We start from the raw sequence: 71,912 nt of genomic DNA on the forward strand, positions 1-71,912 counted from the left end.
GGCACATCTCTGCTCACCCCTGGGGAGAGGGGGACAGCATTGGTGGAGAACCGGCCAATGGGAGCTGCGAGGACAATGCTGGGGGCGGGGGCAGTGTGCAGAGCCACCTCCCCCACCCCGCCCGCCGGGGGCTGCAGGGATGTGCCAGCAGCCAGCTGCTTCTGGGAGCGGCATGGGGCCAGGGCAGGCAGCCTGAGCACCCTGGAGATCACTGCTTGTGATTTATTTTTGTGGGGCCCCCCCCTTGAGCCCTGGGCTGCAGCCCCTAAAGCCCCTGCCTTAATCGGGCCTTGACCTCAGTTGGTAGGAGTGTAAGATACAGTACTAAAAGGACCAAAAGATCCACTCCAGTGACCCCAGCTTGACCCCTATGTTTAATTAAACACTAAGGCCCAGATCCTCACATGTATTTAGGAGCCTAATTCCCATTGATTTCAGTGGGAGTTAGGCATCTAAATACCTCTTAGGAGAGGATCTGGGCCCACGTTCTGAGCAGAGCTCAGGGCTGAAAGTGTGAATGAAGAGGAAGGGGAATTTGGAAATCGGTAATGAGGGTTCATACAGAGGACTAGTCTCTGCTGGTGCTGAACAAGTTAACATCCCTCAAAACTGCCAACCCCCCTCCCACCCCAAAGCAGAAGAGGGAATTGTGTTAGCTATTTAAGTACATCATTAATTTAGATAAGAGGCAGTGGCAACAGCTCAGGTGGTCTTAGTTGCTTTGTGGTCCCATCAATAGAAAAAGAGAAGCCAGCAACAGAAACTGAGAGAGAGAGAGAGAGGATGTGTGTCTGTGTTACCTGCCTAGCCACCTCAAATTTGAGTGGTGTTGCAACCTGGTGCATGGGGTCGCAACACCACTCAAATTTGGCCCAGCCACCCCTCTGTCATTCTAGCAGGGAAGAACTCCACTGTTATGACAGCTCTGGTCAAGTGCCAAAGGGCGCCTGGGCCCTCCTCCCTTGTTGCTCCCCTGTTGACAGCCTGGCTCACCAGCTTTCCTTCCTCCTCTCATACTTATCTTGGGTGACTTCAGTTTCCAGGCTGCTGCCTCGTCTGATGGCACGGCCCTTCACTTCTTCTCCCTTTCCCACATGGTTGACCAGTGACCTAGGGTCATCTGCCTTGGTGCCTCTCTCCACCTCACCATGCCACACACTGCTCATCTCTGATCTCTGGTAGCTGATTTCCCATCTCTGTTCACCATTTTATCTCCTTTAATGTTGTTCACCATCCCTTGCTGTCCTCCTCCCCATACCCTGTGCTCACAACCTGGGTATCATGTTCACTCACTTGCTCTCCTTTCCCCACACCGCCTGTTACCAAATCCAACTGGATCTTCCCTCACATCTCTGTAAACCCTGCAGAAGTCGCCATGTGCCTTTGTCCTGAAATGCAGCATGGGAAGCAACCGGCTGAATGGAGCCATAAGAAGGATTTAGTCAGGGAGCAGGGGAGTTGGGGAACCATCCATTTCTTCTGCCATTTGGTGGCCTTTAGAGGCAAGCAGAAGTGACATTCCAGTTCCCATTCTCAGCTAGGGTGACCAGACAGCAAATGTGAAAAATCGGGACCTGGGGTGGAGGGTAATAGGAGCCTATATAAGAAAAAGACCCCAAAAATCGGGACATCTGGTCACCCTATTCTCAGCCCCCACCCCCACCCCGGGGGGGAGAGGGTGACAGGGTGGCACCTGGGTGAGAGATGTCCCCTTTCTCCTGTTCCGCGCTCAAACAGGCGCAGAATACTTTGGATTGATGCCCATCCAAAGTATTCGGCTGGTCAGGATGTTGGGTGTCAGAAGCTTCTGTGGCAGTGGGAGCTGGGCAGTGGGGGAGGGAAGGACTTGTACCCTGACTCTTGTGAGTTCGAAATCCAAACCTTACGGTGGAACGAATGCTGGGCTGATGTTCTGAAATCCCCTGGTTTTTAAGAGGGGGGCAGGAAGGAGGAGCGGGAAGGATAACAGAGGAATCCAGAGCTATTGAGGCTGGATAGTTTCAAAAGTGGATCCCGTGAGCTCGGGCGAAGAGCACAAAGGAGCAGCTCCCTGTTGGGACTGGAAGCTCCCCCTTTCTCCGCCCCGCTGGCAGCCCCGGGGGGGAAGAGTAACATTAAAACCCAGGGGGCTCCCTTCACAGCAGAGATACAGAAAGCATGGGGGTCGGTGTCTGCGATGATTGACAAGAAAATAAGCCAATACAATGGCAAATACCAGCCTCGGGTGGGCCGGAGTCACTCAAGAACCAATGACATTGCGGACCTCTGCAGGGGTGGACTCCAATGTGCCGGGATGAAACCAATGAGTTCTCGGCGAGGCGGCAGTGAGGGCGGGGTTAGGGAACACGTTACCCAATGCGCTCTCTAATGGGCGGGGCTGGATGACTCCGAGGGGCGTGTCCCGGGGCAGGGTGCCGCTCGCGCTCAGGCGGACAGAGGCGGTGCTGAACCGGCAGAGCCGGCCTGAGCGCGGCGGCAGCAAGCGGGAATGGAGGAGCCGGAGCTGGGTGCGGGCTCCTCCCCGCGGCGCTTCACCTGGGAGGAGATCGGGCTCCGCACGGGCCGGGGGCACCCGCAGCAGGAGCGGTGGCTGGTGATCGACAGGAAAGTCTATGACATCAGCCAATTCTACCGGCGGCACCCGGGGGGCGCCCGAGTCATCAGTCACTACGCGGGGCAGGACGCCACGGTGAGGGCCGGGGCTGGAGGGTTCCCTTTATTCCCCGTGCAGCGCTGAGCCCCGCACTGACGCTGGGGCAGATGGCGAGCGGGTCATCGCGGGTGCTGATTTGGGGTCGCACTGTGCCTGTGCCCGCCTGGTGGTGCCAGCACACCGTGGGGAGTTTTTGTGTGTGGCAAGCATTAAAGAGTTGGGGAGATCAGCAGGGGCAGTGGGGATGGGAGGTGGCAGAGCCTGGGGGATGAGCTAATGGGAGAGGCAGTACTAGGCACAAGCTAAATGTTGTGTAAAGGGGAGAGCAAGAAGGGATTCAACTGCAGGGATTTTATTCTCTGTAGTGGGGGTGGAGAGCTGTAAGTTGGAAAAATCAAAGGGCTGTATCTAGAGGTAATGCCAGGAAATGAGAGGAATGGAGGGAGCAAATCAGGAGGAGGGAGCAGCATGGAGTGTGTATGGGGCACAGATGGTGGAACATCTGAGTTAGCCCAGTTCCAAAGGGCCACCTGCTCTTTGAAGCCCTGTTTATATGCTGATGATACTTCCACAGTTCTGTGAGCAGTACTACTCCCCACACAGAGATCCTGGTAAAGACCAGCAAGATGACTCTGTGGTCCAAGTTCTCCTATGTACCTGAGTGAGAGTCTGGGGAAGGGGCTTTCTGGAGCAGCTGTATGGTGATGGGAATCCGGAAAGTCTGTAGTAACTTAGACAGTGAGGGGAAGAAGAAAGGACAGGTTCTGTAGAACATGTGCCCCACTGGTGGCAAGGGGATGTGCTAATGGGAAGAGGGAAATAAGTAGTGGGATCTGCTTATTTCAGTTGAAGTGGTAGCTTGGCTTATTTGTTTAATTCTGATTGTGAATCAGAGTTTTTAAGCTGCAGTCTGAGGTAAAAAGCAGATCACAGTATGTTTAGCACTGGACTTACCATATATCTGCTAGCTGGAGGTTGATACAAAAGGTGAAGGGAAGGCCCCACCAGCAAAGTCCTGGTAGCATGTTGCTGAACATCTAGATTCAGCAGGGAAGAGATAATTTGGAGAGATGGGGGTTTCTTGTTTACCCCTTACAAGGGTATTGTTGTCAGTATTATCCTCAGCTCCGTCACTTAGGCCCCAATCTAGTAAAGCAATTAAGCATATGCTTATCTTTAAGCATGAAGTCAGCGGGATTGCTCACACACTTAAAATTAAGCACATGCTTAACTGCTTTGGTGGACTGGGTCTCTAAAGTGCATCTGCTTTCCAGGATTTTAGTTCTGATTTATTTTTTATATAGCAGTGTAGATGTACTTGGTATTTAGGTAACTGATGCTAAACAGAGACCAAAATCCCTACCCTGCTGAGCTTTCACTTTTAAAGCACAAGCTGACTTATGCCCATTATGCTTCATGAGATCACTTGTCTGTTCACTCCACATATGGTTTCTGGGGTTTACTTGCCAGCACATGGATGCCTACTTCGTTAAAGCATGGTACATATTTTTGCATGTATGCCCTGGCTGTGTGCACCCCAACTGTCAGTTGTCGCAAGCATAGGTGGGCGCAGCCCATTTCATTAGGGTGTGCACCCAGGGAGCCCCACCCTGCCCTAGCCCCACCCCCATCCTGCCCCCATCCACTCCCTCCTACTTCCTGCCCTCTGACTGCCCCCCTCAGAACCCCCAACCCCCCCTGCTCCTTGTCCCCTGACTACCACCTCCTGGGACCCCTGCCCTTAACAGCCCCCCAGAACCCCTCCCCCTATCTAAGCCTCCCTGCTCCTTGTCCCCTGACTGCTCCCCTAGGACCCTACCCCCTACCTGTCCCCTGACTGCCCTGACCCTTATCCACATCCCTGCCCCTAGACAGACCCCCCAGGACTGCCACGCCTATCCAACTGCTCCCCGCCCCCTGACAGGCCCCCTCCCGAACTCCTGACCCATACAACCCCCCCAGCTCCTTGTCCCCTGACCACCGCTTCCAAAGACACCCCCCCAATTGCCCCCCCAGGACCTTCATTGCTTCCTGTCCCCTGACTGCCCTGACCCCTATCCACCCCCTGCCCCCTGACAGACCGTGGGACTCCCATGCCCCATCCAACCCCCCCCTGCTCCCTGACTGCCCCCTCCAGAGACCCCCTGCCCCTAACCACCCCCCCAGGATCCCACCCCCTAGCCAACCTACCCTGCTCCCTGTCCCCTGATTGCCCCCGCCCCTTATCCAACCCCCCTGGCCCTGGACCCCTTACCATAAGATGAGGGTCCTAGCCTCCCCGCGGAGCCAAACACTGCCCCGCAGAAGCACGCAGCCCCAGCTCCACAGGTGGGATGGGAGACAGAGAGGCTCAGGCCAGCTCCACACAGAGTGGGGTCAGGGCTTCAGCCCTGCAACTTTTGCCACTAGGGTGGCTGGGGCTCCCAAGACGGGGACTTCAACCCCACATCTTCTGCCAGGGTCCAGGGCTTCTCCCTGCCCCAGTGTGGCTCCTCCGCCCCCCACTCCAGTGCAGGTCCTGCCAGGGTCCGGGCTTCTCTCCCCTCCCCCCCAGTGCAGCTCCTGCTCGGGTCCAGGCTTCTCCCGCCCCAGTGCAGCTCCTGTCGGGGTCCGGGCTTCTCCACCCCCTCCCCCCAGTGCAGCTCCTGCCCGGGTCCGGGCCTCCCCCCCCCCCCCCCCCCCCCCCCCCCCCCGCCCCCAGCCCCGTCTGGGGCTTCTCTTCCCCCACCCCTGCATGGCTCCTGCCGGTATCTGCAGCTTCTCCCACTGCACCCAGCCCTAGCCTAGCTGGGCTCCCTTGGGTCACCTGCTGCCTGCTGTGGCTGCAGTGGAGCCTGGCTGGCAGGGAGCAGCCATACACGTGGACTCCATGGCCACCAGCCCAAGAGGTGCAGGGCGGCCCTAGGTAAGCAGGGGCTGGCTGTGCTGCTGCTGATAGCCCCGCACTCCCGCCCACACCCAGGGCCGGCTCCTCTGTAGGTTCTTTTATTGTTTTAAAATACGTTCTCTCTGTAATGCTTTTCCCTTAAGAATTAAAGTGCTTGCTTAGAAAGAGCTGTATGGTAACTCATAACTGTTGGCAATTACCCTGTTATTAGTCTCTGAAGAGAAAGCAAAGCACAGACCCTGGCCTGTTGAGGCAGTCCGCCTTGCTGGGGAATAACACAGTGTAGGCAGGGAACTGTTCAGCCTGGAAATACCCTGTTCAGAAGGGAGAGAGAAACGGGTTTCCGCTCAAGAGAGGCAAGGCTGGGGAGCCAGAAGCCTAGCGTGGGATGCCCTTGCTGAACCATGTGGCGGGAATATGGGAGCAGTTGTCCTGAACTGTGACACACACAACAAGTGTTATGCTTTCTCATCTTCAGAGAGTAACTACAATTGGGTGAAACAGAACTGCTGACCTCTGAAGTAGCTGAGCTGGAGTGAATCCCAGCTTTTTTTGGATATTTCTATAGTGGAAATCCAAAATCAGACTCCTAGAAAAAACAAAAGCAAAGGAAAAGCACTTCCCCTTTAAATGTGTGGCTTGCTTCCTCAGTACCATGATTCCTAGAAGGTACATTAAAGCCCCATCACAATCCCCTACCCCCACCCTCCCTTGAGACTTTACTGCCAGGTTGTACAACCACCACTATAATGATTGGTCTAAACTTGTGGTACCACCGTCTCCTGGTCTGTCCATGTACAACCCCCTTATTCTCCCTCTTCCAATAGGAGAACAGAGATGAAAATACCCCTCTCTCTCTCCCCTGTTTAGGTAAGCCTGAGCTGAGAGGATGCCCTCTCCCCTTCCTGATTAAATACAACAAGGCTGAGCTGGAATTGGCTGCATCAGCCACATTTGAAAACTGTTCCTGGCTAGGTGCCATTTAAAGGGCCAGCACTTTCCAAAAGAACACAAAGCCATGTGGGCACGTGTGGTGCTGAGCAATGTACTAGAAACAAAGAAAACCAGGAGTGGGGGCAGGGATTCCCTTAAAAAGAGAAAGCAAAGTTAGTCCTGGGAAGACTGTAACTGCAATGCTAGGACAGGCACGGGGAGAGGAAATGTAACATGAGACAAAGTGGGAGACTTTCAATGGGAGTGAGGCACCAAACTAACACGTGTGCCCCCTCCAGTGGGTTTGGAATCTAAAGCAAGGTGGATTGTGAATATAGTGATACAGGTATATAAACCCTGACTTGCTTGGTTGGGGCCACGCTTTCCCAGAGAGAGCACAGGGAACATAAAACTGGTAAAAAAATCTGAGGAGTCCGATGGCACCGGACTCCTCGTTGTTTTTGTTGATACAGACTAACATGGCTACCCCTCTGATATAAGTGATTGTTAAGTGATTGACGATTTTCCCAAGTGACAAGAAGTCACTGATTTCCCTGGCAGGGCTCTCCCAAGCAGCGGTGCACAGGGGGGAGTCAGGAGCTTATTACACAGACTGTTCAGTAATGTTGGGGGAGGCACCTGAGGGAACCAAAGGCAGCTAGAGGGGGAGCAGTAGTAAGCAGCGAAACTGGGGGATGGGCCTGTGGGAGAGTGTCAGTGGGGACGAGCCTGGAACAGCCTGGGGGGTTTGTTTGCAGTGAGTGGCAGAAGTTGGGGGAACCTCCTAAACCAGGGGTAGGCAACCTATGGCACGCGTGCTGAAGGCAGCACATGAGCTGATTTTCAGTGGCACTCATGCTGCCCGGGTCCTGGCCACTGGTCTGGGGGGCTCTGCATTTTAATTTAATTTTAAATGAAGCTTCTTAAACATTTTTAAATCCTTATTTACTTTACAAACAACAATAGTTTAGTTATATATTATAGACTTATAGAAAGAGACCTTCTAAAAATGTTACAATGTATTACTGGCACGCAAAACCTTAAATTAGAGGGAATAAATGAAGACTTGGCACAGCACTTCTGAAAGGTTGCCGATCCCTGTCCTAAACCCTCCTTCTTCACCTGATTAACCTTTTCAATTCAGCCAGCCCAGTCCTGTCCCTACCCTCCAGTTGCCCCAGTCCCCAGCCTGTCTCCCCACTAGCTCCTGTACACCCATTCTGCAGGTCACTGAGGCAGCACTCTGCCTCCAGCCCTTTGCAGTGGATGAACCATGCTGGTTAGTCCAGTAGGGAGAGTGCAGAGCATCCAAATTAGCAATGCCCGTTGGAGATGTCACAGCAGTTCCTGTGATCAGGGGGAGCGACTGCAGCGTAAGCTTTGCTACCTGCCCTTAGCCCAGCTGGAAGTGTGGGAAGTGGAGGGAATGGGAGTAAATCATTGCTTGGAATGGTTAGAGGCACAGGAGAGGGGGAAATGGGGTATCAGAGAACCAGGTGGAGTACAGAAGAGGGCACATTGGTTCATATTTTGAAAGTGGAGGGGTTGGAGCCAGAAGAGGGAATGGCTGGTGTTGCACAAAAGGAGAGAAATGAGAGGAAACAGGAGGCAGAAGAGAATGGGGTCAAGGAGGCATGTTATGGGTTGGACAGGAAAAGAAAGACTTTTGATTCAGGAGTAAGGAGGAAGAGGGCCCAGATACCATGGTGACGTGCATTAGAAATATCTAGCTAGCAGAGAGCTCCTACTGCAAGGTATCTGTTTTGGCTTTGAAGAGATCGCCAAGGCGTTGGGCAGGGAAAGAAGAAGGGTCCGGCAGCTCCACCTGCCCCAATGTGTGATTTATTTCACCCCATTCTCTTGTCTGTGTTTCAGGATCCTTTCACAGCGTTCCACCTTGACAAGGCTCTGGTGAGAAAGTACATGAGCTCGCTGTTGATTGGGGAACTGGCATCGGATCAACCCAGCTTTGAGCCCAGCAAAAACGTGAGTGTCTTAAAAGTCGGATGTTGGGATGGGATTAGGGCAGCAGTGGGGATGTGCTGATATCCCTCATTTACTGGCAACCAGAACTCCCAGGAAATGGCAAATCACATTGCATCTTGGACTCATGCCTGTTTGAGGCTTCCCCTTGGTGTCCACCAATACCAGCCTAGAAAAACAGGGCCTATTGGTCACAGGTTCCCTCCTGTGTTACCGCAACACTCATCAGGCGGGGAGCAGAACATGTTAGCTACAGGCTCCCCTCAGTGATACAGACCTACTGACCAGGGGATCTCTTTGGTGTTCTAGTGACCCTCACCTGAGGGTGGGAGTGAGAAGGGCAGATCCAGTCAGCCATAGGCTCTCCCCGGTGTCACAGAGACCCTTTACCCACCCGAGGGTTATAGCATGTCAGCTGCATACTTTCCCTGATGTCACAGCTACTCCCTCTGAGGGGACCCCAGCTTTCCTCTGCTGCTGCAGTGACCCCTCTGGAGCTCCCAGGGCTCCTGAGGCTGCTGTCCTGCACACCCATGGGAGAGTGCTGAATGTTGGGTCTCCCTGCAGAAATTGCTGGTAGAGGACTTCCGCGAGCTGCGCACCACCGTCGAGAGGATGGGACTCCTCAACCCCAACCATCTCTTCTTCTTCCTGCTTCTCCTGCACATTCTGCTGCTGGATGCTGCCGCTTGGCTCACCATCTGGTACTTTGGATCATCCTTGCTGCCTTTCCTCTTCTCTGCATTACTGCTAGGCACCGTCCAGGTAAACTGCTCAGGGATCATCCTGTACGTCCACAAACTCAGGACCAATGATGTATCCCCGGGTGCCTCTGTCAGTACTTGTGATGCTCTTTTACTTGGTGAGCCAAGGAAAGATAAACTTGAAAATGCTTCAGGAATGCTGGGAGTGGGGGGGCTGAAAGCGACTGCATTTTTGGTCTCTCCCAGAAGGAGGCACTGTGAAGAGCAGTGTAGGAGTGGACATGGAGAGCTCACAGCTTCTCCATTCCTTGCCTGTCTTAACAGGAGGAGCTGGAGGGGAGGAGCAGTGGTTGTGGGAAGCTCCCAGCTATCTTAGACTCCGCCTCTCTTAGAAGGAGGTGCTGTTGGAAATACAGCAGAAGCTCTGGATGTGGCAGGTTCATGAGAATTACAGTCCCCTCCTTCCCAGGGTCTGGTTGAGGGGAGGGGATGCAGCTCCTCAATGCGTGCTTTTTGAGTAAGCGGAGTTAGAACTGGTATCCTATGTATCTCCTCTCCATAGTCTGCTAGAGCACTTCATTCATCCCGGACTTCTTGCTATAGCTGTACTTCTCTGCTCTGTTTTGTATGAACTTTGAGAGACACTAGGCAGTAGCCACGCCCTCCTTGTGTTCCCATGGGAACACGTAGTGCACTGGAGCTGAGGACATAGCAGCTATGAAAGCCCCAGCTGTTCCTCCTTTGCCCAGGTGGTCCCTCTGGAATTACAAACGCTCAGAGGAGACAGGCTTCTCCTCAAAGGCTACTTTGTTACGGCGCTCCACCCAGTTTGAAGAGAATAAATGCTCTGATTCTTAGTTCCATAGCCTTTTCTTCCTGGCCCCTCCTTCCCCACGTAAACAACTCTCCAGCGCTCTGTAACCTCACCCGGTCCAGGCTGGAGTCTAGTGGCTGTACAGTGAGGGAGCGATGTTTGGGATTGTGTGTGGAGAATGGAAATATCTCCTTGTGACCAGTACAGGGTGCTCTCACCTGCTTGAGGTGAACAGTCAGGAGAGCAGGAGCGTTGTTCCTACGACTGTATGTGTGGAGAATGAACACTGTTGCAGAAGCTCACTGAACTCTGGCTGTTTTCTCAGTGATTCCTTTTGTCTTCCAGGCTCAGGCTGGGTGGCTCCAGCACGATTTTGGGCACCTCTCGGTGTTCAGCAAATCCAAATGGAACCACTTGGTTCACAAGTTTGTGATTGGACATCTGAAGGTAAGTGTTCGGTGCTGAGAGCAATCGCCGGAGTTTCAACAGGACTCGTGAGCAAGGGAGCCCCACAGGTTCAAGAAGCCTCTCGTTCCCTAACTGTGACAGGGAGGGGAATGTGGTGCAGCTCTTGGGAAGGGGTGAGGAGTTGACTTATTTTTGGCAGCATTGAAGTTTGAATCCTCTGGTCTCATTTGTTCCTGCAGGGTGCGCCAGCCAGCTGGTGGAATCATCTGCACTTCCAGCACCATGCCAAACCCAACTGCTTCCGCAAGGACCCTGATGTTAACATGCACCCCTTATTTTTTGCTTTGGGAAAGACGCTGTCTGTGGAGGTGAGTCTGAGGGATGTCTGGGGGCAGGTTGGGTCACTGGAAGAATGCGGCATTAAAAGGATCCAAAATCAGGAAGCAACATAAAGTTGGGGAGAACACTAACTATCATGCAGAGCTGCAGAACAGCTGGGCTGCCTCTGTATTTCAGGCATTCAGGGAAGGAGTTGGGAGGAATGGACCTCTTGCTTAAAATCCAATTTCCTGTGAGAGAGGAAGAGGAAGTGAGAGATCATGGAGTGGCAGTAGCCTCCCTGTAGCTGTGGTTGCAACCAGCTTCCTTTTTTTTTTTTTGTCCTGGTATAACTTTGACTTGGAAAATTGGTTTAGCCTGAAAATGTCCAGCTTTTACTCTGGAGGCAAAAAAGAAAGTTCATTAAACTGCTTTTGAATCAGTATAAAAATTACCCAGATTTGAAATGTTGTCTTATATTAACATTACTTTCTCTTCCCCAACTCCAAACAACTTGTTACAACTTCTTTAAACTTTCCATACAGTTAAACTTCATTAAAAGTTGCTTTTTTTGCTATGTTTTCGAATGTGTTAAAGATTGCTTCATGATTATGAGTCAGTATTCATTTTCTTAGCTGAAGAAGAGCTATGATGAGATACGGATTTGGATACAAGTTGCTTGTTTTGTTAATTTTTAGATTAGCTTGGCTAATTTTAGTGCTCCAGGAAGTGAAACACCAGCTAGCATATAAAAGTGATTCAAGATTCCTATGCATTCAGCCAAAACACTAGCTAATTCAGTGCTGGACCCATGGGCCCACTGAAATCCGTGGGAATCTGTCAGTCAATTTCAGTGAGATTTGGAATTGGTCCCAGCTGGAGTGCAAATGCATCTCTGGTGTAACACTTCCAGAAATGGTTTTGACATTTGGGTTTTTTAAAACATGAACCCAAATGAATATAGTGACTGGCTCAGACTTTGATTTTTTCCCCCTGGAACTGAGGAATTGTTGGCCTACTCAGTGCAGGGAAGCAGTAAATTTGATATATCTGGACTTTAGTAATGCTTTTAACGCAGTCCCACCATGATATTCTCATAAGAAAATTAGGGAAATATGGTCTTGATGAAGTTACTATAAGATGGGCACAGAACTGGTTAAAAGACCGTTCTCAAAAAGTAGTTAGCAGTGGCTCATTGTTAAACTGGTAGGGCATATCCAGTGGGGTGCTGCAAAGGTCTGTACTGGTACTATTCAGTATTTTCATTAACGGCTGGGATAATGGCGTAGAGAGTATGCTTATAAAATTTGCAGATGACACCAAGCTGGGAGAGGTTGCAAGGTCCTTGGAGGTCAGGATTAGAATTCAAAATTATCTTGATGAATTGGAGAATTGGTCTGAAATCAGTAAGATGAAATTCAGTAAATACAAGTGCAAAGTACTATACTTAGGAAGGAAGAATTAAATGCACAAATACAAAATGAGAAATAAGTGGCTAGGCAGCAGTACTGGAGAAAAGGATCTGGAGGTTATAATGGATCTCAAATTGACTATGAGTCAACAGTGTGATGATGTTGGGAAAAAGGCAAATATAATTTTGGGATGTATTACCAGGAGTGTCATATGTAAGACTTGTGAGGTAAGTCTTCCACTCGGCTCAGCAATGGTGAGGCCTCAGTTGGAGTGTTGTGTCCTGATCTAGGCACCACACTTTGAGAAAGATGTAGACAAATTGGAGAGAGTCCAGAGGAGAGCAACAAAAATGACATGATGTTTAGAAAAATCTGACCTACGAAGAAAGGTTAAAAAAAACCATGGTCATGTGGAGTTTAAAGAAGAGAAGGCTGAGGGGGAGCATAAGTCTTCAAATGTGTTAAGGGCTGTTATGAAGAGGACAGAAATTAATTGTTCTCCGTGTCCTCCAAGGGTAGGACAAGAAGTAATCAGCTTAGTTTGCAGCAAGGGAGATTTAAGTTAGATATTAGGAAAAACTTTATAGTTAAGCACTGGAACAGATTACCCAAGAAGGTTGTGGAATCCCCATCATTGGAGGTTTTTAAGAACAGGTTAGGCAAACATCTGTCGGGGATGGTATAGGTACACTTGGTCCTGCATTAGCGTGAGGGGTTGGACTAGATGACCTGTCTAAGTTACTTCCAGCCTTATGTTTCTATGATTCTGCTTATGGCAGGGGTGGGCAAACTACGGCCCTCCAGATGTTTTAATCTGGTCCTTGAGGTCTCGCTGGGGAGCAGGGTCAGGGGTTTGCCCCACTCCGCGCGGCTCCTGGAAGCAGTGGCATGTCCCCCCTCCGGCTCCTACGTGTAGGGGCAGCCAGGGAGCTCTGCTTGCTGCCCCCACCCCAAGCGTGGCCCCCACAGCTCCCATTGGCCAGGAACCACAGCCAATGGGAGCTGCAGAGGCAGCGCCTGCAGATGGGGCAGCGCGTGGACAGGGCCGGCTCTAGGTTTTTTTGCCGCCCCAAGCAAAATTTTTTGGCTGCCCCCCTACCCCAGCCCTGGGCTCTCACCCCCCCCCACATCAGTGCCCTCCCCCACCCGCACCCCCTGCCGCCCCAGCCCTGGGCTCTCCCCCCACCAGTGCTGACTCCACCCGCTCCCCCCTCGCCTCCAGCCAGTCCGGCACTGGCAGGGTCGGGGTAAGCAGCGGGGCTCCCGGGCCGCGCCTCAGCCCAGGGTCCCTCTAGCCAGGGCTCCCGTCTCCAGGACCAGCGGGGACACGGGGGGGGGGCAGAGCTGGGGGACCACCCTGGCAGGGGGTTGAGGAGCCAGGGCAGGGTAGCCCCAGAGGGAGCGGAGCCCCGGAGAGTGGGACGTGGGCCCCGCACGGCAGCGCCCCGCCCTCTATGGCCCCGCTGCTGCTTCTGGCCGCCCTGCCACAGTCCTTGGGCGGCACGGGCCGCTTCATCCAGCCCCGGCTACGGTGCTGGGGGGTGACCGCCCTGCAGCACCTGCAGGCAGCTCCGTGTGCCCCGAGGGGTGGCCTCCAGCCCACGTGTCCCCCGTTTGGAGCCTGCCTGGCCCAGCCACAAGGTGAGGGTGCTGCTCCCCCGCGGCGTGAACCGCAACGGCCCCAGGGCACCCCCCAGCACCACGCGCTGCTGCTGCCAGGGCCGGCTCTAGGCTTTTGCCGCCCAAAGCAAAAAAAAAAAAATATGTCCGGAATGCCGCCCCTGAAAATGTGCCGCCCCAAGCACGTGCTTGGTTTGCTGGTGCCTACAGCCGGCCCTGCGCGCGGAGCTGCCTGGCCACGCCTCCGCATAGGAGCTGGAGTGGGGACACGCTGCTGCTTCTGGGAGCTGCTTGAGGTAAGCGCTGCCCGGAGCCTGCACCCTGACCCCCTCCCACGCCTCAACCCTCTGCCCCAGCCCTAATCCCCCTCCCGCCCTCCAAACCCCTCGGTCCCAGCCCGGAGCACCTTCCTGCATCCCCAGCCCCTCAGCCCCACCCCAGAGCCCACACCCCCGGCTGGAGCCCTCATCCCCTCCCGGACTCCAACCCACAATTTTGTGAGCATTCATGGCCCGCCATTCAATTCCTATACCCACATATGGCCCTTGGGCCAAAAAGTTTGCTCACTATTTGAGGATGGCAGTGATATGGTCTCACTTGTCTGTACGTAGGGCATTGAAAATCAAGTGTCTCCAAGATAGGAAAATCTATTCACCCTTGTTTCCATGGAGATGATCTACAGTCTAGGTGGTTATCTGTCTCTGCTTTGGAGACTAATCTGATATGGGTGGGTGTTCTAAACACTGCCACATATATTAATAGCATCGTGTTTTATTTTGGTTTCTGTATTTTTGCACAGCCTACAAATTATGCTTTGTACCGTATGCATTTTTCCAGTTGTAGGAACTGTATTAAGCAGCTGTACTAGAAGGTAGCCTGCCTGGATATTGCCAGCTTCTGCTACCAATAGCAAGTTACAGTGGAGAGTAAGGCCCCAGTCCAGCATGTGCTTAACTTTACGCAAATGAGTAGTCCCATTGGCTTCAACGGGACTACTCACATGAGTATTGTTGGAGGTGAAGATGAATCTATCCCAGATCCAGGACCCTGCTGCTCTCTGGTTTATTTCAGAGCATTACTGAAGGCAAAATTCAGCTACAGTTCAGTCTGTTGGCTTATCTGTATTATCCAGGTGATAAGCACTCTCTCGTGACCATGTGGAGGGAGTTTTTGTGCATGTCAGAGTGAAGGAAGCTTTCTGGATTCACATGGAGCCATTTTGCTGATTGTCATTCTTTCAGTGGAGGCAGGGTAGAGCAGAGTAGGACTGTCCGTCCCTTCTCTACAAAGGTGACAGCTCTAATCAGGGCCTGCTACAGATCTGTCTTACTAACTGAGAGAGACAAGGTGGGTGAGGTAATATCTTTTATTGGACCAACTTCTGTTGTTGAAAGAGAGAAGCTTTTGAGCTACACCAGAGCTCTTCTTCAGGTCCCTCTGTAGCTCGAAAGTGTGTCTCTTTCACCAATAGAAGCTGGTCCACTAAAAGATATTATCTCACCCATCTTGTCTCTCTAATATCCTGGGACCAACATGGCTGCAACAACACTGCAAACATTAATAACTTAGCATACACATCAGAACATTCCTGTTTTCTGAGCCCCAGTGGCTCTTGAGTTGAAAGATATGGATTGGGTGATGGTCAGGATCCTGGAGAGGTTTAGGTGTGTGTTGTCTCCCATCCTCGCTATCTTCTCCTCTTGGTTAACAGTCTGCTGTGAGTTAACCCTGAGAGCACAGGGGAACCTGAGCATATGGCCTGCTGTTGGGTGTATTATTCAGTAGTGAGTGCCACTATTTGTCTGTGTGACTCTTATCAGCTCTGTGGTCTCTTGAGAGGACTTGTGATAAGACAAAACCTTGGTAGTGGTCATAGTAATAAATGGAATCACGTTTGTGATGTGGTTCCAGCGCCCCCTACTGGGGCAGAGCTTGTTGTACAGGTCAGAATTCACATTTCAAGGGCCTTGACTAGACAGTTGTGCATCAGAGGCAGAGCGGGGAGGTGTCCCTTTAGAAGATATAAAATAGGGTGAAGTAATGCTGTGGGTGACCCAGGTATGAAGAGAACTGGCGGGTACCTGATACCACCTCTCACTGGGGAGGTATTTATGCAGACATTTCTCCTGATGGAGTTGGTAGGAGATTTGTGAGCCTCTCTCTCAGGGAGGGTGATGGAAGTGCTTGTATAAGTGTCTCTGTAGCCCAGGTAACCTGCCATGATCCCTTTTCCTTTCACAGCTCGGAATGAAGAAGAAGAAGTTCATGCCTTACAACCACCAGCACAAGTACTTCTTCATCAGTGAGTATCTCCACTCCCGTGCAGTACCAGCAATCATTAGTAGGAGCATTGCCAGCAGATTGAGGGAAATGATTATTCCCTTCTATTCGGCACTGGTGAGGCCACATCTGGAGTATTGCGTCCAGTTTTGGGCCCCCCACTACAGAAAGGATGTGGACAAATTGGAGAGAGTCCAGCAGAGGGCAGCAAAAAGGATTAGGGGGCTGGGGCACATGACTTCTGAGGAGAGGCTGAGGGAACTGGGCTTATTTAGTCTGCAGAAGAGAAGAGGGAGGGGAGATTTGATAGCAGCCTTCAACTACCTGAAGGGGGGTTCCAAAGAGGATGGAGCTCGGCTGTTCTCAGTGGTGGCAGATGACAGAACAAGGAGCAATGGTCTCAAGTTGCAGTGGGGGAGGTTTAGGTTGGATATTAGGAAAAACTATTTCACTAGGAGGGTGGTGAAGCACTGGAGTAGATTACCTAGGGAGGTTTTTAAGGCCCGGCTTGGCAAAGCCCTGGCTGGGATGATTTAATTGGGGTTGGTCCTGCTTTGAGCAGGGGGTTGGACTAGATGACCTCCTGAGGTCTCTTCCAACCCTAATCTTCTATGATTCTATGAATCACCAGAACCCTCCGAATTAATTCCTTTGGAATATGATTACCTGCTTCATGTCTTTGTATTCTCCTTTTCTCTCCTCTAGTTGGACCCCCAGCCCTGGTGCCTCTCTACTTCCAGTGGTACATATTCTACTTCGCAGTGCAGCGCAGACAGTGGGTGGTGAGTATGTCCAGCTTTGCCAGACCCTGCGGTGCCTCCCCCTAGTTTTCTGAATAAAGTTTGGTGTGGGGAGTTGGGACTGAAATGTCAGAGGGAGGAGTCCTGAGTGTGGAGTGGCTGGTCACCATGTCTCACTGTGATACAGTGGATGGGTGTATGACTGGTGCCGAATCCTTTGACAGAAGAGCAGAGTGGTTGTCTTCCTCCTAATGCATGTGTTTCTCAGTGTGTGAGGGACCAGCTTCTGCTCTGGTAACAAAGGGAGCTGCCTGGACTCTGCTGCTGTGCAGGGATGGTCGTCAGTCAGCAAGGGTTTCTGGGGCTTTCCCCTCATGTTGTGGGGTTGGTGCAGCTCTATGGAGCCTGACCATCAAATGGCACATGTGGCTGGTTTTGGGCAGGAAGGGAGACAGTACTTACCCTTCTGTGGCTGCCTGAGGGGGAAAACCATTGAAAGCTGAGGGGAGCGGGAAGGAAAGCTGTAGAAATGAGAGGGGCTGAGAATGGAATTCAATGCCTCATCTTTCTGGGACAACTACATTTAAAAAAAAAAGTCAATTTTTCTCTTTGTGGGGAAGGCCCCTTTCTCCTAGTTCCGCCACCCAGTTTCAGTGGTGGAGTCTCCAGGCTCCTGCTCTACAGCCCAGCATGAGAGAGCACCCAGAGCAGCGCCAGGCTTCTGTAGCAAAGATCTGGCTGCATCTGCCACTTCTCCCTGCCCCCAGAAGCTCTCTTGTTATCCCCCCTTTACACTGTTCGGGCTTCCCAATGGCCTAGAACCCAGTCCTCCAGCAGCACAGAGTGGACTGGGCAAAGAAGAATATGGGGGGGATTCAGGGGCATGGTGGGGGGTATGCTGGGACAAGGAGGGATAATAGGGGTTGGGAGGCAAATGCAGAAAAGGAAGAGCTCTCACCTGAGATTTAGACGCAAGGGGGTCTTGACTGGGGAGAGAAGCAACTGAGAGAGGATTATTGCAGGAAAGAGAGTAAGTACCAGAGAAAAGCCCACAGGAAAGTGAAGAGGAACAAGGAATGGTGGGAGGGAAATGAGGCAGAACTAAGCTGTCTATAGCTTCTCCTGCTTTTCCCCTTCCACTTCCTGAGTCTCTCCTTTCTGCCCTCATTGCCCATTCTGGCTTCAGAGGTAAACGAGATATGTGCGCCTTCTTTTGGCCCATGGCCCAGGTCAGGCTGATTATGTGCCAGGGAGTGAAGGGGAGCTAAAGCATGTGGACAGGAAGGGGGGAGGAGGGTGTCTTCAGGGCTGTATTTCAGATGGTGCATGCTAGGGGAGGGGAGGGAGATAAAGACTGGGAATTATAGTGGTGGTTTCTGGGGGTACCAGTGCAGGGCAGTGGGCAGGAGCTGTAATCTACACCCTCGATGCAGGTTTCTCTCTGTCTCCTCTCTGGCAGGACCTGGCCTGGATGCTGACCTTCTACATCCGATTCTTCCTCACCTACTCGCCATTACTGGGGGCGAAAGGGCTCCTGGGGCTCTTTCTTCTGGTCAGGTATCACTCACCCTGCTACCCCCTATGGCTGCTTCAGCTCATAGCTGTTTCTTATAAATCCCCCTGCTCTGCCCTTCCCTAGCCTCTAGCCACCCTGCCCATCTCTCCTTTTCCTATCTACCCCCTAATCTTCTGCCCATTCTGACTTTCTATGAGCTGACAGGGGAGATTATTTTCCCTGTGTTGTCATCACCTGTATGGGCCTTTTGCTGTCCGGTTGGTTGGATTTCATGGTAGAGATTTCATCAAGCAGTAACTGCTTTGACCCAGGACGAGTGCTTGTTCCTGGGCTGTCACAGGCTTAGGTGGGCATGAGGTGAGTGACTGCTTTGTGTGTGTTTGTCTGCACAGGCTCATAGAGAGTAACTGGTTTGTCTGGGTGACGCAAATGAACCACATCCCCATGCACATCGATTACGATAAGAACGTGGACTGGTTCTCTACTCAGGTATGACCCTTTCCTTCCCCGGGAGCTGTGGGCCGGTGGTGTAAATTCCAGACCAGATGGCACTTTGTCATAGATGCTAGGGGTCAGCAGTGAGCCCATAGAGTGTTACAAAATTCAGTAGGGAAAGGCCTTGTGAGCACTCTGAAATTTGTGGTAATGGGGTGGGAGTCTGCACTCATTGGGGGTGACATGGTTACTGCAGGGTGATCTGGGGTTTTGCCTTGAAGCTCTCCCAGTGCAAGATGCTCCTATGTCCTTCTCTCTTCTTGTGTCTTGACCCTGTGCCTATTTCTGTAAGGGTGAGGAGGTCTCCACAGAGGACAGTCAGGGCAGATTTGGCCTAATCCTGCTGGTGAGACCAGCTCTGTATTGGTTAGGACTATGATCCCATATCCCAGAATAACAACAAGGAGTCTGGTGGCACCTTAAAGACTAACAGATTTATTAGGGCATAAGCTTTTGTGGGTAAAAACCTCACTTCTTCAGATGCATAGAGTGAACGTTACAGATGCAGGCATTATATACTGACACATGGAGAGCAGGGAGTTACTTCGCAAGTGGAGAACCAGTGTTGACAGGGCCAATTCAATCAGGGTGGATGTAGTCCACTCCCAATAATAGATGAGGAGGTGTCAATTCCAGGAGAGGAAAAGCTGCTTCTGTAATGAGCCAGCCACTCCCAGTCCCTGTTCAAGCCCAGATTAATGGTGTTAAATTTGCAAATGAATTTTAGTTCTGCTGTTTCTCTTTGAAGTCTGTTTCTGAAGTTTTTTTGTTCAATGATAGTGACTTTTAAATCTGACCAGGGAGATTGAAGTGTTCACTTACTGGCTTTTGTATGTTACCATTCCTGATGTCCGATTTGTGTCCATTTATTCTTTTGCGGAGGGACTGTCCGGTTTGGCCAATGTATGTGGCAGAGGGGCATTGCTGGCCCATGATTCCATATATAACATTAGTAGATGTGCAGGTGAATGAGCCCTTGATGGTGTGGCTGATGTGGTTGGGTCCTCTGATGGTGTCGCCAGAGTAGATATGGGGACAGAGTAGGCAATGAGGTTTGCTACAGGGATTGGTTCCTGGGTTGGTGTTTCTGTGGTGTGGTGTGTAGTTGCTGGTGAGTATTTGCTTCAGGTTGGGGGGTTGTCTGTAAGCGAGGACTGGCCTGCCTCCCAAGGTCTGTGAGAGTGAGGGATCATTTTCCAGGATAGGTTGTAGATCGTGGATAATGTGCTGGAGAGGTTTTAGCTGGGGGCTGCATGTGATGGCCAGTGGTGTTCTGTTATTGTCCTTGTTGGGCCTGTCCTGCAGTAGGTGATTTCTGGGTACCCGTCTTGCTCTGTCAATCTGTTTCCTCACTTCCCCAGGTGGGTATTGTAGTTTTAAGAATGCTTGATAAAGATCTTATAGGTGTTTGTCTCTGTCTGAGGGGTTGGAGCAAATTTTGTTGTATCTTAGGGCTTGGCTGTAGACAATGGATCATGTGATGTGTCTTGGATGGAAGCTGGAGGCATGTAGGTACGTATAACGGTCAGTAGGTTTCCGGTATAGGGTGGTGTTTATGTGACCATCACTTATTTGCACTGTAGTGTCCAGGAAGTGGATCTCTTGTGTGGACTGGTCCAGGCTGAGGTTGATGGTGGGGTGGAAATTGTTGAAGTCCAGGTTAGTCTCAACACGGCTACCCCCTGATACTTGACATCATGCAAGGCACTAAATTTAGCCGTATGGAGTGGAAATCCATCAACTTCAACAAAAAACTTGCACAGATACTGACAGACATCATCTTCCTCTCCAAATGCAAACAGATGGACATCATACCAAATGGACTGAAGGTAAAAAATCCATTGCAATCAACATACTACACTGACTATGGTGAGAGACTGTGCCACACACTGTCAAAGAAACTGAGGAACCACCTGATCAGCATCCTGTACAGCAGACAGGAGAAGATCAAGAATGAGCTCTCAAAACTGGAGACTCTCATACAATACCAACCTTCCACACAAACTTCCACGTGGCTGGACTTTACAAAAACGAGACAAGCCATTTACAATGCACACTTCACTTCTCTACAGAGGAAAAAGGACAGTAAGCTATCTAAACTCCTACCTGCCACAGGAGGCTACAACAGTGGTACCCTCAACTCATCTAACAACATTGTCAATCTTTCCAACCACACACTTAGCCCAGCAGAAGAGTCTGTCCTGTCTCGGGGACTCTCTTTCTGTCACACCATCCCCATGAACACGATACAGTTCTGCGGTGATCTGGAAGCCTACTTTCGTCGTCTCCTACTCAAGGAATATTTTCAACACACCACTGAACAGTGCACTGACCCATAGGAACCCTCCTACCAACACTACAAGAAGAAGAACTCTGCGTGGACTCCTCCTGACGGTCGAAATGACAGACTGGACCTCTACATAGAGTGCTTCCGCAGACGTGCACAGGCTGAAATTGTGGACAAACAAAATCACTTGTCCCATAACCTCAGCCGTACAGAATGCAATGCCATCCACAGCCTCAGAAACAACTCTGACATTATCATCAAAGGGGCTGACAAAGGAGGTGCTGTAGTCATAATGAACAGGTCGGATTATGAACAGGAGGCTGCCAGGCAACTCTCCAAGACCACATTCTACAGGCCACTATCCTCTGATCCCACTGAGGAATACCAAAAGAAACTACACCATCTGCTCAAGAAATTCCCAGCAACAGTACGGGAACAAATCTACATGGACACCCCCCCAGAACCCCGACCAGGGGTATTCTATCTGCTACCCAAGATCCATAAACCCGGAAACCCTGGACGCCCCATCATCTCAGGCATTGGCACTCTTACAGCAGGATTATCTGGCTATTTGGACTCTCTCCTCAGACCCTAAGCTACCAGCACTCCCAGCTATCTTCGAGACATCACCGACTTCCTGAGGAAACTACAATGCATTGGGTTCTCCCTGAAAACACCATCCTGGCCACCATGGATGTAGAAGCACTTTACACCAATATTCCACATGAGGATGGACTACAAGCTGTCAGGAACAGTATCCCTGATGAGTCCACAGCATGCCTGGTGGCTGAGCTTTGTGACTTTGTCCTCACCCACAACCACTTCAGATTTGGGGACAACTTATACCTTCAAGTCAGTGGCACTGCTATGGGTACCCGCATGGCCCCACAGTATGCCAACATTTTTATGGCTGACTTAGAACAACGCTTCCTCAGCTCTCGTCCCCTAGTGCCCCTCCTCTACTTGTGCTACATTGATGACATCTTCATCATATGGACCCACGGAAAGGAGGCCCTTGAAGAATTCCACCTGGACGTCAACAATTTCCACCCCACCATCAACCTCAGCCTGGACCAGTCCACACAAGAGATCCATTTCCTAGACACTACTGTGCTAATAAGTGATGGTCACATAAACACCACCCTATACCGGAAACCTACTGACCGTTATACGTACCTACATGCCTCCAGCTTCCATCCAAGACACATCACATGATCCATTGTCTACAGCCAAGCCCTAAGATACAACAAAATTTGCTCCAACCCCTCAGACAGAGACAAACACCTATAAGATCTTTATCAAGCATTCTTAAAACTACAATACCCACCTGGGGAAGTGAGGAAACAGATTGACAGAGCAAGACGGGTACCCAGAAATCACCTACTGCAGGACAGGCCCAACAAGGACAATAACAGAACACCACTGGCCATCACATGCAGCCCCCAGCTAAAACCTCTCCAGCACATTATCCACGATCTACAACCTATCCTGGAAAATGATCCCTCACTCTCACAGACCTTGGGAGGCAGGCCAGTCCTCGCTTACAGACAACTCCCCAACCTGAAGCAAATACTCACCAGCAACTACACACCACACCACAGAAACACCAACCCAGGAACCAATCCCTGTAGCAAACCTCATTGCCTACTCTGTCCCCATATCTACTCTGGCGACACCATCAGAGGACCCAACCACATCAGCCACACCATCAAGGGCTCATTCACCTGCACATCTACTAATGTTATATATGGAATCATGGGCCAGCAATGCCCCTCTGCCACATACATTGGCCAAACCGGACAGTCCCTCCGCAAAAGAATAAATGGACACAAATCGGACATCAGGAATGGTAACATACAAAAGCCAGTAAGTGAACACTTCAATCTCCCTGGTCAGATTTAAAAGTCACTATCATTGAACAAAAAAACTTCAGAAACAGACTTCAAAGAGAAACAGCAGAACTAAAATTCATTTGCAAATTTAACACCATTAATCTGGGCTTGAACAGGGACTGGGAGTGGCTGGCTCATTACAGAAGCAGCTTTTCCTCTCCTGGAATTGACACCTCCTCATCTATTATTGGGAGTGGACTACATCCACCCTGATTGAATTGGCCCTGTCAACACTGGTTCTCCACTTGCGAAGTAACTCCCTGCTCTCCATGTGTCAGTATATAATGCCTGCATCTGTAACGTTCACTCTATGCATCTGAAGAAGTGAGGTTTTTACCCACAAAAGCTTATGCCCTAATAAATCTGTTAGTCTTTAAGGTGTCACCAGACTCCTTGTTGTTTTTGTAGATACAGACTAACACGGATATCCCAGAATGGCATTCTCACCCAGGGCTGGTCTCACTGTCCTCAGGAGTGAGAGCTGTCATCCCCATCCTCAGATGAATCTGTTCAGGCTAGAGGAGAGTGAGGATGAGAAGGTGGCACCAGGTTATACCGCTGTCCAGGCAAATGAGAGATGAGCATTCATGGAACAACACTCACTGCTCCCCTTCCTCCCCCAGCTCCAGGCAACGTGTAATGTTCACCAGTCTCTGTTCAATGACTGGTTTAGCGGGCACCTGAACTTACAGATCGAACACCAGTGAGTATGGGCGCAGGGATGAGGGAAGGAATCTTAAGGAACACCAGTCACTGTGGGCACCAGGGGAGGGCAAGGGACCCTGTGTGGCATCAGTGAAAACAGGCACAAAGGAAAGGGCAGGAAATCTATGGGGTACAAAACATGGAGGAGGAGTGGGAACTGTATTGGGCACCAGATGGAAAGGCAGGAACTCTCTGGGGCACCAATGACTACACCCATTGAGGGAGATTTAAAAGTCACTATCTTGGAATGGGAACCAGATGGGGTATCAGTGAGTACAGGCACTGAATATAGTGAGAAGTGAACACTATAGGGCACTAATTGATTCTAGACTGAAGGTGAGAATAAGGCACCTGTAAGGTTGGCTCCTTGAGGGGGAGGCAGGAAGCCTGTGAAGCACTAAGTGAGAGACCAGCTCTCCTGCAGGCTTAAACTAGTGTAAATGGTGGATTCTCTGTAATTTGAAGTCTTTAAAATATGATTTGAGGACTTCAGTAACTCAGCCAGAGGTTGTGGGTCTGTTACAGGGGTGGGGTGGAGTGAGGTTCTGTGGCCTGCAATGTGCAGGAGGTCAGACTAGATGATCATGATGGTCCCTTCTGGCCTTAAAGTCTATGAGTCTATGAGATCTCACTGAATCAGCCCCCTTCTCTCTCCACAGCCTTTTCCCCACAATGCCTCGACACAACTACTGGAAGGTGGCCCCCCTCGTGAAGTCCCTGTGTGCCAAGCATGGCATCGAGTACCAGTCCAAGCCCCTGTTCACTGCCTTTGCAGACATTGTGCAGTAGGTATCAGTCAATGTAAAAATGTTGTGCAGTAGCCTTTGACAAGATGGGGACACTGGGCCTTGTGGGAAGACAGGTCCGCTAGGGATGTGGGGTGGGAGGGCCGCAGCTGAAACAGAAGAGATGTAGTAGAAATAGGATTGGATGGTTCACGGGACTGAGAATGGGATATGGACCTTTTTATATCTAGCCACTGGTTTCAGTCAGTTGCAGATAGCTAGTGTGGACATTCTAATGGAGAACACTCTACCAGCAGCCTCTTCTCCCACCTCAGGTGCCTCCCTTACTGTCACTCTAGGATTATGTCAGGGTGGGAATCTCCTAGACAGGTCTGTTCCAAGCCTCATTCATTCCATCTTTGTCTTTTTGTAGCCCTTATTTGTGGACTTGAAACCTTACCTGACCATGTCTTCTCCTTTGCTTGCCTCCGTCCTTTTTGTCTCCTGTTGGGTTGTTTAAGCCTCGGATCATACAGCAGTCCTTTGTGACTCCATAGGGACTTGTCCTATGCCTTTCCCAGGATCTGTAGCCTGAATCGTTGTGTCTTTGAAGATCTCCCTGATGTGTTCGAGACAAGGGATTTGAATATTACACTAGATTTCATCGCCCCCCACCTCAAATTTGCTTTATTGATCTTTACTCTCACTGTGCTGCCACATTTCATCATTTGTTTCTAAACTAATCAGACTCTCTCTCTCTATCCGTGCAGCTCTCTGAAGGATTCGGGGGAGCTCTGGCTCGATGCCTATCTACATAAATAAGCAGCAGCAGCTCCAAACAGAGGTATTCCCCACCCTCGCTGCCTCCCAGGGTGGTCACCATGAAGACACAGGACAAAGAGCTGGCTGAGCCAGGGGTGTGGAGCTGGGCAAGCTTAATTCCAGTAATGAGTGTGGGGTTTTTTAAAGATGTTTGTTCTTAGTCCTTCTCATGCTTCTCCTACTCCTCCTTTTTTGGGACTGAATAATAGAGAGGATCAGAATGGAGGAGACCACCCGCCAGGAAGGAGGAGGAGCCTGTAGGTCTGGGAATTAACACCCTTCTGTCTGGTGACATTTCACTTGCTGTGTCTGTAGGAGAGAAACCTTTTATCTAACATAGATATTTCTGAGATGCCTGGCAGCTTGCTCCCCCCGCTCTGCTCCTTCCCCATGTGAAAGAATCAAGGAAGTTGGGACAGTCTGAGAGCACTGAAGTTAGAAGTTGGGGTGGTGGGAAGAGGGAGAAATAAGGAGAAATGTAAGTGTGGAAAAGAGAAGAAACTGTGTAGGTGCTATGTTGTTAAACATCATTGTACATTTAAGAATGGTAAACCAAGTGCCCAAACCTTGGGGGAGTGGGGTAGAGAAGAAAGGCCAAACCACCAGGCAAGGGCTTAGACTACTTTGTAGGATGAGTGTGAGAAGAGAAAGACCAAACCACAGTGCAGGCACTGGTGGGATGCCGGAGCTGTTCCCTAGATGTGGGGTGCTTGGCATGCTGTGTCTAATGGGAGTGCTGCTACATATATGCATTGAGTGCTTTTTTTTTTTTTTTTTTGTAGAGGTAGGACAGTGAGCCCCTGGATCTCTGGGTTAATTATCATATTGCAACTTCCACTGGAGATGGCATGAGTAGCTTCCACAGTGCCATACCCTAAAAGTGAAAGAGTTGATGGACCAGTTACTGATACTCTAAAAAGATAGACATTAATGCAAGGGGAACCTCTAGTCCCCCCAGATTAGCTGCTACAGTGCCCCCAGCAATTTAGATTAGGAAGAAGAATGTATAACCAATCCATCGCTCCTTGGGAGTGTACTCTCATTATACTGCACCCTTTGGCTACTGAGGACTTTGTAAATAGGGAGAAAACTCAGGATTTTTTGCATATGAAGCACAGGATGGTCCCATGTGAGCTACAGGCAAATCTTCTTCCACTGTTGAGGCAATAGGGTTCAGGACTCCACTTGAACATGTCTAACATTCCAGCCAGCAGAAGGCTGTGGGGGACACGCATTGCACAAACACAGGCCAGTATGTTGTGCCTCTGGTTCTCTATGGGTAAGTATGTCTACACTGCAATAAAAAACCCACAGCACTGAGTCAGCTGACTTGGGCGGGGGGCTTGGGCTGTGGGGCTAAAAATAGCAGTATAGATGTTCGGGATCAGGTGAGAGCCCAGGTTCCAAGACCCTCCCTGCAAGCCCTATGCCATGGGTCTTTGATTGCTGTGTAGACGTACCCTATTAGGTAATGTGCCTTCAAGACATGCTCTGAAAGGGTATGCGCTTCACTGTAACACTGCCAGAGTATGGCGTTTGCCAACGCTACCTACAAGGCCAAACAGCCCAACTGCCAAAGTAAATGTAGCACGTAGCATGACCTTTCTAAAGGCTACAGTTTGATCACTCGCACCCACCCTACCCCCATCACTTCTTTGTGTTTGAGCCTCCCCTCTCCAGGTTTTGGGTCCAACCTCTTTCCTTCTCTCTCTGGGGTTCTTAAATGGACTAGTGTGACACGAGGACTCTCCCCATCTTCCCTGCCCTCCCCTCACTCCTCCTGCAGCCAGCCAGCATCATGACAACTTTTCCCAACTAAGGTAATGGGTGATTCAGGCCATGACTACACCACAGACTTCTGCTGGCACAGCTGTGTCAGAGGCAAGAAGAGGGGTGATCTCTGACCAGCACAACTGTGCCAGCAAAGCCCCTAGTGCAGACACAGCTATACCAGCAAAACTGTGCTTTTCCTTAGATAGCTGGTTTTGTCTGAGGGAGGAGGGTGGGGCTGGAATAAGCTATGCCATTACAAAGCATAGTTTTGTTGGTATAGCTGTATCCACACATGGCAAGCTTTGCCAGTAGAGTATTCCGCTGTGTGTCATTATGCCATCAAAGTCCTCCTAGTGTAGACATGGCCATAGTATCTAAAGGGGATTGGGAAAGAAATGTAACTTCCCCTCTCAGGCCACCATCCAAAAGGTTGGAGGGCCTGTGAAGCAGGCGGTGTCACCTCACCCTCGACAGCGGCTGGGATGGGAATTCATTTTTGTTTAATGGAAATAATTAAATTGCCATTAAATCATAGGTCCGGAGTGTTGAATAAAGAGTGTAAATTAAATGAAATCCTCCGAGCTCCTGTGGTTGTTTTCCCCTGTTCTGTCCCTTTTCTTTTCATCGTTTTCTTTCATGTGGGGGATTAGTAAGGAAACCCCCTGCCTTCCCCAATCCCTTCCATCATAAGAGTAAATCTCATCTGTGCAGGAAACATGGCTTTCTGGGGGCTGGTCTGCAACTGTTGAGTAAGCTCCTGCAGGCGCTAAGGACCATCACAAACCTTGCTACCTTCTGCTCCAAGTTCAAGGCGCACTTCTTCAACCTGGCCCTCACTAGCATAAACACAGAGCAGCAGGTACATTTTACACAACCAACAAACCCTACCAGAACAAAACTCTACACACCAATGTCTCCCTGGGGTGAGGATGAGAGGGAAACCAGATCACACCTGACAGAATTTAGTCACATCCCTGAATGCATACCTCGTAGGTGCTGAGATAATCTGGAGGTGAGGGCAGGATAAGAACCTATAAAGGAATCTTTAGGGGAACAACTATTTGTCCATGCTGCAGCAGCAGTGAGAATGGCTGTTCTACCCTGATCATCTACTCCCTGGCCAGGTTCTCAGGATCTGGAAGAATCCTCACATGTTTGTGAAGGGAGTTCTCTCATCTGTTGGGCGGTTTACCCAGCGGAGGCTCTCTTCCCACCTTAAATCATTTCAGGACAGAATTATATTTCACCTTGTGATGGGTTGCTCCCATTCAAAATGCCACCTGATGTTCTGAGATACCACTGAGCCTGCCTGTTCTGCCAGCCTGGGCCCCCTTTACCCTGTCTTGCTGAGCCAGGCTCTTAAGCCTCCTCTAGCACACACACAGGCAGGGTCACACCCAGCTGCAGAAAGACACAGACACTGAGATCAGCTCTGGGAAGACTCAGTTTAAGGGACTCGCCCCAGCACTCAGGTGCCCACCTCCCTTGGAGTACAGACCAAAGGTATATTGTCTTGCACTGTATAGAAGAATCTGCACAGCGCAAGCTCATAAAAATTCGCCCTCTTCCTCAATGTGAAGAAAGATATGCACAGCTTCTTGCCCCCTCTCCCCCAGATATGAATTGCACAAACTGGGTAATGTTACAAGCAAAGCAAATTTATTAACTATAAAAGGCAGATTTTAAGTGGTTAAAGGGATAGCCAACAGAATAAAGCAGATTACTAAGCAAATAAAACAAAACCACAAACTAAGCTTGATTCACTAAAGAAGCAGGTTACAGAATGTAATTTCTCACCCTAAATGTTGAATTAGGCAGGATGGAGAGTTTCTTTAGCTCAGAGTTCCGGTTATTTCTTCTTAGACTGGACCCCTGTCTCAGTCTGGACTCTTCCCGCCTTTCCCTTCAAGTTGGTTCCTTTGTCCCTTCAGGTACTTTCAGCAGCCTTTCTTCTTGGGTAGGCAATGGAGGAGAGTCCCGTTTGCTTTCCTCCCTACTCTTAAATAAGATTTACATATGGCGGGAATCCTTTGTTTGATTCCCATCCCCCTACAGAGGAAAAATGCCAGGAGTGTCCAAGGTGGTATTTTGTATCAGGTGACAGGGCCACCTGACCTGGTAGTGTCAGAGCTATGTCCCAGGATGCCTCCCAGGAGGGAGAGAGATTAGTATCTTCACAGTCTTGTTGTTTCTTCCTAATGGCTCATCAAAGCTGATGGCCTGTTGTCTGGTGGATGTCTTCCCGATACACGCCCAGTTGTAATTGTTACATAGTCCATATTCCTAACTTTAGATACAGAAATGATACATGCATACAAATTGGATAATCACATTCAGTAAATCATAACCTTTCCAATAAGTTACATGAGCCATCTTGCATAAAGTATATCTCAGTTATGCCATATTCCTATCATAAGCATATTTCCATAAAGAATATGCAGTGTAATGTCACACATCTGTGAACATCTCAGAACTCTGCATTTTCTCTCTCCGTCATACTGAAAAAGAAGTAGCCACATTACAGTGATCCTGTCGTCCAGCTTACCTGGAAATACAGCATGTACTGAAATAGCAAACAGAGGTGAAATAACTGAGGGGAAGCCTTAACATGTAAAACCAAAAGGGAGACTGAGTCATGGCCCAAAATGCTGCATGTGCTGACTCTGCTCCAAGTCACACAGCTATAGGATGATCTTAGAGCAGAAATAAACTCTAATAACCTTTCTATAGCAGCTTTCATCATTCAGGGCTGTTCAGATACCACAAAAGTAGGTAATGTTGAGACTTTCAGTATCACTGTTCAGACTAGAGCCTCAGTTTCAAGATCTCATCTAAAACTTAAAATTTTAACAATATTTTTCCTCTCTGTGAAAATCCACTGGCTCGTTCATGTTCTTTAAAGATGCCCTGGGGCGTGTTATCCTGGAGTGCCAGACATTCCAGAAAAGTCCTGGAGATTTCTGGTATAACAGACATCCCAGAATTTTTGCAGTGTTATTGTAGCTGTGTTGGTCCCAGGATGTAAGGTGAGGTAATATCTTTTACTGGGTCAACTTCTGCTGGTGAAAGAGACAAACTTTCAAGACACACTGAGCGCTTTTTCAGGTCAGCCCAGTATCAAGAAGATCTCTGTGTTGATCGAAAGCTTCTCTCCTTCACCAACAGAAGTTGGTCCAATAAAAGATATTACCTCACCTTGTCTGTCCCAAAATAATGCATTCTGGAACTTTTCTAGTGAATCCAGAAGAGCCACTGAACTTTCAGAGGCTGAAATTTCCACTCACACAAGGTTTCTTTTATACATACTGGAGATGGTTCAAAAGGTAAGTTAAAATTTATTCAATTGATTGCCCCGATAGTGTAGTTTAAATAAGCATTAAGTACTCATTTTCCTTTCAACTGTGTAGGTCACCTTTAACATAATTAATATAGCCTTAAATGAATGACATGAAATGACCACACAGTGGTAACAGAAAGGAGAGGAATTTGGAAGGCTGACAAGCCTTATAGGATATTTAAGAAACACTGATGAATGTTTAAAGGGTCAGAACTTTGTTCAAAAAAAGCAGCAATCCACAGTTCAAAGCATGTTTTTGCTAATGTGAGAGAAGACTTCCTAAAACGTGCTGACCATTATTAAGTGGGAGAGATCAGACTATGTATGAATGTATTAAAACAACCCTTTATTGGAAGAGTGAATAGCTTAGGCGCCTTTCACATTTACATCACCATGTCCAATTCAGTTCAGATCAACAGTGAATGAAAGTTGTTACAAAGGAAGTATTTTGAACCCAATGTGTATTTGATGTGCATACAAATCTATTCATTCTAAAGGTATCTGAGTCCTGGTCTACATTGCAAACGTATGTCAGTGTAACTACATCACTCGGGGGTGGAAAATCCACACCCCTGTATGATGCAGTTATACCAACTTAACTCCTGGTGTAGACAGCACTATGTTGACAAGAGGGCTTCTCCCGTTGACATAGTCACTGCCTCCTGGGGAGGAGGGGTACCTATGCTATGGGAGAAGCTCTCCTGTCGGCATAGGTAGTGTCTTCACTAAGCGCTACAGCTGCTGCAGCCATTCAAGTGTAGGTAATCCCCAAGATTGCTTGAATAGTGACAAAAGATTAAGTAATGTTTCCCTGTCACATCAACTGAGTGCACTCATTGGATTGGTCAATCAGGCAGCCAGTAAGAACATCACTCAGAATCTAATCTATGTACAGGCTCGCCGAGGCCATGGTAATGACAATGGTGTAGTCCGGAGTATGGCCTATATTTTGAGTTTGCATGGAACAAAGTGAGTGACTTGTATCTGATTGGGCTACATTCTCCTTTAACTTTCGCCCATGTGCATTTTTATAAAATTCAAAATATTTTTTTAGTTTCTCAGTCTGTGACCCTCACATAGCCAAAGCGGAACAATTGGCAATCCTGAAATCTCTTGTGGTAACCCAAAATCTGGATATTCCATCTCAGCCTGGAGCAAGCACATTGAAGTCAGGCACCTAGGTGCTTATATAATTATCTTCAAAAGACTTAATAAGAAGCTTTGTGTATGCTGGATTTGTATCAAACCTCAGATAGCACCCTAGAGGAGTGTTAAGCTCAAGCATGGCCATAGATGTTAGCTATGAAGGGCTGGTTAAAGCCATATTCCCCCCCCCCCCCCCCCCCCCCGGCCGAGGAAATGATGATGTTTGATAACTATCAACCCATTTGAGATTGTGAAGATTTTGGTATTTGTCTGATGGATGCATTTGTTTGTAACCTCTGCATCAAATGCCCTTCAGTAGATTTTTTTTGCCCAAAGTATGATCCCTGGTGTATATTATTTATGTGAGCAAGTTTGCCTTCAGTTAATGCTGATGCAAAAGGCTATTCGTTTCATAGAATCATAGAATCATAGAATATCAGGGTTGGAAGGGACCTCAGGAGGTTATCTAGTCCAACGCCCTGCTCAAAGCAGGACCAATTCCCAACTAAATCATCCCAGCCAGGGCTTTGTCAAGCCGGGCTTTAAAAACCTCCAAGGAAGGAGACTCCACCACCTCCCTAGGTAAAGCATTCCAGTGCTTCACCACCCTCCTAGTGAAATAGTGTTTCCTAATATCCAACCTAGACCTCCCCCACTGCAACTTGAGACCATTGCTCCGTGTTCTGTCATCTGCCACCTCTGAGAACAGCCGAGCTCCATCCTCTTTGGAACCCCCCTTCAGGTAGTTGAAGGCTGCTATCAAATCCCCCCTCATTCTTCTCTTCTGGAGACTAAACAATCCCAGTTCCCTCAGCCTCTCCTCATAAGTCATGCGCTCCAGACCCCTAATCATTTTTGTTGCCCTCCACTGGACTCTTTCCAATTTTTCCACATCCTTTTTGTAGTGTGGGGCCCAAAACTGGACACAGTACTCCAGATGAGGCCTCACCAATGTCGAATAAAGGGGAACGATCACGTCCCTCGATCTGCTGGCAATGCCCCTACTTATACAGCCCAAAATGCCGTTAGCCTTCTTGGCAACAAGAGCACACTGTTGACTCATATCCAGCTTCTCGTCCACTGTGACCCCTAGGTCCTTTTCTGCAGAACTGCTACCTAGCCATTCAGTCCCTAGTCTGTAGCTGTGCATGGGATTCTTCCGTCCTAAGTGCAGGACTCTGCACTTGTCCTTGTTGAACCTCATCAGGTTTCTTTTGGCCCAATCCTCTAATTTGCCCAGAGCAACACAACGGAGCTTTCAGTGGCAGTAAGGTGTAAATTGGACATTTTGAACACACCCTGAGTCTTTGCATTAATGATGTTTAACATAACCGCCGCAACCTGCCTCATGGCTGTCAATTGGAAGCTGGTTGGCCATTTAAAGCCTTCTTCCTCCATCATCTATCCACTCAGTTTGTGACTGGACCTTGCTAAGCTCTAGCTCTTTTAGGATATTGTAGTCAAGAAATCTGGTCAAAAAAGAGAAAAAAAATATGGGAAGTTTTAAAATTGTGAAGGCATTTCCATTCTGTACTTTTTACAAATAAACTGATTTCTCTCTTTTTGAAAATTTCCATGCAGTTATTTTATCAAAAGATTTTTTGTTTCAAAACTGGTCCTACTTTAACATGAACATTCATTTTTAAAAAGAATGACCCATCACACGATTCATCAAAATTGGGATCTCAGAAAACAAGCACCGACTTCTGTAAGTCAGTGTTGACAAACAAACAGCTGTCCCTACAGGGTTTTGGTAAATGCCACGGTCTTCCTTCAAGCGGGTCGTCATTCACTGACTTGCTTCCACTGTCAGACCCACACTATTGCTCTGAATTGTTTCATGTTCATCCATGCACCTCACCAGGGTGTTTCGGATACTGTTGATCTATATCTGAAAAAGCTCCTCCCTTCATGTATCCTCCACCGGAATCGCTAGGCTGCATTGCAGCTGTGATGCACAAAGATGCTTTAGCAGATGGCCAAATGGGTTTTTCCTTTATTATTATTTCATTTTATACTGTGAGCCCTGGGAAGGAGGGACATTGCAGAGGGAAAGAAGGGGCAATGGGATGAGGACAGAAGGCCTAGAGGAAGGAGGGCAGACTGGAGAGGATCATGGAACATAGAGTGTACAAGGGGGGTAGGAGATACTGCAAAGGTGGATGTGAAGCAAATGTCTTTTTATTAACTTTCTCCTTTCAGAAGGTTAATGCAGATGCCTCCTCCCCCTCTCCCAGTCTTTAAATTAACACTGAATTTCATTCTAAGTGCTATAGCAGCAGCTGCTATGGAGTGGCAGGAGAAAGGTCAGTGCCTAGAGGCATTCAAAAACACCTGCAGTTTTACTGGTGTTCCTGTCTGCTTGTTGTATGTTGTGGACAGAAGCCCAAGAAGTGGAGATGAATCTGAAGCAATTCAGGGAAATAGCATCTTCAATTAAAAATTGTCTCTTTGCTGGTTTCTTTCCTTGCCCCACTCTCCCCAAATCATGGTCAGTAGCTCCCGAGCTCCCTCATGCTGGCGCATCGGGTGTATGGGATTCATTTGCTCAGCCATAGGCTTCTGGGCCATTTTCAATAGATAAACATCAAGAACGTGATGGAACTGAGGGGGTGGTTTGGGCAGGGTGGTATCGCTTTCTTCTTGGAGCCTGTGGCCTGAGGACAGTTGTATGACAGCCCTCTCCCTAGTAACACTTGGGCTGGCAGCCTGAGGAAATATGAGCTCCAACACTCTCCATAAGAATGTCATATGCATCCTGCTTCAATGGAGAGACCTCTGGGAAGGAGAAACACTTGCACGGTCCATAGGTACCCAGGAGCTGGAGGTGGGTAATGCTGTAATATCACAGGTATAGAGCTAGACATGTCTGGATGGCTGCCTTCTAGAGGAGCTGAGGTGGAGTGAATGCCGCCTCCTCACAACTCATTCTCTACCCTGGGAATTCAGGTCCAGTAAAAGTAATCCAAGATACTTTTGTGGCTCTTTGCTCTGCTGCCTCAGTAGTGTGATTGCTAAATGGTGCATTAGAATCTACATCCCAAACTCTCAGCCAGAGCTGAATTTTATTTATTTGGGGCCTCCCTGTGGCTCTCTTCCCCTTGGGTGGAGCAGGGGTGGCAGCAAAGGGTCATGGTACTGGAGACCGTGCCTTTAAGGGCTGAGCTTCCCAGACAGAGATTCAGGGTGGGGTGCTGTGAAGTTCTTGTTATGCACAGCCACTTGGTGGATCTAGACACAGAATAATCCCAATTTCTTGCAAGCACTGAATGATCACAGAACACCAGATGGCAAAAGAAAAACAGGAGTTCTTTGAGTGAAAGAAAGGTGTAGTTAAAAGCCCTAACACAGCTGAAACTTCCAAGAAGTGCGAAAACAACTGGAAAAGATTCAAAGAACACATCACACAGCCTTCACCACCAGATCCAAGTACCTACCCCCAACCCACTCTCAAGTCATTTGGCTTTGGAACCCATGTCCCCTGCCTAGCGAATGCCAGTAAGTAAGGGTGAGTCCCTCCATCAGGGTATGCCAGGTACAGTTCTGCTGCCCTCAGATCACACAACAAGGATAACAATGCTTTATTACTCCTGCCCCAATAACAAGGAGACTGGGGATCCAACACCAGCCACAAGTGATCATTTGGGCAAGCAATCCCATCATGCTGAGTACCTAGGCCGAGTGGGTGTGTCCATGCAAATGAGATCAGCTCCTGAAGTCTTTTCCACAGCTCACCACTAGATGTCAGGGGAGAGCTCATTCAGACTCTGCTTACACCAAATTAATGCCAGATTACTGCCCTTCTTTTACTAAAAGCTTCTTTTCTACATTCAGACACTGTGTTTGCAAGAGGGGAAGTATTGTCTCTTAGAGGCACCCAGGCAGTGGTAAGTAAGTGTCCCAGGTTATTGGGTGGGGGCTTGATCCGGTTTTGTGTTGTATTGTTGAAAAGGAACCCCTAGGTATTGAACCCGGCCCTTGTTGCTGCCAACTACAACTGGCAGAAGGGTTACATCAGCAGAGTCAGGAACAGGAAAGGTCTAGAAGCTTTTATAATAACTGAGAAGCATTGTTCTGCAAATCACTTACAGTTCATTAAGGGAACAGTTTTCTATAAATAATTCTAGATAATTGCTGTGCTACTTATTCTTTTGCCCTGCTGCTATCACTGCCTTCCTTACTGTGTTATGGATTCTGCAAAGTTAGATATATATGTACTATGTGATAGAGTTACCATTTGTGCCATCAGTGATTTTTTGGGGTATCTTCCTTCTAATACGTTTGTGCCTGGGCGCTTTGGAGGTGTTTGTCTAATCCTGCAAGAACAATCACTACCAGAGAGATATGGATGTAAACGCCTCAGAACTGGAGACAGGGTTTTCTTGGTTGCTTCTTGAACTTGATTCTTCTATTTGTCTGTTGACATCAAGTCTACTGACTTTCATGGAGTGTAGTGTTTAAGAAGCAGTTAATGAATAACATTGCATCTCCGTAAGGTCCTTTAGACATGGGACTATCATTTGAACCAAAATGACCATCTGTCTCTATAAGCTAGGTTTTAATACCTCGCTCATTACCATGGTATCAGGATTTATTCTTCCATTATACAAGTGCCACAATTTGATCATGCGGGCAGGGGACTGGACTCGATGACCTCTCGAGGTCCCTTCCAGTCCTAGAATCTATGAATCTATGAATCTATGTAAATATTGTTTGTTAATGAGCAGGCTCAAGCAGTCAAGGAATTGTTGCCAAGCTGTTTGAAGTTTGCCTCTGTGGTCTCTAGGGGCCACTGTTCACTTGCATTTCCTCTGCTGCCCCCTCTGCTCTAAGTGCCAGTGACCTCCCTTCTCTCACCAGTCACAGAATGCTTAAGACACAAATGGAACAAATGTGCGAGGTGTTTGTGGCCATGTTTTCATGTGTACAGAATGGGGCCTCTTATCATGAACTATATTCATATCACTTAATTATTGGATAAATAATTACTTGGGGCAAAGGGGTGGTGGGGACATGAATATAAAACCAGATATTTGGGCAGCTAGGGCAAGGGTGATTATGCATCATGTAAATTTAACAGCAGAATTTAATTAAAATGACTATGGCTCCTAATTTTGGTTCTCTCTTCTCTTTCCTCTCCTTTTTCCAGCCTTCAGCTTTTTTTCTAACTTCATTTATCTTCTCTCTTTGCAGTTCTCTCTTCTGCAATTCTTTTTCATTGATATACATTTTTATCTCTAATTTATCTTTTCTTCTTCTGCTTCTAGCCTCCCAATGTGCTTCCCCCACTACCACTACCCATGTTATAGCCACTTGACTGGTGTCCCATTTCTTTTTCTCCTGTTATTAGGTGGAACCCACCCATCTACACTCTCTCTATGGAATACCTTTTCTGCCCTTCCATCCCCAGTTTCCATTATGTCCTACTACTTGGCTCTTACTGTATGTGATCCTCCAATATCCTTCTTGCTGTCCATGTCCCCTCATGTCCTGTTTGTCTTCTTCCTACTTCTCACATAAAGTCATCCTGGCAGCGCCTTTCAATTACTGTGTCCCATTCTCAGCTCCTGCTGCCTCCGTCTCTAACAATGGAGGTTGCACCTACCCAGGCCCTCCTCCAAACCTAGTAGCAAGACTCAACAGGGCTGCTCTGCATACCAGACAGGCACTACTTTTCTCCTTCCACCGGTGGAAGGTCAGCAGAAGTGGGGAGAGCAGATCTAGTCCCATTCTGTGGCTAACAGAATGAGGGCCGTGGAAACCCTTTAAAGGGTCTGTCCAGGAAGGGAACTGGTTCTCTGGGGATCCAGCAGGAGAAGAAGACAGTCTGTGAGCACAGATCCTTGCGGGGGAGTAGGTTGTTCCTGGCAGATACTGCAGCGTGATACAGGTCTAAACAGCAGAGTTGAACAAACAAGGGCCTAAAGGGGCTCTCAGGAGCACCGAGACAATCGCCCACCCCCAAACTCCCTCGCAGGCGCTTAGAAGGGCAATAACTATAACTGGACACAAATTGTTGCCACCAAAGTGCCCGGATGTGGGGATTGATACGACTGCATTAGGTCCACAGTGGAGAATCTGTTGTTCTCATAGGGCAGATGTAGGATGTACCTGATGGGGACTGTCAGGAAGGGCTTGCAGCCTAATTGTTGCCCACAGTCAGAAATTGTGTGGGAACCACTATGTCAATACCAGCACAATGTGCCAGGGGGTCCCAAGGAAACAACAGAGCAGAGAACTCTATCTTGGCCAGTAGGATCTGCAGGCTGATACCTAATTGTCTCTAACAGTGGAACAGACCAAAAGGGGTATTCCAGCTAATAATAGAAGCTGTAACACTATATTAGACTGACCTCTATGGGCCAAGATAGGAAGTGTTATGCATATTTGTTGGTGTTACTGACGAAGCAGCTGGACCCAAGTTATGGGTGTGCTTTTTTTTGGCAGCACTAGAAATGCAGGAATAGGGTGGGCTGCTGGAGTCTACTGGGGTGATAGAAGGAGGAGTAAGGGGTTTGCTGCAGTTTCTCATAGAGGAGGGTGAACCAAACTGAGGAATGTGCCAAAGACAAGGCAAGGGAAACAAGAGCCAGTTAGGGATGGGGTCTATTAGAGGCTAGTTATGGCAAAACAGGGGTGGTTGCAGTTTGAGGGGTTGGGGCAGTAGGTTCAGAGGGGCTAAAGGAAATGTAGAAGGGAGAAGAGCAGCAGGATTGGGGATGCTGGAGAGTACTAAGGGCAGGGTGCACAGAGTGAAGGGATGTCATCTCAAAGGTAACAGAAAGAAAGTAGAGGCTCCTTGTTAGAAGGAAGACCAGGAAGCTCCTCCCCCACTCCCATTTTTACATGTGCATTTCCTGTTTGTTTGAGGTTGAATTTTCATCCTGAGACAGGCACAGGGCCGCCCAGAGGATTCAGGGGGCCTGGGGTCTTCGGCGGCGGGGGGCCGAATTGCCGCCGAAGACCCAGCACTTCGGCGGCGGGTCCCAGAGCGGAAGGAACCCCCGCCACCAAATTGCCGCCGAAGACCCGGAGCGGAAGAAGTTCCGGCGGACCGGGCCCCACGAGAGTTTTCCGGGTCCCCGGAGCAAGTGAAGGACCCTGCTCCAGGGGCCCCGAAAAACTCTCGTAGGGGCCCCTGTGGGGCCTGGGGCAAATTCCCCCCCTTTCCCCCCCCCCCCCCCCCCCCCGGGCGGCCCTGGACAGGCATACAAGAAGTAGTCAGTAAGATTTCAAACAAGAGGTCAAAAATCAGGGGCTGGAAATAAAAAATGCGTAAATAAATCTCATGATTTTATGTATAGGTGTGTGCATGTGCTTGTGAGAGAGAAGTGTTTCTCGATTCTTTGAACTGGCAATATTGTCATGGTGGGAAACTGCAAAGGAGTCTTACCAAATCCACTCTTCGAGAACAGTACATTCTTCAGAAATATCTGATGTGTGTGCGGGTATAACCCGGTATACTTGGTCCTGCCTCAGGACAGGGGTCTTGACTACATAATGTCTCAAGGTCCCTTGCAACCCTACATTGCTATGGTTCTGTAACTAACAACAAAGCAATGCATGCTTACTGAAATATAAGACCACATTCATAGACCTCGGTGGCCTAAATACCAAACCATAAATTTAGTAAATGATGCCAAGAATAAGCAAAGAGAAAAATCATTAACTCATAGGAACATGCAGCTCTGGCAAGTTGCAGCCTGCTATCCCCGCTGAGATCTTGCAAGCCCATCAGAGAAATTAACGAATGGTATTGCTACAATAAAGAAAGCAGGGAGCACAATGCAAACTTTTACGAAGCTGCCCACACAGAACACAGATGAAAGCCGATTTCTGGCATTCCCACAGTGAAAGAAGTAATCCGCTTGCAAAATCTTGTGAGTGTAAGATAAGTTTCTGCTGTGCCAGGGTAATTTTGAAAAAAATAGTAATAGTGTCTTATAAATGTAGAAATTTACAAAAAACAACAAGAACTATAAAGTCCTCTTTTACTAGAGAGAAACTGAATTAGATAAGAGAACAAGATGGAAAAACATGTTCTGTCAGTAGCCTATATAATAAATACAATTATTATTGTACAGAAAGAAAGGAAACTAATTGTGATTACAAATGAAGCCTAAAAGCAACACATGGCAATTTGATAAGAAATGACAATGTAATTCCCAGCAAAGAGGAAACAGTCACTTACACTGATTGGGACTTCAAAGGTGAAAAGGAACTGTTCTAGATGGTAGATAGCCTGGTCAATCTGTGCTGCCTTCACTTAATATATTGAATTGAGTGTTTCTCATTATCTAGCTGATTCAAGACATAGTGGTAATACAGAGAGTGCTCTGCTCTTACTAGTCAGTGATCTCCTCTGGCAATGGAGACAGTCCAAAATATCCAGTAATTAGTACTGGATGATTCCTCTCAGCTGAGGAGTCTCATGTGGGACACTGCAAGTTTATTTTGTCACTGTTAATTTTACCCAGGGAAGTGTTGTATTCTCCATCTCTTGATGTCTTCAAATCAAGACTGGATGCCTTTCTGTAAAATATGCTTTAGACAAGCACAAATTATTGGGCTCAGTACAGGGGTATCTGGATGAACTTTAATGGCCTGTTATACACAGAGAGTCAGACTAGATAATCTAATGGTCCCTTCTGGCATTAAGCTCTATGAATAATGTGAAGTTGCTGAGGAAAACAACGACATAGTTCTGGCTGCAATTCCATCAGTATGCTAATAACACTCAGCTCTTTTTCTCTTTTTGATCAAATTTGGACAGGACAGTCACTTAGTTTGCCCAATGTCTTGCCAAGATTGGTGTCCTGATGGCTACTCAAGTAAGGCAGAGGTGCTGGAACAATTTGTATAGTGGCGGTGCTGAGAGCCATTGAACCAAACTCTAAACCCTGGTATGACAAAAACCACTTCAAGCCAGGGGGTGCAGCAGCACCCCTAGTTCCAGCACCTATGGCTAGGGGAGTATGACCTGTAAAAGAGGGGTGAATCACTATAGCAAAATTGGTAGCGAACACAAAATTATTTAGGTTAGTCAAAATTGGATAAGACTGTAGGGAATTATAGAAGGATCTAACCAAAGTTAGATCTTCCTGCCAGCAAGTTAAAGAAGTATGGATTGGATGAATGGACTATAAGATGGATAGAGAGCTGGCTAGATTGTCAGGCTCAAAGGGTAGTGATCAACGGCTCGGTGTCTAGCTGGCAGCCGGTATCAAGCGGCGTGCCCCAGCTGTCCGTCCTGAGGCCGGTTTTGTTCAAGATCTTCATTAGTGATCTGGATGATGGGATGAATTGCACCCTCAGCAAGTTCTCAGATGGCACTAAGCTGGGGGGGAGAGGTAGATACGCTGGAGGATAGGGATAGGGTCCAGAGTGACCTAGACAAATTGGAGGATTGGGCCAAAAGAAATCTGATGAGGTTCAACAAGGACAAGTGCAGAGTCCTGCACTTAGGATGGAAGAATCCCATGCACTGCTACAGGCTGGGGACCGACTGGCTAAGCAGCCATTCTGCAGAAAAGGACCTGGGGATTACAGTGGATGAGAAGCTGGATATGAATGAACAGTGTGCCCTTGTTGCCAAGAAGGCTAACAGCATATTGGGCGGCATCAGTAGGAGCATTGCCAGTAGATCAAGGAAAATGATTATTCCCCTCTATTCAGCACTGGTGAGACCACATCTGGAGTATTGCATCCAGTTTTGGGCCCCCCACTACAGAAAGGATGTGGACAAATTGGAGAGACTCCAGCGGAGGGCAGCAAAAATGACTAGGGCGCAGGGGCACATGACTTCTGAGGAGAGGCTGAGGGAACTTGGCTTATTTAGTCTGCAGAAAAGAAGAGTGAGGGGGGATTGATAGCAGCCTTCAACTACCTGAAGGGGGGTTCCAAAGAGGTTGGAGCTAGGCTGTTCTCAGTGGTGGCAGATGACCGAACAAGAAGCAATGGTCTCAAGTTGCAGTGGGGGAGGTCTAGGTTGGATATTAGGAAAAACCATTTCACTAGGAGAGTGGTGAAGCACTGGAATGGGTTCCCTAGGGAGGTGGTGGAATCTCCATCCTTAGAGGTTTTTAAGGCCCGGCTTGACAAAGCCCTGGCTGGGATGATTTAGTTGGTGTTGGTCCTGCTTTGTGCAGAGGATTGGACTAGTTGACCTCCTGAGGTCTCTTCCAACCCTAATCTTCTATGATACTATGAAAGTAAATGGGGATCTTTCCCATCCTCCAACCATCATAAGTTAGGAGTTGACTTATGCTCTGATGTTTGAGGGTTTATGTTCCTAATGTATTTGGTTATTATACTGCCTAATGTAACTGTGACCTTTTAGTTAACTATATAAATGTCTACTCTTCTTTTAAAGTCTACTAAGCTCTTAGCCTCAATGGTGTGTAGTGGCTATGAGTTCCACACATTTATTATGTTGTGTGTGGAGATGGAAAGCTTTCCTTTTATCAACTTTAAATTCCTCACTTTTCAATTTAATTAAATGTTACCTTGGTCTCGTCTCATAAGAGAAAAGATATACCCAAATTACTCTCTGCATACCATTGTGATGCTTTGTACCTCAGGGGAACACCCTGCACCCCCATGTTCATCCTTATAATATGATTGTGTGGTATCCAATGCAAAGCTTGTCATGTCAAGTGTCTTCAGAAGGCTCATGATGCACTGAGCATTGTTGTTCTAGTAATGTTATAGGTTGTAATTTCATGTATATAGTTATGAGGCTGAAAATGTGTCCTCATGGCTTAAAACAAGCACAGGCAAAACTCTCCAGGAGCAGAGGGGCAGTTCACACCTCATCAGGGCATATATGGGACAAACCCAGCCAGGCCTCAGAGCAACAAAAGACACTGGCCTAGGCAGCAACAAAGGATCTGTTGGACTCTCGAGCAAGTCACCCCCCTTCCCTTGGTCAGTTTGGGACTGCGATGAGGTAATGCTCACCTGACCCTGAGGGTGGTGGGGGGGGCAAAGCCAGGAGGGAAGAAAGAACATGATAAAAGGGAGAGACGTTTGCCATGCCTCTCTCTTCCACCTCCATCTACAGACACCACCACCAAGCGACTGAAGCGCTGATCAAAGGGGAGAGCCTGGCTGAAAGGCAACCAGCCAGCCTGTGATGAGAAACGTCTAAGTTTGTAAGGGCACTGAAAGTGTAAAGATCAGCTTAGAATGTGTTTTGCTTTTATTTCATTTGACCAAATCTGACTTGTTGTGCTTTGACTTGTAATAACTTAAACTCTATCTTTTGTAGTTAATAAATGTGTTTGTTTATTCTACCTGAAGCAGTGTGTTTGGTTTGAAGTGTGTCAGAGACTCCCCTTGGGATAACAAGCCTGGTACATATCAATTTCTTTGTTAAATTGATGAACTCATATAAGCTTGCAGCATCCAGCGGGCATAACTGGACACTGCAAGAAAGAGGTTCCTAGGGTTTTTTCTGGGACCAGAGATATTGGCTAGTGTCATTCAGTTGCACAATCTAAGCAGCGGCTGGCCAAAAGTGCTCACTCACATAGCTGGGAGCACCTTACATGCTAGAGGCTGTGCATGAACAGCCCGGGAGTGGGGGTTCTCACAGCAGAGCAGGGTAAGACTGGCTCCCAGAGTCGAGGATTGGAGTGACCTAGCAGATCACCGGTCCAGATAACACCAGGGGAACGTCACAACCATTCATTATTTTGTATAACTATTATGTCCTCTTGTATTAGTCTCCTGTCTGTACTAAACAGTTGTTGCAATACTGTATTTTCAATCTCTCTTCAAATGGAAGTCTCTCTGTGCCTCTATTCACTTTCATTGTCCATATCTGGATCCCTTCAATTTCTGCTATATGTTTTTGACATACATTAAGCAAGGATTAAGTTAAGTAAGGATTGACCTGTGATTCATATAATGAACTTTAACATTTTCTTTATGAATTGTGCCAAAGTTTTCAATGAGTAGTCCACAGTGACATTCTGGTCTTTTCCTTAGTGTTTACAGTTAATTAAAAATTAGCAATATGTATAAATAGCTTTAAAAATAAAGAGATATTGAAAGAGTGGAAAATCTGTAACCTGTCTCTGAGATGCATTGTCTGATTCACCTCAAATCTGGGAGAGAAAAAAATCTATGTCAAAGAATTAAAATAGAAAATGTCATGCAGATTGGATTTGATTTGAGGAATTTAGAGGAGGTGTCTAAATCAGGATTATAACTATGGAAAGACTATTCTCTCTGTATAAAAGGTAAATAAAAATTTAATTTAATTAAATTAAAAATAACCCACCTGTGTGGTTAGGTTGTTGATATGTGTGAGCAAACTGTTATGAACTGGACATAGGCTGCCAAGATCTATCTGGTTCTCAGCCTGAGAACATACAGTTTCCTGGAAACCATATTCTATATCTCCTGTCTGCAATTAATGGATTTTAGGATAATCAACATATTAAACTTTCTACCATCAAATAATTGCTACAGTTGGTCAAAAATCAAAAAGAAAAGTGTGTGAAAATGTAAACCATTTTCATTCCATTCATTTTTGAAACAGGCCAATTTTTTAAAATTATTTTGCAGAATTTTTATCAAAATGTTTGTTTATTTTATAAATAGGTAACTTTCAAAAATGGAATGTTATGATTTTTTAAATAGAGGTTTTGGGGTTTTTTTTAATTGCTTTTGTAAAATAGGACACTATATCACTAACCTATCTAAATCAGAAATGCAAAAAACAAAGCAAGACAAATGAACACTAGAAAAAAAAGCAAAACCAGGGCCACCATTAGCCCCTCACCCCCAGTCATGCCAATTCTCCTGGACCATTCATTACCCCCAGTCCACTTTGGCTATCTCGTCTACATGAGCCATGATGATGACCTAACAAAAAAAGACGGATGACAACCAGTTATGAAGATCAATGATGACTGAATATGGAGAACACAAATGACAACGATGACCAAATATAAAGATGCCCTTACATGAAGTCCAGGGGTAAAATTTTCAAAAGTATCTGGGGCTACATACTTCGCACCACTTTTGGCAGCGTGTTGTGTAGGTGTAGTGTACCTACATGCCACAGTGAAAAGCACGCCATGCCTACACTGTGGCATGTAGCTACACATCAATGAATGGCTCTGGCAGAAGTGAGGCAGCGGGAAAGGCATCACCACAAACTTCAGTCATGTCTTTATTCAGTTAAGCCAAGCCTCACCATCTACACAATTCACTAGGAGGGTGGTGAAGCACTGGAATGGGTTCCCTAGGGAGGTGGTGGAATCTCCATCCTTAGAGGTTTTTAAGGCCCAGCTTGACAAAGCCTTGGCTGGGATGATTTAGTTGGTGTTGGTCCTGCTTTGAGCAGGGGATTGGACTAGATGACCTCCTGAGGTCTCTTCCAACCCTAAACTTCTATGATTCTATGATTCTACACTGCTATTTATACCCGTGCTAGGAGGGTTATATGGGTATACGCAATACATGCCACTGAAAGAAGCAACGCAGATTCACCTTAAGTAACTTACGAGCCTGCATTCCAGATTTTGAAAGATATTTAGGTGCCTAAAGATGGAGATAGGCACCCCATGAGATTTCCAAAAGTACCTAGTGTGATGTTCCCCTCTGGTGTTATCTGGACCGGTGATCTGCTAGGTCACTCCAATCCTTGACTCTGGGAACCAGTCTTACCCTGCTCTGCTGTGAAAACCTCCACTCCTGGGCTGTTCATGCACAGCCTCTGGCATGTTAGCTGCTCCTTGGATTGTGCAACTGAATGACACTAGCCCATATCTCCAATCCCAGACACAACCCTAGGAATCGCCGTCTTGCAGTGTCCAGTTATGCCCGCTGGACGCTGCAAGCTTATATGAGTTTGTCTATTTGACAAAGAAATTGATATGTTATCCCAAGGGGAGTCTCTGACATGCTTCAAACCAAACTCACTGATTCAGGTTGAATAAACAAACAGATTTATTAACTATAAAGATAGATTTTAAGTGATTATAAGTCAAAGATAACAAGTCAGATATGGTCAAATGAAATAAAAGCAAAATGCATTCTAAGCTGATCTTAACACTTTTAATGCCCTTACAAACTTAGATGCTTCTAACCACAGGCTGACTGGTTGCTCTTCAGCCAGGATCTCCCCTTTGATCAGCACTTCAGTCACTTGATGTGGTGTCTGTAGATATAGGTGTGTAGCAGGGTGGTCCCCCGCTCCTGCCCTGAAGGGCTTAAAAGCAGCCAGGGAGCAGGACTGGGGTAAAGGAAAAGCTACAAGGCTGATTGGGGAAGCAGCCGCAACTGGGCCACGCCCCAATCAGGCCTCAGCTGGCCTGTATAAAAAGGCTGGGAGCCAGGAGCAAGAGTCTCTCTCTGCCTTCAGAGGGAGAAGGGCCTGGCTGCAGCGAGCTAGACACAGGGTACCTGAGTGGAGCAGGGCTGGGGAAAGGCTGAGGAGCTGGGGAGCTCCAGCCTGGATAGCCCCAGGCTGCGGCCTAGTAGGAGGCCAAGGGGTACTGGGGGTTGCAGAGGGCAGCCCATGGGTAGGCCAAGGCAGCAGGTCCAAACCCAACCTTACCTGTGATGAGTGGCCTATACTGCAGTCTGCCCCAGGGAGCGGGGGCTAGTTGGTGAATGGCAGTGGCCTTATTCTGAGGTGAGGTAGGGATAGTGGGTGGGGGTTCCCCAGGGAGGGGAGACCCTAGTACTGAGGGGTGTACTGCCAGGGGGCAGCACCCCAGATACAAGGGTACCGGGGTCCGGGAGGGACACGGGGGCCAGAGGACAGGCGGATCACCGGCCTGCAGGGGGCGCTCCAGGATGCTGGAAGAGCTCATTCCCAGAAGAGACCAGCAGGAGTCGCCACAAGGGTGAGTCCGCTCCTCTACAAGGTGGAAGAGAGAGGAAGAGCATGGCAAACATCTCTCCCTTTTATCATGTTCTTTCTTCCTTCTTGGCTTTGCCCCCTCCCTTCAGAGTCAGGTGAGCATTACCTCATCGTAGTCCCAGACTGACTTGAGTGACTTCCTCAAGAGTCCAACAGATCCTTTTGTTGCTGCCTAGGCCAGCATCCTTTGTTCCTGTGAGGCTGGGCTGGGTTTGTCCCATACATGCCCTGATGAGGTGTGAACTGCCCCTCTGGTCTTGGAGAGTTTTTGCCTGGGCTTATTTTAAGCCATGAAGACACATTTTCACAACTATATACATGAAATGATAACCTATAACATTACTATAACAATTATTATAACATCACTATAACAACAATGCTCAGTGCATCATGAGCCTTCCGAAGACATCTGACATGACAAACTTTGACCACACAATCATTTTACAAGGATGAACATGGGGGTGCTGGGTGTTCCCCCGAAATACAGAGCGTCTCACCTATGTGGCACCAAGACACTTCACCCAAGCGGCTCAACTGACCAATCAGAATATGGCTTTAGACAAAGCACCCACAGCCAGACTCCAGGATGGATTCAACTTGTTTTTTTGCTATGTGATGGTACCTTTACCAAGAAAGCCTGCAGTACCATGTATGACAATTCACACATCACCCTGGAAGCTTACATTCAACTGGTTATCTACTGTGACCCCAAAGTCCTTTTCAGAGTCAGCTTTCCAGGATACAGTCCTCTATTACAAGTGTGACCTACATTTTTTGGTCCTAGATATATTTAGCTGTGTTAAAATGTACATTGTTCAAGTGAACCCACTTTTTTCTAAGTGACCCAGGTCAGTCTGTATAACTGACCCCATTCCCATTATTATTACCATTCCACCAATGTTTCTGTCACCTGCAAATTTTACCAACAATGATTTTATATTTTCTTACAGATCATTGATAAAATGGAGATATTTTTGACATCATACTGATGGGTGCCCAGGAAGCACAAGACCACATCCTTGGGTAGAGATGGTCCCATAGGAAGGTTGACTCTCACTTCTGATTTCCTCACCCGACTGCAAACATCCCCCTCAATGCTCTGGGACTGCGACACATTCAGTGTGTCTCTATACTCGTGGTCTTAATGTTCCTCAAGCATCTGGCATCTACATTTCCCTTTTCACTGCTGCTCATACCAAGTGATTGGTCCCATTACACTATGTAAGTATAATTCATTTTCCCATCTGGGAACCATAATATCACAGAAATGTTGTAGTGCTGCAAGGACAGTCAAGAACTTTTGTAAAATGTTTTATGATGATCACATGACAGCTGCTATATACTGCAAGGTATTGTGCAATGTTCCATCTCCATCTTAAACTAGTAGTGGGTCAGAAGGTGCTCACACACTATTGTGGATAGAGAACAAACAGCTGAATAGGAGGCAGGTGGTGGTTGCACACCAGGGTTGGGGTTGCCACCTTTCCCAGAGTTCCCTGCATCATCATCATTTTCTCAGGGTGAACCTGGTCATGCAAGCAGTGCTTAATGGATACTGCTGGGGCATTAAACCATTTTAGCAGCCCCTAACAGGTCACCATATCATGAATTTGCACCATGACAAGCTGGCAGCCCAGCTGCAATGTCATCATATCATGTCAAGATGTGCTAACAACTTAAACATCATGATGTGATGCTGCAGTTTGCACAAACAGAAACTCAGCCAAATACAAGGGCTGACCACAGGGGCTGATCAGCAAAGTGAGGAAGCGGGGTATAGAAATATTCACAAAAACCTGAAGTGTCAGTTCTGGGACATGCACCGAGGATTGGGAATTATTGCTGAACATGGTTTGCTCAATGCATGAGCTTATGCTGTAAACGGAGTTACTCAAATGGAACCGCAAGCAGTGTGGGTGTGTGAGAATGGACTAGAAATGTTCAGGAGATTCCCTAATCCACTCTGACAGATTAATAGGCTTCTTCTTTGGCCTGCCCACACAAGCTACAAAAGAAAAAAAAGTTCAGAGAAATACATTACAAGTAAGCAAGCAATGTATTATGGATGACTATGGAAAGCAGCAGTTTTCAAAATGTGGGGTGCACCCCCTGGGAGGGGGGGCACAACCAAGTTATCAGGGGGTCGGTGGAGCAGCACAGAGCAGAAGTGCTTCCAAGTCAGCCGCATCCTGCAGGCTGCTGCAGGCCCTACCTGATGGTGCCATTAGGAGGCTGCTGCCATACCCAACTGGAAATTTGGCCTGAGCTCAGGGAGGGGGCTTCACTCCAGTCTGGGTCAAAGTAGGCAGCCCTGAGGCGCCTGCACATGTGCATTGCCAAGGCGCCGGATTTGGCAGGACCGGGAGGGGTCACCCATAGCCTCATGCTGTGGGAAAGAAGCAGCGCAGAGCAGGCGGAGCCGCCTAGGCAGCTGCAAAGGGGCTCCCTGGGCTTGGCAGCAAATAACAAGCTGGGCTCCTGGTAACCTGCTCCTGACAGGGGTGTGTGGGGGGGGGAAGGTGGTGAGAGTGAATGGGAGGCACCCCTGTCTCCCCACCTTCCTCAGGCTCCAACCACCTCTGCACCCTTCCAGGCACCTGCCTCCCCCTGCCTCCTGCTCTCCTCAGCATTGCCAGTTTAGCTGGCTGGCCTATCCCTCCCCTATCTCCCGTGGTGGCGGGGGCACATGAATCTCCAGGGGGGACACAGCAAATAAAGTGTGGGAACCTCTGTTGTAAAGGATATAATGTAGCTGTGTTCCTGCTTCTTTTCCTTCCCCGTCTGCAAACGGAAGAATCTACTCCTGGCTTACAGGGCGCAGGTTCTTGTCTGAGACTCAGGGTCTATCACCTCTGGAGCAGTAATGTCAGTCCCATCTCCCACCAGTGTGGTGCAGTGAAAAAGAAAAGCGAGAGAGAAAGATATTCTTCAAAAACAAACTACAGGTTTATTAGGGAACAAAGTATGGGATAACAGGGGAAAAACATAAACATGCAGATGTGGTTGCTTCCCCTATTGAGCCTGAAGCTCAGGACCCCAAACAACTCCTCCCTTGATAACAGCCTAACGTAAAACATAAACCCCCCAAATACTGTACTGCAGTCTTATGACTTCTGGACAGGTTGATGATGGTGAGTGCTTGCTTGCAGCTTGAGATCATTGGACCCAGGACCTTCAATTGTCCCAGGCCAGGCTCAGTCCAAGCAAGGAGTTCCTAGATGGAAGGTTCTGGAACCTGGACCCACAGATGGAGGATGGATCAAAAACCAGGATACCACAGGTAAGGTGCTGGTAAGATGATGTTGTTGCCCTCTGGATCCGATGAATCTTGGTCCGTTGCCAGCGCAAACAATATGGCACTTGGCTGTCTCCTGAATGGACAGCAAGACAGTCCGTTTTGCTCAGTCGATTTATAACCTTGGTGGCGCGAAGATTCTGTGGTAGAGCCAGTTAGAAGTGGTCACCCCACAGTCAGTTACTTTTCATGCAAAACTGTCCATGAAGAGGTACCAATATGGAATCACTGCTGTCCTTCATGTCAAATGCCAATTTGAATGTTCAGACTTCTTCTTTGATTTGAATCCCCATAACCTTACATCAACTACAAACATAGCAAAACATTCAATAAATCATATGAAACCTTACAGTAAGCATAACCAAACATGAATTCAGGCAAAATTCCCCAACACGCCCCTAGAGGGTAAGAGTCTATGGGAACCAAGAATAAATGAGGCTGGCACCACAGAGAAATACTTGGTTTCTATGAAGGGTAGGTGTAGCTCAATATATATATGAAATAAATGCCAACGCCTTTCCATTAGTAGTACTTAAATTAACTTGAGGACTAAAATTTACTCTCATGGGAAATTTCCTGATGCTTAAATTGGGTTGAGATGCAATTAACTTTGGATTATGTAGTTGGATTTTAGTGGAAATCACACTTTTCCAGTTTTCCCAATTTTCATCAAAATCAATAATAAATTGGCTCAATGTCAATATAATGGCAGTTGAGATATTGACATATTTCAGGTGGTTTTCACATTCATCCTTCAGCGTCATTCCTAAATAACATACCCAAAGCTCAGCAATATCCCAGCACAACACCCTGCCTGTTGTATGTTATTACTTAATGGGAAAACACCAGACACCTATACCTATGAACCCATATACAGTAGTTGTGTAATCAGAGGATAGGATAGCTGTATATAAAAATTTTAGGGCTTTAAGACAGAGTGTGACTTCTTATATCAGTTGTTTCAGTTACAGCAAAGTGTGGAGTAATGACACCCAGAGAGGAACCTATGAATAAATGCACTTTGAACCTAACGATTCTGGGCTCTTATAGCTTCTCCCCTTCTGGATCCTGACCTCTCCCTCCATCTGGACGATTGTGTGCTTCTCCTGTCTCCAAGCAAATTCTGGAGGCAGTTCAGACTTGTTCTGAGGCTCCAGGGCTTGGCCATATTTCTTCTGCCCACACGCCTGATTATCTTTCTGCATGTGCAAACAGAGCAGTTCTGTACTCTCATTTTATGTATTTCCATCCTTGCTTTCCAAGCTAACTTTAAGGTAGCAGTGAGCAAAAATCATGTTTCCCTCTTTCACAGTACAATTTTTAATGGGGCTGTGCTCTGTAGAGGTTTTTCTCTTTGTTTCCCTCTCCCCAGCACAGCGGAGCAGACTATATAGAGTATACCAGTGGCCAGAAGATGCTCCGTCTGTGAGGAGGCCATCTCAGAATCCACAGAAGAGAACCTTTGCTATTAGTTACTCTAAACCATGACTCCTCAGGCTAGCAGGGCTTAGAGTCTGGATGACATATAGGGGCTCTGCATTCCTCTACACCAGCCAAGACTCCTCTGAAAACACCTCTGTAAATCCTCTCTAATACCAGGGCTCAACAAGCCAGAGTGTCATATTCATCCAGACATTCTCTGGATTAAGTCCAAAGTTTTCCTTTAACCCCAGGAGGGCCAATTCATTTCTATGAGGAAAAGCTAGAGGGTCCTATCTCATGTGCTTAAATCGCCTTCCATCTGACTCCCCTTGGGGAAGACATGGCTCCCGGCTGTGCCTCGGGGGCAGGAAGGGACGGTGCATGAGCAGCTGCCTGGCCCAGCTCGTGTTCACTGAACTCCACCCTGCTTTGTTCCCTGCTGCTCTGACCATATTTCCAGGTCACAGGGGAAGGAGCCAGGAAACATAATTTTCACCTTCAGCTTTGATTTCTCTGAATGTCTCAGATTTTTCCTGTTTCACTAGGCAGTCGCAGAGAGTGAGGTTGGACAATGAAAGTGCATTTTCTCCTCTAGAATTCCCTTGCCAGTTAACAGAACCTGAGTTATTTGTATTTATCTATATTGTGGCAGGAAGGTTCTGCATGCCATGGTTATATAGTAGCCCTATATTTTGTCTGGACTTTTTCTGTACATATTTGTGTCTTAGTTACTTACCATTCATCGTTAGACTGCTATTGGATATCCTACTGTAATGGATCTGCAGCCTTTCTCCTGCGCAGAAGATTAGGAAAAAAGTTATCTTGCTCTGCAGAATGTCCTTTCTGCTTGTGGGGGAAGTCTACAAATCCAACCCTCCTCATGTAAATGATGTACATTTGATGTACATGCTGTACATGATGTACAAATGATGTACAATGCTGATCCTCCTCCATCATTCACTTCTGCTGGTGATTCAAAATGTTATGGTTTATCACTAGTTGAAGCAAAAGTTAAAGTTGCTGTGCTGCAGTAGGAGGTGTTCATGTAGATATTACCTTTGCTTAAATTTTAACCTATTAGTAGTTTTCCAGTTAGTAGATATAGTTCTGTGAGGCCTCTTTGGAAATCTCAAACTGACAAGGTCTTGAAGTGTATGGCCCACTATGTTTCAGAAATGTCTGTATATGTCTAGGTCTTTTTTTTTTTTTTTTTTTCTTTGCCGTTATTTTTTGCTTTTTTTTTTTTTACCAGCTCTATTTTTGATATTTTCCAGTTTCTAGCTTGGTTTTTGAGCTAAAGGTTTTTGCCTATGTATACAGACACTTGTAGATTTAATACAGTTACACTAAGTAAAAATAATTTTGATGTAGCTGCATAATCTGAAACTAGGACCTCCATGAAATTATTTTGCCCTTCCTCCATTGCAGCTGTAATCTCTGCCCTAATTTGTACTACCAGATACAGAGTAACTTTTCTATTTGTGACATTCCTGACACATCTCTGTGATCTGCTTCTCAGAACCTGTCTGCTTTTCCCCAGCTCCTGCTTTAACTAGTCTCCTTTTCTGCACACTATGCCAACTGAATGGTTGTTCTGGTTAAGGTGGGGCCTCTATCTCTTTTGTTCTGGATCTCCCTTTCCAACAACGTTCCCTAGTCGTTAATAAATGTAAACCCATCCTTTCTGCTCCATCTTGTCATGCTTATAGCTCGTGTTGTCTGACTAGCCCTGTATGTGAAAATGGACAATGGAAGGTTTTAAAAATAAAGGTATGCTAGAGGATGTGAATTTTAAATTTCCTTTTTAGTAATCTAAAACTAGTTTCTGAGACACACACTTATCCATGTGTTTGGTACCAATATGTACCATGATGAATTTTTTTCATGTCAAAGGGATGCAGCAAAAATAGGAAAATCCAGAGAAGGGCAACAAAATCATAAGACATGAAAAGAGGTATCAACCTTCATGCATCAGGACAAAAGCCAACCATTAAGAGCATGGGCCTGGGAAGAAATGTATCCCATTGGGAGAAAAGTCATTGCATAAATGTTTGTCTGTCATGGTTTTACACCTTCCTTTGAAGCCCATGGTACTGGGCCTGTAAGAGGCAGGGTACCAGACTAGGTGCACTGCTGTTCTGATGCAGCATGGCAATTCCTTTGGTCCTGCAGAATCATCTCTGAGTTTTCTGATTTTGGAGTTTTTACAGTCTCTGTTAGTGCAGTGTCTACAGAGTTGAGATCAAATGTGAGCAATAGGGGAGTTTCCTCTGTTAAGTATGAGCAGGAAGTAGTAGAGATGTCCCTCTTCATAAGTGTTTATCATTTAAACCCCTAATCAAAGCTCCTCTAACTAAACATATTGTTCCCCTGTTGTTTACCTCTGAGTGTTATGGACAGGGACTAGCTGCACTTCTGTCCATCCTCCTCCCCAAAAGGAGGAGAAATGGTTTCTCACAGACCGTGCTGCTTCTTTAGTATTAGACATTTACATGTTCTGGGCTATTGATATAAAAATTTTATTAATATGATGTTTAAAAAAAAGTGAACCGTACAGAGTTTAAGCATAGAAGTTTCTGGTTATCAGGGAATAACGTACAGATTATCAAGGGGTGCGAAGTTCGGTTTAAGATTGGATGGCATAAGGAATACATAATCTGCAATATCCCCGATTGGGGGTAAAAGGTTAACGGGTCAAAGTACAGACATTGAGATATGAGGGTACGTTGTTCATATAATGGCTATGTTCAGGTGTGGAGTATAATGAGTGGATATGATGATGAGGATGGATTGACCCTCATATTACACTCAACCCCTTTCCTGATTCTAATGTGAGGAAATGAGGACCCTCTAAATCCAGGCAGCTTCCCAGTTTTAGTGCTTGGGCTCTGGTGCCATCATGTGGCCACTTGTCATTTTCATAAAACACTCACATTTGTTTCTGACCCAGTAGCCTACTAGACACAGGGTCACTGCAGCCCAGCTCCACCACATCCCTTCTGTTTGATACTCTATATTTGATTGGCCTCACTCCAATAATATAATTTGCTGCTCATTGGATCCTGGATCTTTACCATTCCACTGCAGAGTAGCCTCACAGATAGTCCCAGATTAAGTTCTTTTCTTTGAGGCGGGGCAGGGCCGCAGGGCTCCTGGGGAAAACTAATTCTTGCTCTGAATTTAGTTGTTAATTTTTGCTTTTAAAATATATTGTGGGCCTGATTCAGTGTAATGCCAAAGGAGAGTGAGCTATGTTGAGTTTAAATGTAGAGGAGAGGTGATCTTGTTTGTATTGCCCAAGTAAGTCAGAGTTTCTTGATTCTGTGGAGGCAACACACAGTTATTAGAAATATGAGTGAGTATGTACCAGATGTGGATTCTATTGTAACTAAATTGCCAACTTTAGATGAGTCAAAGTACACTAATAGTGGAGTAGAAGCAACCACTCCATTTGTTGTTGCATTCTAAAGGCTATGTACCCAGCGGATCCCAGCATGGTGGGGAGAACAGCAGCAGATTGCTGACCCCTTCACCAACTGGGGAGCCAGGGACAGAATTGGGATTCTGACTGTCCCTTCCCCAACTGATCCACTCTTGGGGCAATTAAGCTACATGTTGTGCCTTATCTAGGACAGTCTGTGAACTCACAAGTTTTCTGCAATCTCAGTCTAGGTTGAAGGACTGTTATTTAGGAAATAATATGTGATCAAGTAATTAAAGACTTAAAATGATGCATACCAAGTTAAAGAAGTATGGGCTGGATGAATGGACTGTAAGGTGGATAGAAAGCTGGCTAGATCGTCGGGCTCAACGAGTAGTGATCAATGGCTCCATGTCTAGTTGGCAGCCGGTTTCAAGCGGAGTGCCCCAAGGGTCGGTCCTGGGGCCGGTTTTGTTTAATATCTTTATTAATGATCTGGAGGATGGTGTGGACTGCACTCTCAGCAAGTTTGCAGATGACACTAAACTAGGAGGCGTGGTAGATACACTAGAGGGTAGGGATCGGATACAGAGGGACCTAGACAAAATAGAGGATTGGGCCAAAAAAAACCTGATGAGGTTCAACAAGGATAAGTGCAGAGTCCTGCACTTTGGACGGAAGAATCCCATGCACTGCTACAGACTAGGGACCGAATGGCTAGGTAGCAGTTCTGCAGAAAAGGACCTAGGGGTCACAGTGGACAAGAAGCTGGATATGAGTCAACAGTGTGCTCTTGTTGCCAAGAAGGCTAACGGCATTTTGGGCTGTATAAGTAGGGGCATTGCCAGCAGATCGAGGAACGTGATGGTTCCCCTTTATTCGACATTGGTGAGGCCTCATCTGGAATACTGTGTCCAGTTTTGGGCCCCACACTACAAGAAGGATGTGGAAAAATTGGAAAGAGTCCAGCGGAGGGCAACAAAAATGATTAGGGGTCTGGAGCACATGACTTATGAGGAGAGGCTGAGGGAACTGGGATTGTTTAGTCTCCAGAAGAGAAGAATGAGGGGGGATTTGATAGCAGCCTTCAACTACCTGAAGGGGGGTTCCAAAGAGGATGGAGCTCGGCTGTTCTCAGTGGTGGCAGATGACAGAACAAGGAGCAATGGTCTCAAGTTGCAGTGGGGGAGGTCCAGGTTGGATATTAGGAAACACTATTTCACTAGGAGGGTGGTGAAGCACTGGAATGCGTTACCTAGGGAGGTGGTGGAGTCTCCTTCCTTAGAAGTTTTTAAGGCCCGGCTTGACAAAGCCCTGGCTGTGATGATTTAGTTGGGAATTGGTCCTGCTTTGAGCAGGGGGTTGGACTAGATGACCTCTTGAGGTCCCTTCCAACCCTGATATTCTATGATTCTATGATTCTATGATACACACAAGACAAAGGGGGAGAATTTATTCCTCAGAATCAGCACAGAGGTCATTTAACTGTTACAATAATAAAAAAATCTGTATACTACTAAATGAAAGAAAGCAGAAAAGCAAATAAAAACAAACTATAGCCCAATGACAAGAATATATTCAGGCCAAAATCATATCATTCAAAAAGTGTAAATCTAGCCCAAGTGATATTGACAGAAAGGAATATAAACTACAATGTGAGGTAAAAAGGAAAGTAGAAGGCTTAAGGGGAAATGTGAAGAGCAAGTAGCCAAGGCTAATAACAGGTAGAATGCAGGCATGGTGGATGGGTACATATTCCCCTGGGGTTCAGTGAGCCCTTTGGGAGGCATTGGAGGAACAGTCTGGTAAGCCCTGAAGAATGGTGGGTAAATAAGAACTAGCACAAAATTCTCCCTTTGTTCTCTGTAGGTGATGCATATATGGGACATGTGTCATGCTACCTGAAAGGGGCCCAACGTGATTCCTATGAGTGCTGCAGTAATGGTTGCCCTTTAGTTCCCACCCACTCCCTCAATGGAACAATTATCAGAAGCTTTCATGCTAAACACAAACAGGTGTGAATCTAGAGCCTTCCTGATGTCCCACTAAGGTATGGATTCAGATACAGCCCTTCTTTCCTACAGGATCCCCAGTCATGGCTCTGGATGCAACCTTGCTCCTGCTGCAACACATCCAGCTGTGAGTCTGGATGCCACCTACTGCAACACCCCACCATGACTCATCTGACCCTGGAGTTTGGCTCCTGCCCATTCTGTCACTGGTAAATGATTCTACAGGTCTGGATCCTGCCTCCTTCTTCCACTTTATTGGAGGCAGTTGTGGCTCCAGATCCTACCACCATGGTTTAATAATACCACGCTTCCTGCTGGGGCCATATTCTCCCATTTTAGGATGTGAGTTTCTCCTAATCTGTGCGGGGACATGGTGCTCCTACCTTGCATTTCAGATCCAAGATGTGGTCCTGCCTCCTCTCTCTCACACACCTTCCCACTATCACATCGCTGTTTGCTACGGGATCTCCCTCCCTTAAGTGTTCCCTCATATGATATTCTTTGTACACACTATGGGAACTCTCCTCCACACCTTCTCTCACTGTGCAAAGTGCTACACTACAAAGTAGGACTAAGACTATTGACCGTTGAGGCCCAGATTAAGTTGCACACAGGGGAGGATTGTGGAAAATTCTTGCACCTAGTTGGTACACATGTAGATATTGTACCCATTGACATTCAAGTCCTGTCCCCTTCCCCAGCGGCTTGGCCTCTCTGATCGTATGCTTAGGAGCAATGGCTAGTTTGGATTCTCTGATGAAATGCCTGTGCCAGCTAGTTGGTTGGGTATTTAAGTTTCAGGCATGTAGTTGCTTGATGCCAATCTAGCCTTTTAAAGTCCCTTCCCTTACACAAGATCTGTTTCTCGATATTTCCTTCTTCTCTTTCTTCTCTCCCTATTATAATTATGTATTCTGGTAATGCTCACAACATGCAAGGTCCTGTCCACAGACAAAGGAAGGTATAGTCCTTGCCCCAACTTGCTTAAATTGTAAGCTCTTTGGTGCTAAAACTGTCTTTTTTTCATTATGTTTCTTTGTTATGCCTAGGACAATGGGTTTGATCCAGGCTTTGATTCTTGACTTTACAAATATATTTTTAGATGCATCAGTTGACAGGGAATTGTCGTCAAGAGGGTGTGTTTGCAGTGGGGTCCTGCAGGGATTGGTTCTTGGCCCTACACTATTTAACATTTTTATGAATGACCTGGAAGAAAACATAAAATCATCAGAAAGTTTGCAGATAGGTAAATGAAGAGAACAGCTCACTTATTTAGAGTGCTCTGGATCACTTGGTAAATTGGGCGCAAGCAAACACTATGCATTTTAATATGGCTAAATGAAAATATATATCTCTAGGAACAAAGAATGTAGGCCATACCTACACAATGGGGGATTCGTGATGGATAATCTGCTGAACAGGAGCTCCCAGTATGATGCAGTGGCCAAGAGAGCTAATGCAATCTTGGGGTGCATAAACAAGGCGATCTTGAGTAGGAGCAGAGATGTTATTTTACCTATGTAATTTGGCACTGGTGCAACCGCTACTGGAATGCTGTGTCCAGTTCTGATGTCCACAATTCAAGAAGGATGTTGATAAATTAGAGAGGGTGCAGAGAAGAGCCATGAGAATGATTAAAGGATTAGAAAACATGCCTTAGCTGTAGACTCACAGTTCAATCTATTTAGTTTAACAAAGAGAAGGTTGAATGCTTCCTGTTGCCCTGGTCACAGCAGCTGCCAGAGGGGAGAACAGACCTCTTCAGCTCTGCCACTGTTCCCTTGAACATTTCCCTGTCACTGTGCCAGGCTACTGTGACCTCACAAGGCATCACACTATAGTCTCCTACTTGGTAGATCTAATACTCTGAAATTTGCTGGAAAGCATTTGTTACAGTGATTGCTCTCTGGTTGCTGTGTTGAGACTTGCAATCTCTTGGGGGCGGGGGGGCTGCAGAGTCTAATTCCAATATCCAGACAGCATAGAGATTGCTCTTACATTAGAGAAAGAGCTGAACTGGGCACTGGACAAAAGCAGTAGATGGGACAGTGAGACAGGATGGGTGGCCAGATAGGGGAGGAGAAGGGCCATAGAGATAGAGTGGAGGGGAAAGCAGAGACTAAGACAGACAGTAGTAGATCACTGAACAAAACCTTAATTCTGCCCCAAGAAGGATACCAGCCTTCCACTAACCTCTTCACTAAACTTCTCTCTCCAAACACAGAACACTGCCCCTCAACCTTCCCTTCTGCATGACTCCCCTTCCAAAACCTACATGTGGATGTTTGGTATAATAATCTGGATGTTTGGACAGAGTAGTTTGGTGAAAGAGATGCTAGAAGATTGGTAGAGGGTCAGAATTAAGGTTATGGGTGTGTGGTCTGTGGTATATGGTAGTGGTAAGGTGTGTGGCCAAAGGATTCTTCATTATCAGCCAGTTTCTTACAGAAGTCTGGCTTGGTGAGTGACCTCACAAGAACTGAGGGAGAAGGTTCTGGAAGATTCTAGGATGATAATTGTCCTGTCTTTTTACAACTCTATCTCCATAAGGTTTTTAAAGGGTCTGGAAAGGTTATACCCTCAGGTAGAGGAACCTGTTCCCCCTTGGGACTTGAACTTGTTCTTGTCAAAATGAATGGGTCCTCCCTTTGAACCTTTAACTACCTGTTCCTTGCTACATCTCTCAAGGAAGGTAGCCTTTTTGGTGGCAATCACCTCAGCCAGGAGAGTAGGTGAATTATATGCTTTAATGTCTCGTTCTCCGTACACAGCCATTTATAAGACAAGGTTTGCCTATGTCCCCATCCAAAGTTTCTGACAAAGGTGATGTCTCACTTCCATGTCAATCAATCAATATATCTACCTTCTTTCTTCCTGAAGCCTCATGGTCATAATGATGAGGAGAAATTTCACACTTTGGATGTTAGAGGATTAGAATTCTACTTGGACAGGATCAAACAGCTTACATCGTCCTTACAATTGTTTATGGCTGTGGCAGACAGGATGTTTTGCATGTTGTCCATTCCATAACCCACACTCATTCCTCTCTGTATTGGAGTCTGTCTGGTAAGAAGGAACTGAGGGAAGTTGGGGTTTATACCATTGTGCAGCAGCAGAGGACACATGTGCCACGTCGATGGGTACTGCTGAGGGAAAAATCTCCAATAACGGTGCGCTTGATGCGCGCACACCTAAAGTGGAATGGACATGTGCAACACATCATGAAGAATAACAGTTATGGAACAGATTAGTAACCATTTCTTTCATTTCTCACTAGTGCAAAAAGCCAGTAATTCTCAATTGCGACAGGACATCCAAATGTGTGAGTGTCACGCCAGGTGCCTGACGTTGGCCAGCTGTGTCTGAGCACTTTCCACTTTGGTAAAGGAAAAAGCAATAAACAAAACTCTCTCCCTCCTCTGCCTGAAGGAGAAGCTTGAAAGGTTTTCCCCTTTCCCTTTCCCTCCCGCTATGTGAGAGTACACTAACAACAGTGATTGTGGAAGAGCTAAGTCACAGAAATGGGTGTTTCAACATGCCCACATAGAAACAAATGCCAACACCAGGCAGACCTGCCCAAGCAGTTATTTATTCTCTAGATTGGCTTTTTCCAGTCCAAGGAGCTGCCAGTGCATATCTCCATATCTCAGACATTCTTTGCCTAGCTGTTCTGCTTTCCTGAGTGAAGTGGGATGCATGTGTAAGTTACAGACCCTGATACACAGAGTCATGGCTACCTGGCATTCATCCCGTGTCTTCTGATTCCAAATCCATTCTCTAACCACAGGAGACATGGGTTCTAGCCCTGACTCTGCCTGCCAGTCTTGTCCTGTCTGGGTCTATGATGGAAACATTGTGACATCTGTTCAAGATACTACCATAGATGTGTATGCTTTTGTGCACTGGAATGGGAGCAAATTATAGCTGCTAGAGGCAGCTCATGTTGTTGTCTGATCTCAGCAGTCATAGGTAGAGGCTGGGACTTTAAAATGTGTCTATTTCTTACTGGAGGAGAAATAAGCCATGCAGCTGTTGAATCTCTGTCCATTGCTGCTCTGAAACAAAATTAAAGATACACTGCATTGCTCCTTGTCACAAAGGGTACTGCTGAGGGAAAAATCTCCAATAACCGTGCGTTTGATGCGCGCACACCTAAAGTGGAATGGACATGTGCAACACATCATGAAGAATAACAGCCACTGAAAACAGCCGAGCTCCATCCTTTAGGTAATTGAAGGCTGCTATCAAATAACATCATCTTCTAAACAGCAAACCCAGGACTGACTCCTTCAGAGATGACTTATGATGGTCTTGTGGTCTGCAATTTAACTTATCCATCAACAAATATACCTATTGGTCAAGTGGAGGGACATTGGAGAAATTTAGTCAGCCAGATGCCACTCCCCTAGACCATTGCTTCCTAACAAAATGGCTGGGACCAAGCATTCCATGCTTGTTGATCTAGAACACTTCTAATATTTTACCTATCAACACTTGGAATAGTCAGTCCATGACTAAAATCAGAAAGAATTGTGAGGCCATCTGAGGGTCTGCAGCCTGTAGCTCTAAAGTATTTATGTGGAGCTTTTATGTTTCATTGACCATAAATCTTCCATTGACCATGAATTGTGGAAGTGGAAAAGTAGATGCATCCTTAATGATTGCTACTGAGGTAGAGGGAGGGTTGAAGAAAAACCTCTTTCAATACACTGTCCTTTATTTCTCACTAATTGAGACACTTACATTTTGGAGTAACATTCAGAGGTGCCTTTATGTCGTAGAATCATAGAAGATTAGGGTTGGAAGATACCTCAGGAGGTCATCTAGTCCAACCCCCTGCTCAACGCAGGACCAACACCAACTAAATCATCCCAGCCAGGGCTTTGTCAAGCCAGGCCTTAAAAACCTCTAAGGATGGAGATTCCACCACCTCCCTAGGTAACCCATTCCAGTGCTTCATCACCCTCCTAGTGAAATAGTGTTTACTAATGTCCATCCTAGACCTCCCACACTGCAACTTGAGACCATTGCTTCTTGTTCTGGCATCTGCCACCACTGAAAACAGCCGAGCTCCATCCTTCAGGTAATTGAAGGCTGCTATCAAATCCTCCCTCACTCTTCTCTTCTGCAGACTAAACAAGCCCATTTCCCTTAGCCTCTCCTCGTAAGTCATGTGCCCCAGCCCCCTGATCATTTTCATTGCCCTCCGCTGGACTCTCTGGCCGCTAGGCCACGCTGCCCTGAACCAAAGGGTGGCGTTACAGACTCTGGCCACTAGGCTGCGCTGCCCTGCGCCAAAGGGCTGCTTTATAGACTCCGGCCGTTAGGCCCCACTGCCCTGCATCAAAGGGCGGCTCTATAGACTCTGGCTGCTAGGCCACGCTGCCCTGCACGGAAGGGCTGCTTTATAGACTGTGACCGATAGGCCACACTGCCCTGACCCTAGGGCCGTGGACCATAGAATCATAGAATCATAGAATATCAGGGTTGGAAGGGACCTCAGGAGGTCATCTAGTCCAACCCCCTGCTCAAAGCAGGACCAATTCCCAACTAAATAATCCCAGCCAGGGCTTTGTCAAGCCGGGCCTTAAAAACCTCCAAGGAAGGAGACTCCACCACCTCCCTAGGTAACGCATTCCAGTGCTTCACCACCCTCCTAGTGAAATAGTGTTTCCTAATATCCAACCTAGACCTCCCCCACTGCAACTTGAGACCATTGCTCCTTGTTCTGTCATCTGCCACCATTGAGAACAGCTGAGTTCCATCCTCTTTGGAACCCCCCTTCAGGTAGTTGAAGGCTGCTATCAAATCCCCCCTCATTCTTCTCTTTTGGAGACTAAACAATCCCAGTTCTCTCAGCCTCTCCTCATAAGTCATGTGCTCCAGACCCCAATCATTTTTGTTGCCCTCCGCTGGACTCTTTCCAATTTTTCCACATCCTTCTTGTAGTGTGGGGCCCAAAACTGGACACAGTACTCCAGATGAGGCCTCACCAATGTCGAATAAAGGGGAACGATCACGTTCCTCGATCTGCTGGCAATGCCCCTACTTATACAGCCCAAAATGCCGTTAGCCTTCTTGACAACAAGAGCACACCGTTGACTCATATCCAGCTTCTCGTCCACTGTGACCCCTAGGTCTTTTTCTGCAGAACTGCTACCTAGCCATTCGGTCCCTAGTCTGTAGTTGTGCATGGGATTCTTCCGTCCTAAGTGCAGGACTCTGCACTTGTCCTTGTTGAACCTCATCAGGTTTCTTTTGGCCCAATCCTCTAATTTGTCTAGGTCCCTCTGTATCCGATCCCTACCCTCTAGTGTATCTACCACGCCTCCTAGTTTAGTGTCATCGGCAAACTTGCTGAGAGTGCAGTCCACACCATCCTCCAGATCATTAATAAAGATATTAAACAAAACCGGCCCCAGGACCGACCCTTGGGGCACTCCGCTTGAAACTGGCTGCCAACTAGACATGGAGCCATTGATCACTACCCGTTGAGCCCAACGATCTAGCCAGCTTTCTATCCACTTTACAGTCCATTCATCCAGCCCATACTTCTTTAACTTGGCAGCAAGAATACTGTGGGAGACGGTATCAAAAGCTTTGCTAAAGTCAAGGAATAACACATCCACTGCTTTCCTCTCATCCACAGAGCCAGTTATCTCATCATAGAAGGCAATTAGGTTAGTCAGGCACGACTTCCCCTTGGTGAATCCATGCTGACTGTTCCTGATCACTTTCCTCTCCTCTAAGTGTTTCATAATTGATTCCTTGAGGACCTGCTCCATGATTTTTCCAGGGACTGAGGTGAGGCTGACTGGCCTGTAGTTCCCCGGATCCTCCTCCTTCCCTTTTTTAAAGATGGGCACTACATTAGCCTTTTTCCAGTCATCCGGGACCTCCCCCGATCGCCATTAGTTTTCAAAAATAATGGCTAATGGCTCTGCAATCTCATCCGCCAACTCCTTTAGCACCCTCGGATGCAGCGCATCCGGCCCCATGGACTTGTGCACGTCCAGTTTTTCTAAATAGTCCCGAACCACTTCTTTCTCCACAGAGGGCTGGTCACCTTCTCCCCATATTGTGCTGCCCAGTGCAGCAGTCTGGGAGCTGAAGACAGAGGCAAAAAAATCATTGAGTACATTAGCTTTTTCCACATCCTCGGTCACTAGGTTGCCTCCCTCATTCAGTAAGGGGCCCACACTTTCCTTGACTTTCTTCTTGTTGCTAACATACCTGAAGAAACCCTTCTTGTTACTCTTAACATCTCTTGCTAGCTGCAACTCCAAGTGTGATTTGGCCTTCCTGATTTCACTCCTGCATGCCTGAGCAATATTTTTATACTCCTCCCTGGTCATTTGTCCAATCTTCCACTTCTTGTAAGCTTCTTTTTTGCGTTTAAGATCAGCAAGGATTTCACTGTTTAGCCAAGCTGGTCGCCTGCCATATTTACTATTCTTTCTACACATTGGGATGGTTTGTTCCTGCAACCGCAATAAGGATTCTTTAAAATACAGCCAGCTCTCCTGGACCCCTTTGCCCTTCATGTTATTCTCCCAGGGGATCCTGCCCATCAGTTCCCTTAGGGAGTCAAAGTCTGCTTTTCTGAAGTCCAGGGTCCATATTCTGCTGCTCTCCTTTCTTCCTTGTGTCAGGATCCTGAACTCGACCATCTCATGGTCACTGCCTCCCAGGTTCCCATCCACTTTTGCTTCCCCTACTAATTCTTCCCTGTTTGTGAGCAGCAGGTCAAGAAAAGCTCTGCCTAGTTGGTTCCTCCAGCACTTGCACCAGGAAATTGTCCCCTACACTTTCCAAAAACTTCCTGGATTGTCTGTGCACCGCTGTATTGCTCTCCCAGCAGATATCAGGGTGATTAAAGTCTCCCATGAGAACCAGGGCCTGCGATCTAGCAACTTCTGCTAGTTGCCAGAAGAAAGCCTCGTCCACCTCATCCCCCTGGTCTGGTGGTCTATAGCAGACTCCGACCACGACATCACCCTTGTTGCTCACACTTCTCAACTTTATCCAGAGACACTCAGGTTTTTCTGCATTTTCATACCGGAGCTCTGAGCAGTCATACTCCTCTCTTACATACAACGCAACTCCCCCACCTTTTCTGCCCTGCCTGTCCTTCCTGAACAGTTTATATCCATCCATGATAGTACTCCAGTCATGTGAGTTATCCCACCAAGTCTCTGTTATTCCAATCGCATCATAGTTCCCTGACTGTGCCAGGACTTCCAGTTCTCCCTGCTTGTTTCCCAGGCTTCTTGCATTTGTGTATAGGCACTTAAGATAACTCATTGATCATCCCTCTTTCTCAGTATGAGACAGGAGTCCTCCCCTCTTGCACTCTCCTGCTCGTGCTTCCTCCCAGGATCCCATTTCCCCACTTACCTCAGGGCTTTGGTCTCCTTCCCCCGGTGAACCTAGTTTAAAGCCTTCCTCACTAGGTTAGCCAGCCTGCTGGCGAAGATGCTCTTCCCTCTCTTCGTTAGGTGGAGCCCGTCCCTGCCCAGCACTCCTCCTTCTTGGAACACCATCCCATGGTCGAAGAATCCAAAGCCTTCTCTCCAACACCACCTGCGTAGCCATTCGTTGACTTCCACAATTCGACGGTCTCTACCCAGGCCTTTTCCTTGCACAGGGAGGATGGACGAGAACACCACTTGCGCCTCAAACTCCTTTATCCTTCTTCCCAGAGCCACGTAGTCTGCACTGATCTGCTCAAGGTCATTCTTGGCAGTATCATTGGTGCCCACGTGGAGAAGCAGGAAGGGGTAGCGATCCGAGGGCTTGATGAGTCTCAGCAGTCTCTCCGTCACATCGTGTATCCTGGCTCCTGGCAAGCAGCAGACCTCTCGGTTTTCCCAGTCGGGACGGCAGATAGATGACTCAGTCCCCCTGAGGAGGGAGTCCCCGACCACCACCACCCTCCTCCTCCTCTTGGGAGTGGTGGTCGTGGAACCCCCATCCCTAGGACAGTGCATCTTTTGCCTTCCAATCGGTGGAGTCTCCTTCTGCTCCCTTCCCTCAGATGGGTCATCTACTCCACTCTCCGCATTAGTACCTGTAGAGAGAACATGGAAACGATTGCTCACCTGTATCTCCATTGCTGGTACATGGACGCTCCTCTTTCTCCTTCTGGAGGTCACATGGTGCCAAACTTCTTCATCATCCGTCTGTCTCTTCTGCGCCTGCTCTGAATCTTCAGAACATTGTGGCCGTAGAAGCATCTCCTGACGTCTGTCCAGGAAATCTTCATTTTCCCTTATGCAACGCAGAGTCGATACTCGTTTCCCCAGACCTCGAACCTTCTCTTCCAATATGGAGACCAGTTTGCACTTTGTACAGACAAAGTCGCTTCTGTCCTGTGGAAGAAAGACAAACATGGCACAACCTGTGCAGGTTACAACAGCTGATCGCTCACCTTCCATATCCCCTTCCTCTTAAGAGCTTCCTCAGCTGTTGCAAGAACTACTCAGAGAAACCTGCAGATGAAAGCCTCCGTGAGCTCTCCCCAGGCGAGCTCCCAGGCAAACTCCCTCTGCTGTTCGCCGCTCAGCTGGTTCGCTGCTGACTGCCCTTATATACCAGTCAGGCCCACTCAAGGCCCACCTGGAACAAAGCACTCCCAATTCACACTTTTTAAACAAACAAACAAGCAAGCAATCAAGCACATGGTCAAACTGACAAATTGTCCCAGCAACAGACACTCAGATACTCACCAACACAGCCCCCCTAATGCAGCACTTAGCGTACCTCCTCTCGGACAGCTCCCAGGCAAACTCCCTCTGTTAGCCTCTGCTGTTCGCCGCTCAGCATTGTCCAACAAAAGAAAAATGTAACCATATCCACTGATGTATGGTTGTTGTTGCAGCTTTGTGCTGTTTGGGTTCTGAACCCTGAGCTATGTCCACAGAAGACCAACACAAGTTTCTCAAAAATGGGTTACTAAATTTAGTTTCTTATGTCCATGTTTAAGCAGCTAAATAAGAGATCTGACCTGAGCACCCAATCGTTTCCACTGCCTTTCAAATAGGAGAGTCAAATGGCCACGGGTTTTGTACAGCTCTGATTCTGGGTACAGTTCCTTATACAACATACCAATCTCATTATGTACGGTAATCAAAGGAGGGATTCCTAAAATAGGGCAATAGAAGAATTCCTATGCATATTTGCTTCTCATGTGTTTTTGAGTCACGCCTGTTTGCTTCACTGACAAACTTTTTTTACTCACATTGGATAAAATTTTGGCTCCACTAACATCAATTGCCAAATTCCCATTGACTTCAGTCAGGCAAGGATTTCACCTATTGTTAATAGTGCCAAGATGGCTATAGGGAACCAGTTGGAGATTACTCTTATCCTTGAACATCATTAAAAACTGTTATTTAATTTCAGTTGCAAAATCCTGATCCTCAGTGATGTTGCAAGACACAAAGGATTTAGATAGATTAAAATCCTGGGTGGAGTTTCAGTGCTGTCAGCAGCTAGCAAAATCACACCTCTTGATATGTAAAGTAAACATATTTGATCTGGAATCTTGTATTACACCCCAATATTATAATTCTATCCTTATGACTCTGGATTTGTATCCATGCATAGTCCTATACACTCAGAAATCCAATTGCATTAGAATCCATGGAATCCTTTATATCTAGCGCTATTCCCCCACCTCAACCACCTAATCTACCTTTCATATATAGTGTTTACTCTGGTATTCTTGTATCCCACTGACTGTCATCCCATCATGTTTTACACATTCATATTCTGTCTTGGCTCTTTTTCATTGCCAGTCATTATAGTTAAAAATCCTCTAGAGGGGGTTATTCAGGGAATTACAAACCAGTAAGACTTACCTCTGAACAAAACAATAATAAAAATAGAAATGAGAAACACCTAGAAAATCAAACTATAAGAGGTTCTGACCAGCATGTTTTTTGCTAAGGAAACTTGTGCCTCACTGATCTATTAGAATTTTTCAAATATGTAAACTACTGGATAAAGGATAACTAGATGACATAATTTAAAGTTCCAAAAGGTCACCAAAATGGGCTACTAAAGACACTAGTCGTGGGATGAGAGGCAAAATACTGCCATGGATCAAAAAGTGGCTAAGAGATAGAAACCAAAAAGCAGTAATAAATGGTAAAGTTTCATCATGATAAAAGGTTACTACAAAGATCTGTATTAGAATTGGCATTGTTTAAAACATTATTGCTCCTGTTTCTGACACCAATGTCCTGTTCTGACACTAGTGTTTCCCCACTGCCATGCAATAGCAGATGTCTAGGGCCTTATGCTGGTGTCTCACTAAAGGAGAAATCAGTGCTGGGGAGGGTAGGTATAGTCTGCGTGCCTATTGTCAGGACTGGTGTGTGTATATATGTAAATAAGGTAAGTTGCAACCTCTTCTTCCAGGAATCTCAGTCCAACACTAATGCCTGGTTTCCAGACAGCAACTCTGCCTCAAGAATTGATTTTAATCAGAGCCCAAGTCAGATAGCAAACTCTTCTATATATTGCACAGTTCCTTCTCTCCTGAAGCAGCCTCTGCATGCAAAGTTGCATAATCAAAAACTAACCAAGCATGTCTTCCCAAGAATCAAAACTTCCTCACAAGCTAAGAAAAAACACTTGGAAACTGTTTAAAGTGGCACCTGGTGATGCCTGCCATAACAATATTTAGTAGTGATCTGGAAAAGCAGGAGAGCTGTGAGGTGGCATAATTTGCAGGTGACACAAAAAATGTATTAGTCAAGACTGGAGAAGAGTATGAGGAACCACAGAATGGATAACGCAATCACAGATAAAATTCAGTGTCAATGATAGTATAATGCACATTGGAACCACAGAGCAATGTAACAAAATTTAAATGGATAACACAATCACAGATAAAATTCAGTGTCAATGATAGTATAATGCACATTGGAACCACAGAGCAATGTAACAACATTTAAATGGATAATACAATCACAGATAAAATTCAGTGTCAATGATAGTAGTGTAATGCACATTGGAAGGAACAATATGAGCTATTTACGCAACTTGCTGGGTGTCACACTGTCTAGAGTGGCTTACGACCATGAGTGCCAACCTCAGGGCAGACTGTCAAGAAGCAGGGCAGAGACCCCAAATTGGTTGTGTTCTTAATTAGATATCACCAACCCAGTAACAAGTGTGAACTCCAAAAGCTGTAAAAATCTTACTATGGAGTCACAGAAAGACTGGAGTGCCCATGGGGCCAATCTTGCCACCCAGGCAAGCTGGACTTAGTGATAGATGGTTTACTTTACACCAAAATTGCAATAGTACTCAGGTTTCTCCCAGTCCCAAAGGACTAGTCACTTCCCCCAGGTCAATTTGCACCTTAGATCTCACACCAAAGACAACGCTTGTAGCCAATCCCATAGTAAACTATCTAAGGATTTATTAACTAAGAAAAGAAATGAGTTTATTACAAGGTTAAAACAGGCAAGCATACATAAATGAGTTAGTCTGTGGTTTTAAAAAGTGACAGAATTGTAGTAATCTATCAGCTCTGAATGTCTTTTATGGCTAACTAGGTTGACCCTTGAGATCTCTGCTTCAGTTTTGTAACTCTGGCCCCATGAGAGTCCAAAGAGCAAAGGAGATTAAAAAAAATGTTGTCAGCTATTTTTCTTTCCTTCTTTATTTCCTGAGGGTAACAGACCACAGCTGCTGCTGGCATCTTGTATGCTGCTAACCTTTGTACTGCAATGATGCCTGCTGAAGTAATCTTTGAGTGGCATAGGAAAGTGTCCTACTGTGGCGGAAGAAATAAGGCAGCCCTACCCAGAAACCTTTGTCAGAGGATTGCAGAGTACACCTCTACCCTGATATAACACGAATTCGGATATAACACGGTAAAGCAGTGCTCCGGGGGGGCGGGGCTGCGCATTCTGGTGGATCAAAGCAAGTTCGATATAACGCGGTTTCACCTATAACGCGGTAAGATTTTTTAGCTCCCGAGGACAGCTTTATATCGGGGTAGAGGTGTACCTCCATGAAAATTTCATGGAGATCTCTACGGAGGATTCACAGGCAACCTCGTGCACATAAACAAACTACTCTGCGTGGCTGCCCCACCTAATTCTAGAAGGGAATGAAAAGCAGATAGCAACTCTACCTCTCTTGGTTGTTCCCCTACCTCTTCTAGCATAAGTAAAAATGAGTAAATCAAAAGATGTGTCCTGCTACTTTGGGAGTGCCATCACTGTAATTTCAAAGTAAACTGTATACTTACCAGAGGTTCCTGCCCCTGCATCAGGCCCACCCATGCTTGACTGGTGGGACTATGGTGGAGTCAAAAACAGATCTTGGCTTGCTTTGGAGCTAGGTCCCTCAGTCGCCTGTCCCCCATACTCCTCCTCCTAGCTGTTCATGGCAGGGGCCTGTCACTCGGGCTCCTCAGAAGTATCCACGGTGGTATTGGGAGAGGTGGTGGTGTCTCTGCCGAGGATGGCGTGTAGCTCTAAGTAAAAGTGGCAGGTCTGCAGCTCAGCACCGGATCTATTGTTGGCCTCCCTGGCCTTCTGGTATGCCTGCCGCAACTCCTTGGCTTTCATGCGGCACTGCTGCTAGTCCCTGTTGTAGCTTTTCTTCTGCATCCCCCAAGCAGTTGCTCATAGATGTCTGTTTCTTCAGCTGCATCAGAGCTATGCCTGCACAGCCTCTTCTCCCCACAGGCACAGGAGATCCAATATCTACTGTCTATTCCAGGCAGGAGCCTGTACCTGGCACAGTCAGTTGGGCATTACACTCAACAATGGAGAGCTGCTAGGTGTGTTCGCCAAGCTGGGCAACCAGGAAAAGGAATTTTAAAAATTCATGGGGCTCTAAATGGGAGTGGGGGCTTCCTGTCTACCTGAACCCTGGGCAGTGGAATTCACAACGGTGACCAGAGTGGTCAGTGTGGGACATTGTTGGACAGCTGCTGGAGGTAGGGTTGCCAATTTTGGTTGGACATATGCCTGGAGGTTTCATCACATGACATAATCCTTTATTAAAGATTAATCTTTAATTCCTGGAGAGTTCAGGACAAATCCTAGAGGGTTAGCAACCCAAGCTGGAGGCCATTAATGATCAAAGTAAGTATCACAGTCACTCTCACTGCGTCAAGCTAACTACATCAATCATGACTCTACAGTGCTTGGGGAGGTAGTGTTATTAAGTCAGCATAGTGGGGCACTTACAACGGCAGGAGCCAAATTTAAGTGAAGACATATCTACAGTTATGTCAACATAAGTTGCCTTGTGTCAACCTGACTGTGTAGTGTAGACCAGGATGAACTCTGCAGAATTCTCTGCCTCCAAGCAGCACTGGGTAGATTCCAAGTGTCCTTTTGTAGCAGAGCTTTCACAGGATTTAAAAAATATTTTTAATTACATTTCTGTTTCTTCATTGGCTTGTAGGCTCTCCCGTCTCAAAACCACTAAACAAAAAATAAATAAAACCTTTTTGTCTTTATGGGGAAGGTTTGAAGGACAGCCCCTATCTTCCCCTCCCCGGTCAGGAATACAAGACAGACAGCAGGATGCAGGAACCCAGCTCCCAGCCGGCATGTGAATGAAAGAGTCAACCAGCTTTCAGGGAAACCTGGCTGTTGCCAGCACATGAGCGAGGTCCACGCCAAGAAAGTTGCACAGCCTGCAGGGAAACATGGCTTTTGCCAGCATGAGGGTGAGGTCCATGCCTAGAGTTGAGCAGCCTGCAGGAACACCTGGCTCTTGCCAGCATGAGGGCGAGGTACACACTGAGACAGCTCAGGAGGCCAAATGGAAGCTTCCTTCACTGTGACCAGGCCAGAATCAGTTATTACTCCTGAGGGAATTCTGCACCAAAAAAATAAACATTCTGTGCACAATATTTTAAAATTCTGCATATTTTATTTGTCAATAAATAAATATGGAGGCTTTAGCATGGTAGTGGGGAGCACAGCCACTGGCTGCACGGAGGTCTGAAATCACCCTGCAGCCCCTCCGCCCCCACGCCCTGGGACACAGACTCGGCAGTGAGGCTGCACCCAACCCTGACACAGCGTAAGGGCTGGATCTGCCCCAGAAAGAACCCTGGGGCCCTGCCCCTCCATGCCAGATGCACCAAGATAGCAAGCAAGAGGATCAGCATCTCACACGCATGCCCAGCCCTGGCCCCTAATCCAGGTGTGGAGCAGGCTGGCTCAGCCCAATAGGAGCCAAGTATAGAGGGGCTTAGTGTGCAGTGAGAGGATTCTATGTGAGGCAATCTGGGTGTAGGTGGCTCGTGGGGGAATATAGGTGCAGGGGGGATCTGGATGTGCAGGGGGAATGGGATTCTGCAGGGGGGTCCAGGTGAAGTTGGTTGGGGCTCAGCAGGGGGTCTGGGTGCTGGGGGAGTGGGGCATGGTGGGGTGGAGGTCCAGGTT

The 71,912-nt window shown here is 47.2% G+C and overlaps 1 protein-coding gene across 1 annotated transcript; it reads left to right on the forward strand.

Moving 5' to 3' along the window:
• The first annotated feature begins 2,474 nt into the window (after positions 1–2,474).
• LOC112105270 (acyl-CoA (8-3)-desaturase-like) lies at positions 2,475–26,436 on the forward strand. The gene is made up of 12 exons (XM_024197985.2): positions 2,475–2,689; positions 8,349–8,459; positions 9,024–9,221; positions 10,320–10,421; positions 10,622–10,750; positions 15,974–16,034; positions 16,718–16,794; positions 18,212–18,309; positions 18,661–18,757; positions 23,566–23,645; positions 24,307–24,432; positions 25,143–26,436. Exons 1-12 carry the CDS (start codon positions 2,489–2,491, stop codon positions 25,192–25,194), a joined length of 1,332 nt encoding a protein of 443 aa, XP_024053753.1. The 5' UTR covers positions 2,475–2,488; the 3' UTR covers positions 25,195–26,436.
• The last annotated feature ends 45,476 nt before the right edge of the window (positions 26,437–71,912 follow it).

Source organism: Terrapene carolina, unplaced genomic scaffold (assembly GCF_002925995.2).
Source record: "Terrapene carolina triunguis isolate 2854851 unplaced genomic scaffold, T_m_triunguis-2.0 Scaffold90, whole genome shotgun sequence".
In the NCBI taxonomy this organism is placed as follows: Eukaryota; Metazoa; Chordata; order Testudines; family Emydidae; genus Terrapene; species Terrapene triunguis.

Bases quoted from the DNA above. Each gene is read 5' to 3' on its own strand.
- LOC112105270 (XM_024197985.2), top strand. From the start codon at position 2,489: ATGGAGGAGCCGGAGCTGGGTGCGGGCTCCTCCCCGCGGCGCTTCACC. The intron at 10,751-15,973 runs GTGAGTCTGAGG...TTCCTTTCACAG, and splicing joins GAAAGACGCTGTCTGTGGAG to CTCGGAATGAAGAAGAAGAA. The intron at 16,035-16,717 runs GTGAGTATCTCC...TCTCTCCTCTAG, and splicing joins GCACAAGTACTTCTTCATCA to TTGGACCCCCAGCCCTGGTG.